At 44.7% G+C, this 72,089-nt stretch overlaps 2 protein-coding genes across 2 annotated transcripts; one reads left to right on the plus strand and one right to left on the minus strand.

Moving 5' to 3' along the window:
* Nucleotides 1–20,240: 20,240 nt before the first annotated feature.
* On the plus strand, nucleotides 20,241–24,212 carry LOC123169345 (pentatricopeptide repeat-containing protein At4g16470). Its single transcript, XM_044587190.1, has 3 exons — nucleotides 20,241–21,594; nucleotides 21,693–21,825; nucleotides 23,147–24,212. The coding sequence occupies exons 1-2, from the start codon at nucleotides 20,333–20,335 to the stop codon at nucleotides 21,712–21,714; spliced, it is 1,284 nt and encodes a 427-aa protein (XP_044443125.1). The 5' UTR covers nucleotides 20,241–20,332; the 3' UTR covers nucleotides 21,715–21,825; nucleotides 23,147–24,212.
* LOC123169346 (probable glucomannan 4-beta-mannosyltransferase 9) lies at nucleotides 22,019–25,686 on the minus strand. Its single transcript, XM_044587191.1, has 9 exons — nucleotides 25,318–25,686; nucleotides 25,029–25,127; nucleotides 24,206–24,458; nucleotides 23,999–24,109; nucleotides 23,324–23,460; nucleotides 23,108–23,221; nucleotides 22,826–23,025; nucleotides 22,525–22,719; nucleotides 22,019–22,453 (listed from the first exon to the last, which is right to left on the minus strand). The coding sequence occupies exons 1-9, from the start codon at nucleotides 25,594–25,596 to the stop codon at nucleotides 22,294–22,296; spliced, it is 1,548 nt and encodes a 515-aa protein (XP_044443126.1). The 5' UTR covers nucleotides 25,597–25,686; the 3' UTR covers nucleotides 22,019–22,293.
* Between the last annotated feature and the right edge of the window lie 46,403 nt (nucleotides 25,687–72,089).

Raw genomic sequence — 72,089 nt, forward strand, 5'->3', positions numbered from 1 at the left:
GGGTGTGATAAGCTCTACGTTCACATACAACGGGTGCAAGCCAGTTTTGCACACGCAGAATACTCGGGTTAAACTTGACGAGCCTAGCATATGCCGATATGGCCTCGGAACACTGAGACCGAAAGCTCGAGCGTGAATCATATAGTAGATATGATCAACATAGTGATGTTCACCATTGAAAACTACTCCATCTCACGTGATGATCGGACATGGTTTAGTTGATTTGGATCACGTGATCACTTAGATGATTAGAGAGATGTCTATCTAAGTGGGAGTTCTTAAGTAATATGATTAATTGAACTTGAATTTATCATGAACTTAGTACCTAATAGTATTTTGCATGTCTATGTTGTTGTAGATCAATGGCCCGTGCTACTCTTCCTTTGAATATTAATGCGTTCCTAGAGAAAGCTAGGTTGAAAGATGATTGTAGCAACTACACGGACTGGGTCCGTAACTTGAGGATTATCCTCATTGCTGCACAGAAGAATTACGTCCTGGAAGCACCGCTAGGTGCAAGACCCACTGCAGGAGCAACACCAGACGTTGTGAATGCCTGGCAGAGCAAAGCTGATGACTACTTGATAGTTCAGTGTGCCATGCTTTACGGCTTAGAACCGGGACTTCAACGACGTTTTGAACGTCATGGAGCATATGAGATGTTCCAGGAGTTGAAGTTAATATTTCAAGCAAATCCCCGGATTGAGAGATATGAAGTCTCCAATAAGTTCTACAGCTGCAAAATGGAGGAGAATAGTTCTGTTAGTGAACATATACTCAAAATGTCTGGGTATCATAATCACTTGACTCAGCTGGGAGTTAATCTTCCGGTTGATAGTGTCATTGACAGAGTTCTTCAATCATTGCCACCAAGCTACAAATGCTTCGTGATGAACTATAATATGCAAGGGATGGATAAGACAATTCCCGAGCTCTTCGCAATGCTAAAGGCTGCGGAGGTAGAAATCAAGAAGGAGCATCAAGTATTGTGGTCAAAAAGATCACCAGTTTCAAGAAGAAGGGTAAAGGGAAGAAGGGGAACTTCAAGAAGAACGGCACGCAAGTTGCTGCTCAAGTGAAGAAGCCCAAGTCTAGACCTAAGCCTGAGACTGAGTGCTTCTACTGCAAAGGGACTGGTCACTGGAAGCGGAACTGCCCCAAGTATTTGGCGGATAAGAAGGATGGCAAAGTGAACAAAGGTATATGTGATATACATGTTATTGATGTGTACCTTACTAATGCTCGCATTAGTGCCTGGGTATTTGATACTGGTTCTGTTGCTAATATTTGCAACTCGAAACAGAGACTACGGATTAAGCGAAGATTGGCTAAGGACGAGGTGACGATGGGCGTGGGAAATGGTTCCAAAGTCGATGTGATCGCCGCCGGCACACTACCTCTACATCTACCTTCAGGATTAGTTTTAGACCTGAATAATTGTTATTTGGTGACAGCGTTAAGCATGAACATTAGATCTTGTTTGATGTGAGACGGTTAGTCATTTAAATCTGAGAATAATGGTTGTTCTATTTATATGAGTAATATCTTTTATGGTCATGCACCCTTGAAGAGTGGTCTATTTTTGTTGAATCTCGATAGTAGTGATACACATATTAATAATATTGAAGCCAAAAGATGCAGAGTTGATAATGATAGTGCAACTTATTTGTGGCACTGCCGTTTGGGTCATATTGGTGTAAAGCGCATGAAGAAACTCTATACTGATGGACTTTTGGAATCACTTGATTATGAATCACTTGGTACTTGCGAACCATGCCTCATGGGCAAGATGACTAAAACTCCGTTCTCCAGAACAATGGAGCGAGCAACAGATTTAATGGAAATAATACATATTGATGTATGCGGTCCGATGAATATTGAGGCTCGCGGCGGGTATTGTTATTTTCTGACCTTCACAGATGATTTGAGAAGATATGAGTATATCTACTTGATGAAACATAAGTCTGAAACATTTGAACAGTTCAAAGAATTTCAGAGTGAAGTGGAAAATTATCGTAACAAGAAAATAAAGTTTCTGCGATCTGATCGTGGAGGAGAATATTTGAGTTACGAGTTTGGTCTTCATTTGAAACAATGCAAAATAGTTTCGCAACTCACGCCACCCGGAACACCACAGTGTAATGGTGTGTCCGAACGTCGTGACCGCACTTTATTAGATATGGTGCGATCTATGATGTCTCTTACTGATTTACCGCTATCATTGTGGGGTTATGCTTTAGAGACGGCTGCATTCACGTTAAATAGGGCACCATCTAAATCCGTTGAGACGACACCTTATGAACTGTGGTTTGGCAAAAAACCCAAGTTGTCAATTTTTAAAGTTTTGGGCTGCGATGCTTATGTGAAAAAGCTTCAACTTGATAAGCTCGAACCCAAATCGGAGAAATGTGTCTTCACAGGATACCCAAAGGAGACTGTTGGGTACACCTTCTATCACAAATCCGAAGGCAAGATATTTGTTGCTAAGAATGGATCCTTTCTAGAGAAGGAGTTTCTCTCGAAAGAAGTGAGTGGGAGGAAAGTAGAACTTGATGAGGTAACTGTACCTGCTCCCTTATTGGAAAGTAGTTCATCACAGAAATCAATTCTTGTGACTCCTACACCAATTAGTGAGGAAGCTAATGATGATGATCATGTAACTTCAGATCAAGTTACTACCGAACCTCGTAGGTCAACCAGAGTAAGATCCGCACCAGAGTGGTACGGTAATCCTGTTCTGGAGGTCATGTTACTTGACCATGACGAACCTACGAACTATGAGGAAGCGATGATGAGCCCAAATTCCGTGAAATGGCTTGAAGCCATGAAATCTGAAATGGGATCCATGTATGTGAACAAAGTGTGGACTTTGGTTTACTTCCCCAATGATCGGCAAGCCATAGAAAATAAATGGATTTTGAAGAAGAAGACTGACGCCGACGGTAATGTTACTGTCTACAAAGCTTGACTTGTTGCGAAAGGTTTTCGAACAAGTTCAAGGAGTTGACTACGATTAGACCTTTTCACCCGTAGCAATGCTTAAGTCCGTCCGAATCGTGTTAGCAATTGCCGCATTTTATGATTATGAAATTTGGCAAATGGATGTAAAAACTACATTCCTGAATGGATTTCTGGAAGAAGAGTTATATATGATGCAACCAGAAGGTTTTATCGATCCAAAGGGTGCTAACAAAGTGTGCAAGCTCCAGCGATCCATTTATGGACTGGTGCAAGCATCTCGGAGTTGGAATGAACGTTTTGATAGTGTGACCAAAGAAAATGGTTTTATACAGACTTTTGGAGAAGCCTATATTTACAAGAAAGTGAGTGGGAGCTCTGTAGTATTTCTAATATTATATGTGGATGACATATTATTGATTGAAATTGATATAGAATATCTGGATAGCATAAAAGGATACTTGAACAAGAGTTTTTCAATGAAAGACCTCGGTGAAGCTGCTTATATATTGGGCATCAAGATCTATAGAGATAGATCAAGATGCTTAATTGGACTTTCACAAAGCACATACCTTGATAAAGTTTTGAAGAAGTACAAAATGGATCAAGAAAAGAAAGGGTTCTTGCCTGTGTTGCAAGGTGTGAAGTTGAGTAAGACTCAATGCCCGACCACTGCAGAAGATAGAGAGAAAATGAAAGGCATTCCCTATGCTTCAGCCATAGGTTCTATCATGTATGCAATGTTGTGTACCAGACCTGATGTGTGCCTTGCTATTAGTTTAGCAGGGAGGTACCAAAGTAATCCAGGAGTGGATCACTGGACAGTGGTCAAGAACATCTTGAAATACCTGAAAAGGACTAAGGATATGCTTCTCGTTTATGGAGGTGACAAAGAGCTCGTTGTAAATGGTTACGTTGATGCAAGCTTTGACACTGATTCGGATGACTCTATGTCACAAACCCGATACGTATTTATATTGAACGGTGGAGCTGCCCGTTGGTGAAGTTCTAAGCAAAGCGTCGTGGCGGGATCTACGTGTGAAGCAAAGTACATAGCTGCTTCGGAAGCAGCAAATGAAGGAGTCTGGATGAAGGAGTTCATATCCGATCTAGGTGTCCTACCTAGTGCATCGGATCCAATGAAAATCTTTTGTGACAATACTGGTGCAATTGCCTTGGCAAAGGAATCCAAATTTTACAAGAGAACCAAGCACATCAAGAGACGCTTCAACTCCATCTGCGATCAAGTCAAGGAGGGAGACATAGAGATTTGCAAGATACATACGGATCTGAATGTTGCAGACCCGTTGACTAAGCCTCCCTCACGAGCAAAACATGATCAACACCAAGACTCCATGGGTGTTAGAATCATTACTGTGTAATCTAGATTATTGACTCTAGTGCAAGTGGGAGACTGAAGGAAATATGCCCTAGAGGCAATAATAAAGTTGTTATTTATATTTCCTTATATCATGATAAATTTTTATTATTCATGCTAGAATTGTATTAACCGGAAACTTAGTACATGTGTGAATACATAGACAAACAGAGTGTCACTAGTATGCCTCTACTTGACTAGCTCGTTAATCAAAGATGGTTAAGTTTCCTAGCCATAGACATGAGTTGTCATTTGATTAACGGGATCACATCATTAGAGAATGATGTGATTGACATGACCCTTCAGTTAGCTTAGCACTATGATTGTTTAGTTTTTTGCTATTGCTTTCTTCATGACTTATACTGGTTCCTATGACTATGAGATTATGCAACTCCCGAATACCGGAGGAACACTTAGTGTGCTATCAAACGTCACAATGTAACTGGGTGATTATAAAGATGCTCTACAGGTGTCTCCGATGGTGTTTGTTGAGTTGGCATAGATTGAGATTAGGATTTGTCACTCCGATTGTCAGAGAGGTATCTCTAGGCCCTCTCAGTAATGCACATCACTATAAGCCTTGCAAGCAATGTGACTAATAAGTTAGTTGCAGGGTGATGCATTACGGAACGAGTAAAGAGACTTTCCAGTAATGAGATTGAACTAGGTATTGAGATACCGACGATCGAATCTCGGGCAAGTAACATACCGTTGACAAAGGGAACAACGTATGTTGTTATGCGGTTTAACCGATAAAGATCTTCATAGAATATGTGGAAGCCAATATGATCATCCAGGTTCCGCTATTGGTTATTGGCCGGAGATGAGTCTCGGTCATGTCTACATAGTTCTCTAACCCGTAGGGTCCGCATGCTTAACGTTCAATGACGATCGGTATTATGAGTTTATGTGTTTTGATTTACCGAAGGTTGTTCGGAGTCCCGGATGTGATCACGGACATGAAGAGGAGTCTCGAAATGGTCGAGTCATGAAGATTGATATATTGGAAGGTTATGTCTGGACACCGGAAAGGTTTCAGATGAGTTCGGGCATTTTCCGGAGTACCAGGAGGTTACCGGAACCCCCCTGGGCCTTAATGGGCCTACATGGGCTTTAGTGGAAGAGAGAGGAGGCGGCCAAGAGCAGGGCCCCCAAGCCCAATGCGAATTGGGAGGGGGGCCGGCCCCCCTTTCCTTCTTCTCTTCTTCCCCTTCCTTCCCCCTCCTATTAGGACTAGGAAAGGGGGGAACCTACTCCTAGTAGGAGTAGGATTCCCCCCCTTGGGGGTGCACCATGAGGTCGGCCGGCCCCCTCCTCCCCTCCTTTATATACAGGGGAGGGGGGCACCCCATAGACACACAAGTTGATTGTTTTAGCCGTATGCGGTGCCCCCCTCCACAGATTTCCACCTCGGTCATATCGTTGCAGTGCTTAGGTGAAGCCCTGCGTCGGTAACTTTATCATCACCGTCATCACGCCGTTGTGCTGACGAAACTCTACATCGGCCTCAGCTGGATCAAGAGTTCGAGGGACGTCACCGAGCTGAACGTGTGCAGATCGCGGAGGTGCCGTGCGTTCGGTACTTGATCGCTTGGATCGCGAAGACGTTCGACTACATCAACGACATTACTTAACGCTTCCTCTTTCGGTCTACGAGGGTATGTGGACACACTGTCCCACTCGTTGCTATGCATCACATAGATAGATCTTGCATGATCGTAGGTAAATTTTTGAAATACTGCGTTCCCCAACAGGTGCGCCCCCCACAAGGGAGGAGGCCGAATTGGACTTGGGAAGGGGGCACCACCCCCCTTTCCTTCTCCTACTCCTTCTCCTTCCCTTTTCCCCCTCCGGTAGAAGGAAAAAAGGGTGGGGCCGAATCCTACTAGGACTGGAGTCCTAGTAGGACTCCCCTCTCCTTGGCGCGCCCCTTGTTGGCCGGCCTCCTCCCCCCCTCCTTTATATACGTGGGCAGGGGGCAACCCAAAGGCACAACAGACAATCTATTAGCCGTGTGCGGTGCCCCCTTCCACAGTTACACAACTCGGTCATATCGTCGTAGTGCTTAGGTGAAGCCCTGCGCCGGTAACTTCATCATCACCGTCGCCACGCCGTCGTGCTGACGGAACTCTCCCTCGTTCTCAACTGGATCAAGAATACGAGGGACGTCATCGAGCTGAACGTGTGCTGAACACGGAGGTGCCGTACGTTCGGTGCTAGGATCAGTCGGATCGTGAAGACATATGACTACATCAACCACATTGATATAACGCTTCCGCTTCCAGTCTACGAGGGTACGTGGACACACTCTCCCCGCTCGTTGCTATGCTTCTCCTAGATAGATGTTGCGTGATCATAGATAATTTTTTAAATACTACATTCCCCAACAGTGGCAATCGAGCCAGGTCTATGCGTAGATGTTATATGCACGAGAAGAACACAAAGAGTTGTGGGCAATAATAGTTATACTGCTTACCAGCATGTCATACTTTGATTCGGCGGTATTGTTGGATGGAGCGGCCCAGACCGACATTACATGACCGCGTTCATGAGACTAGTTCTACCGCCGTGCTTCGCACACAGGTGGCTAGTGGGTGTCTGTTTCTCCAACTTTAGTTGAATCGAGTGTGACTATGCCCGGTCCTTGTTGAAGGTTAAAACAGCACACTTGACGAAAAATCGTTGTGGTTTTGATGCGTAGGTAAGAACGGTCCTTGCTAAGCCCGTAGCAGCCACGTAAAACTTGCAACAACAAAGTAGAGGGCGTCTAACTTGTTTTTGCAGGGCATGTTGTGATGTGATATGGTCAAGACGTGATGATATATAAATTGTTGTATGAGATGATCATGTTTTGTAAAAGTTATCGGCATTTGGCAGGAGCCTTATGGTTGTCACTTTATTGTATGAAATGCAATCGCCATGTAATTGGTTTACTTTATCAATAAGCGGTAGCGATAGTCGTAGAAGCAATAGTTGGCGAGACGACGATGATGCTTCGATGGAGATCAAGGTGTCAAGCCGGTAACGATGGTGATCATGACGGTGCTTTGGAGATGGAGATCAAAGGCACAAGATGATGATGGCCATATATATCATATCACTTATATTGATTGCATGTGATGTTTATCCTTTATGCATCTTATTTTGCTTACTTCGGCGGTAGCATTATAAGATGATCTCTCACTAAATTTCAAGGTACAAGTGTTCTCCCTGAGTATGCACCGTTGCGACAGTTCGTCGTATTGAGACACCACGTGATGATCGGGTGTGATAAGCTCTACGTTCACATACAACGGGTGCAAGCCAGTTTTGCACACGCAGAATACTCGGGTTAAACTTGACGAGCCTAGCATATGCAGATATGGCCTCGGAACACTGAGACCGAAAGGTCGAGCATGAATCATATAGTAGATATGATCAACATAGAGATGTTCACCATTGAAAACTACTCCATCTCACGTGATGATTGGACATGGTTTAGTTGATATCGGTCACGTGATCATTTAGATGACTAGAGGGATGTCTATCTAAGTGGGAGTTCTTAAGTAATATGATTAAATTGAACTTTGATTTATCATGAACTTAGTCCTGATAGTATTTGCATAACTATGTAGTAGATCAATAGCTCGCGATGTAGCTCCCCGTTTATTTTTGATATGTTCCTAGAGAAAAACTATGTTGAAAGATGATAGTAGCAATGATGCGGACTAGGTCCGTGATCTGAGGATTATCCTCATTCCTGCATAGAAGAATTATGTCCTTGATGCACCGCTAGGTGACAGAACTATTGCAGGAGCAGATACAGACATTATGAACGTTTGACAAGTTCGGTATGATGACTACTTGATAGTTTAGTGCACCATGCTTTACAGGTTAGAACCGGGACTTCAAAATGTTTTGAACGACATGGAGCATATGAGATGTTCCAAGAGCTGAAATTGGTATTTCAGACTCATGCTCGAGTCGAGAGGTATAAGACCTCTGACAAGTATTTTGCCTACAAGATGGAGGAGAATAGCTCAACCAGTGAGCATGTGCTCAGAATGTCTGAGTACTACAAAGACTTGAATCAAGTGGGAGTTAATCTTCCAGATAAGATAGTGATTGACAGAGTTCTCTAGTCACTATCACCAAGTTACTAGAACTTCGTGATGAACTATAATATGCAAGGGATGATGAAAACGATTCCTGAGCTCTTCGTGATGCTGAAATTGACGAAGGTAGAAATCACGAAAAGCATCAAATGTTGATGGTTGACAAGACCACTAGTTTCAATTAAAAGGGCAAGGGAAAGAAAGGGAACTTCAAGAAGAAAGGCAAGCAATTTGCCACTCCCATGAAGAAGCCCAAAGCTAGACCCAAGCCTGAAACTGAGTGCTTCTACTGCGAAGGAAATGGTCACTGGAAGCAGAACCGCCCCAAATACTTGGCAGATAAGAAGGATGGCAAAGGGAACAAAGGTATATGTGATATACATGTTATTGATGTGTACTTTACTAGTGTTTATAGCAACCCCTCGGTATTTGATATTGGTTCAGTTGCTAGGAGTAGTAACTCGAAACGGGAGTTGCAAAATAAACAGATACTAGTTAAGGGCAAGGTGATGATGTGTGTTGGAAGTGATTCCAAGGATAAGATCACCATCGCACACTCCCTTTACCTTCAGGATTAGTGTTGAACCTAAAATAAATGTTATTTGGTGTTTGCATTGAGCATGAATATGATTGGATCATGTTTATTACAATACGGTTATTCATTTAAGTCAAAGAATAATTGTTGTTCTGTTTACATGAATAAAACCTTCTATGGTCATACACTTAATATAAATGGTTTATTGAATCTCGATCGTAGTGATACACATAATATTTATGCCAAAATATGCAAAGTTGATAATGATAGTGCAATATACTTGTGGCACTGTCGTTTAGGTCATATTGGTGTAAAGCGCATGAAGAAACTCCATGCAGATGGAATTTTGGAATCACTTGATTATGAATCATTTGATGCTTGAGAACCATGCCTCATGGGCAAGATGACTAAAACTCCATTCTCTGGAACAATGGAGCGAGCTACTGACTTATTGGAAATAATACATACTGATGTATGCGGTCCGATGAGTGTTGAGGCTCGCGGCGGGTATCGTTATTTTCTGACCTTCACAAATGATTTGAGCAGATATGGGTATATCTACTTGATGAACACAAGTCTAAAACATTTGAAAAGTTCATAGAATTTTACAATAAAGTGGAGAATCACCGTAACAAGAAAATAAAGGTTCTACGATATGATTGCAGAGGCGAATATTTGAGTTACGAGTTTGGCCTTCAATTAAAACAATGTGGAATAGTTTCACAAGCTCATGCCACCTGGAACACCACAGCGTAATGGTGTGTCTGAACGTCGTAACCGTACTTTATTAGATATGGTGCGATCTATGATGTCTCTTACCGATTTACCACTATAGTTTTGGGGTTATGCATTAGAGATAGCTACATTCACGTTAAATAGGGCACCATCTAAATCCGTTGAGATGACACGGTATGAACTGTGGTTTGGCAAGAAACCTAAGCTGTCGTTTTTCAAAGTTTGGGGTTGCGATGCTTATGTGAAAAAGTTTCAGCCTGATAAGCTCAAACGCAAATCGGAGAAGTGCGTCTTCATAGGATACCCAAAGGAGACTGTTGGGTACACCTTCTATCACAGATCCGAAGGCAAGATATTCGTTGCTAAAGAATGGATCATTTCTAGAGAAGGAGTTTCTCTCGAAAGAAGTGAGTGGGAGGAAAGTAGAACTTGATAAGGTAATTGTACCTTCTCCCGAATTGGAAAGTAGTTCATCATAGAAATGAGTTCCAGTGATTCCTACACTAATTAGTGAGGAAGCTAATGATGATGATCATGAAACTTCAGATCAAGTTACTACCGAACCTCGTAGGTCAACGAGAGTAAGATCCGCACCAGAGTGGTACGGTAATCCTGTTCTGGAGGTCATTTTACTTGACCATGACGAACCTACGAACTATGAGGAAGCGATGATGAGCCCTGATTCCATGAAACGGCTTGAGGCCATGAAATCTAAGATGGGATCCATGTATGAGAACAAAGTGTGGACTTTGATTGACTTTCCCGATGATCGGTGAGCCATTGAGAATAAATGGATCTTCAAGAGGAAGACGGACGCTGATGGTAGTGTTACTATCTACAAAGCTCGACTTGTCGCAAATGGTTTTCGACAAGTTCAAGGTGTTGACTACAATGAGATTTTCTCACTCGTGGTGATGCTTAAGTCTATCTGAATCATGTTAGCAATTGCCGCATTTTATGAAATCTAGCAAATGGATAACAAAACTGCACTCCTTAATGGATTTATTAAAGAAGAGTTGTATATGATGCAACCAGAAGGTTTTGTCAATCCTAAAGGTGCTAACAAAATGTGCAAGCTCCAGCGATCCATTTATGGACTTGTGCAAGCATCTCGGAGTTGGAATATACGCTTTGATAGTGTGATCAAAGCATATATATGGTTTTATACAGACTTTCGGAGAAGCCTGTATTTACAAGAAAGTGAGTGGGACCACTACAGCCTTTCTGATAAGTATATGTGAATGACATATTGTTGATCGGAAATGATGTAGAATTTTTCTGGAAAGCATAAAGGAGTGTTTGAAAGGGTTTTTCAAAGAAAGACCTCGGTGAAACTGCTCACATATTGAGCATCAAGATCTATAGAGATAGATCAAGACGCTTGATAAGTTTTTCCAATGAGTACATACCCTGACAAGATTTTGAAGTAGTTCAAAATGGAACAGTCAAAGAAGGAGTTCTTCCTGTGTTGCAAGGTGTGAAGTTGAGTAAAGACTCAAAACCCGACCACGGTAGAAAATAGAAAGAGAATGAAAAGTCATTCCCTATGCCTCAGTCATAGGTTCTATAAAGTATGCCATGCTGTGTACCAGACCTATTGTATACCCTGCCCTGAGTTTGGCAAGGGAGTACAATAGTGATCTAGGAGTAGATCACTAGAGAGCGGTCAAAATTATCCTTGGTGGAATAAGGATATGTTTCTCGGTTATGGAGGTGAAAAAAAGTCCGTCGTAAAGGGTTACGTCGATGCAAGCTTTGACACTGATCCGGATGACTCTAAGTCTCAATCTGGATACATGTTGAAAGTGGGAGCATTTAGCTAGAGTAGCTCCGTGCAGAGCATTGCAGACATAGAAATTTGCAAAATACATACGGATCTGAATGTGGTAGACCCGTTGACTAAACTTCTCTCACAAGCAAAACATGATCACACCTTAGTACTCTTTGGGTGTTAATCACATGGCGATGTGAACTAGATTATTGACTCTAGTAAACCATTTGGGTATTGGTCACATGGCGATGTGAACTATAGAGTGTTAAATCACATGACGATGTGAACTATTGGTGTTAAATCACATGACAATGTGAACTAGATTATTGACTCTAGTGCAAGTGGGAGACTGAAGGAAATATGCCCTAGAGGCTATAATAAAAAATTTATTTATATTTCCTTATATCATGATAAATGTTTATTATTCGTGCTAGAATTGTATTAACCGAAAACTTAGTACATGTGCGAATACATAGACAAACAGAGTGTCCCTAGTATGCCTCTACTTGACTAGCTCGTTAATCAAAGATGGTTAAGTTTCCTAGCCATAGACATGTGTTGTCATTTGATCATCAGGATCACATCATTAGAGAATGATGTGATGGACAAGACCCATTCTTTAGCTTAGCACTATGATCATTTAGTTTATTATTATTGCTTTCTTCATGACTTATACATGTTCCTCTGACTATGAGATTATGCAACTCCCGAATACCGGAGGAACACCTTGTGTGCTATCAAACGTCACAACGTAACTTGGTGATTATAAAGATGCTCTACAGGTGTCTCCGAAGGTGTTTGTTGGGTTGGCATAGATCGAGATTAGGATTTGTCACTCTGTGTATCGGAGAGGTATCTCTGGGCCCTCTCGGTAATGATCATCACTATAAGCCTTGCAAGAAATGTGACTAATGAGTTAGTTGTGGGATGATGCATTACAGAACGAGTAAAGAGACTTGCCGGTAACGAGATTGAACTAGGTATGATGATACCGACGATCGAATCTCGGGCAAGTAAAATACCAATGACAAAGGGAACAACGTATGTTGTTATGCGGTTTGACCGATAAAGATCTTCGTAGAATATGTAGGAGCCAATATGAGCATCCAGGTTCCGGTATTGGTTATTGACCGGATATGTGTCTCGGTCATGTCTACATAGTTCTCGAACCCGTAGGGTCCGCACGCTTAACGTTCGATGACGATTTGTATTATGAGTTATGTGATTTGATGACCGAAGTTTTGTAACATCCCAATTTTCAATTTGGATGTTATGCATTAGATCATCATATGCAGTCATATTTTGTGCATTTTTGAATTTGTTTTATTTGGAGTTCTGATCCAAGAAGCCTTAAGCAACTCAAGGACCAATTGAGAGAGTTGGATGTTTCCACAAAATCCATTTTTGAAATCTTCAAATTTGGCAATTTGGATCAAAGTGTTTTATTCGAAATTATTTTTCCAATTATTTCAGAATAAAGAAAAATAATGAGAGAAGATAATATGACTTCTTAAAAACAATAAAGAAATATTGGGAATTTAATTTTAAATAAAAATAATGAGTTTATTTATTTTTATTAGTAGTAAAAATGTTTATTCAATTTTACGCATTTAGGTCAAGAAAAATGTTCACATTAGTCCAAATATTAGGAGGGAATTATCTGAATTTTTCTGGAATTTTTAAAAATACTTTTATTAGGTTTTTCCTATTTTTGTATTTTTGGGAAAATATTTTAAAAAAAATTCCCGCCGAAACTGGGCCGGCCCCACTAGCGCCAGGCCGCGGCCCAGCCGCCACTGCCTCGTCCCCGTCCCCGGGATGGACTCCCGCTCACTGCTGCCGCCGAGGCCGGCTCGGACTCCACTACCGCCGCCGCCTTGCCCCCTCCCCAAGCCAGCGCCTCCCCCGCCTCCTTTAAAAGCCGGCCCGACCCCCCTGTCCTCATCGAAGCAGCAGCAGCAGCCACCGCAAGCCGCAGCCGCCGCAGCCTCGCCGCTGACTGCCGCAGCTGCGCAGCCGCCGTCGTGCCGCCGTAGCCACCGCCCCACGCCACCGTCGCCGCAGAAGCCACCGGAGCCGCCGCAACCGCCGCCGTCGCCGGGTCTCGCCGGTTTTTCCGGTATAAACCCTAAATCGGTTTTCTTCGGGTTTTTTCCCGGTTCGTTCGGTTTATTTTTCATTAGGTTAGTTTATTTAGCGGACGTTCGTCCGTTAGTTCTCGGTAGCGAATGGTTTTCATTAGATTAGGTTCTGCAGCGAACGTTCGTTCGTTAGATTTTTCTTTTAAATTTTATTTCCCGCCAGAGACCTATCTGCAAATAGTTTTCTTACATATTAGTCCCTGATCTTTAAACCCTCACAAATTTTTGCTCGTTTATCAAAATCCGAAGCCAAAGCCAATTTCTTCGTTACAATCCCCTCTGTTCAGATAATCAACTTGAACATGTTTTTGAAAAGTTAAAATTTGGTTTCAAGCAGATTTGGATTTGAATTTCTTTTGATCGTAGTTTGTGTTTCGCAGCTCCGATTCGATTGATTCTTTTTGCAAATCGAAGCTCTTCACTTGAACTTTCTGTTCAGATCTTTTCTTTTGGTTTTACCTTTGCATATTCTGCTTGAGTGCTTATGTATGCTATTGTTTGTTCACGATAGAGTTTCCGGAGTGCGAAGCTTGCTACTACGAGTCTCTAGGGTTTTCCGATCGTCAGCAAGGCAAGTACACTTTGATCATACCCCTTTATTACCCAGTTTTTATGCATTAGTTTCAACCCTCAAACATTGCATGTGTAGGATTGTGAACATGAGTATTTGGGAAATAGTAGTTGAGGTAGGAACCTATTGTCTTTATATCAACCCCGGGTATTATACGCTATGCTCTTATTGCTTTGCTATGCTCGTAGACGTGGATTGGTATGTGTGATTCATGAAAGACGAGAGAGTTACAATAATTAAGGGTTAAACTTAAGGTGGCTACTTTAATACACATCTGGGTGGATTGGTTGCGGGCACCTGGAGCAATCCAGTGTTGTCCTAGGATATCCCGGAGTACCCGTGTGATCATCCTATGGTTTTCCACCCAGGCTCAAAGGGACCATAAGATCATTCATGCTAGAAACTTCCGTGTGCAGCCACAAGCCATTATGGGCTCTGGCATAGTTGAGTATATTGTGTGACCTCTTTCAGTGGTAGGCTAGCATGTAGGGGAAAGTAGGTGGTACTGTCTACCCAGAGTAAAGAGTTAATGCTTCGGAAAGATTGTGTCTCGATCATCCGTTTCTTAAACATCATGTAGTGCAAGAAATTCAACGGACGAGATCGAGTCTTGTGGGTAAAAGTGCGTAAACCTCTGCAGAGTGTACAAACTAATCATGGTTAGCCGTGTCCCCAATTATGGACATCTTGAGTATTTGGTACTTGAATTATTGATTTGATCTCATCATTTTACTTAATAAATTTGTTGGGTTATAGTTATTACTTTGGGATTGAGTTGGAGGAACCTTCTCATTAATGATAAATAAACTTGGTAGTTAAATAAAATGTATTCCTTTGTTGTAGGAAAAAATTGGCTTTATGCAAACGTTAAACTTAGAGCCTCCACCAGCCATATATGCATGTAGTGATAGTTGTTATTGCATCATTATTCTCTATAGTGTTATCTTGCCAGCATATTCCATGTGCTGACCTACACGGCTGCAACGTATCATGTTGCAGAATTTTCAGACGAAGAGTAAGGTGTGCTAGGTCGTTGTCATGCACTCAGTTTTGTCGTGGAGTTGGATGGACTCGTTTATCTTCGATGCTTCCGTAGTTATCTTATTTAGATGGCCTTCAGCCATATTATTGTAATAAGTATTCTTTTGAGACACTCAATGTAATAAGTGTGTGATTGAACTCTGTTATAAATCCTCGAGTACTGTGTATCAGCAATACCGATCCAGGGATGACACTTAAGCACAGAGACTTGACCGTCTGAGGTCGGGTCACCACAAGTTTGTTCAGAGTCCCGGATGAGATCACGGACATGATGAGGAGTCTCGAAATGGTCGAGAGGTAAAGATTCATATATTGGAAGGTTGCATTCGGACATCAGAATGGTTCCGAGTGATTCGGGCATTTTTCCGGAGTACCGGGAGGTTACCGGAACCCCCCGGGGAAAGATATGGGCCTTATGGGCCATAGGAGGGAGGCTAACAAGCCCACAAGGGGCTGGTGCGCGCCCCCACAAGGGAGGAGGCCGAATTGGACTTGGGAAGGGGGCGCCACCTCCCTTTCCTTCTCCTACTCCCTCTCCTTCCCTTTTCCCCCTCCGGTAGAAGGAAAAAAGGGTGGGGCCAAATCCTACTAGGGCCGGAGTCCTAGTAGGACTCCTCTCTCCCTGGTGCGCCCCTTGTTGGCCGGCCTCCTCCTCCCCTCCTTTATATACGGGGGCAGGGGGCACCCCAAAGGCACAACAGACAATCTCTTAGCCGTGTGCGGTGCCCCCCTCCACAGTTACACACCTCGGTCATATCGTCGTAGTGCTTAGGTGAAGCCCTACGCCGGTAACTTCATCATCACCGTTGCCACGCTGTCGTGCTGACGGAACTCTCCCTCGGCCTCAACTGGATCAAGAGTACGAGGGACGTCATCGAGCTGAACGTGTGCTGAACACGGAGGAGCCGTACGTTCGGTGCTAGGATCGGTCGGATCGTGAAGACGTACGACTACATCAACCGCGTTGATATAACGCTTCCGCTTTCGGTCTACCAGGGTATGTGGACACACTCTCCCTGCTCGTTGCTATGCATCACCTAGATAGATCTTGCGTGATCGTAGGAAATTTTTGAAATTACTGCGTTCCCCAACAAGATCCTCTACAGATGCCCTAACTTCTCTACTACCAAACATGAGAAGGAGGGAAATGTTCAGCATACAGAGCAAAAACATGATGAGCACATTCAGTAGGAGGAAAATCAGGAAACTAGGAAGGGTCAAACTAGGAACAGACCACATACGTCGATGAGAGAAGAAACCCCTTATATGTTAAACCTGCCAAGCTGAATATCCCTGATCTTGATGGAGATGATGCTAACTCCTATATTCAGAACATGGAACAATATTTCAATTCTTCCAGAGCATTGTTGGAACACATGACTGAATTGGCCATTTCACACTTAAGGCCCTCCAACCGAAAGATTTCTAGTGACTTTAGTGTGTGAATCTGACAAATCTTTCCATTCTCTCACTAAAAAATCCACACTTTCCTCCTATATTACGAGTAGTCTATGAACTTGGTTAGAAGAGATGATCCTGCACTACCAGAAAATTACTTCAAGAACTATTTTATTATGGCCTGAATCCCTACATTCAAAGCCACCTGTAGTGCCACAAACCTATTGATATGCACCAATCTATGTGGTACGAAAGGAGGATGAGCAAGCTGGCCTCCCTCCAATTCTCGCTCCATCTCCAAAGCCTTGCAAACTCTCTTCTAGAAGGCAAGTCACATTTGAAAGCTATAAACATGCTACTACAGCAAACACTCCAACTGAAATAATCCAAGAAGCCAGGCAGGAATTTTTTTGCTGCAAATGCATAGAACCTTGGGTCCCTGAATAGATGCAAGTTTGCGGTATGTCCCAAAAAACATAGATACATGCTTTACTAACAGAAGCTGCTAATGAAGAGACAATTTATATCACTGAAGATGAGGAAGGCTTGCAATATATAATGGAGGAACCTAACCAACAACTAAAATTTCTAATGCATGCTCTAATGAGCACACAAGCTCATAGATCTTCCTTCACTATTATTGGAAATACTATTGGTACTACCTTGATTGATTCAGGAAGTACTGCTACATTCATGACACCACAACCAACTTCCCTTGCAAAAATGTAAATTAGTCCCTTGCGAAAAGCTCGAACTAATTCTTGCAAATGGGAGTACACCGTGAACTGAATGCCAATGCCGAGCATGTCCTTATACCATACAAGGTGTCCCATTTTCCTTTGATTTCACAATCTTGCAATTAAAGGGCTATGCCATCATTTTGGGAGTTGATTGGATGTACTACCACAACCCAATAGAGCCAGACTTCTCATAGATTATTATGAGAGCAACCACAAAAGATGGCCAGAGACACACATTTGTGGATGAGAGCTTGCCATCTAAGAATTTACTGTTCAACCAGAGAAATTACATCAACTATTATCCCACATTGTTTGTGGGGCAGTACTTTACATCAAACCCTCGTCTAATCAACAGTTTGATTTAAAGCAGCTACGTACTAAAATTCAGAAACACATTACGTTTTTTTTGATATCTTTGCTACTCCAATGGGCCTTCCCCCAAAGGGGAATTGTGATTACTCCATCCCTCTACATAGTGCCTCTAAAATCATTAAATAGAGGCCTTACAGATTACCATTTCACTAGGAAAATGCTATCGAAGCACTAGTAAAAGACTTAATTACTGCCTGCATTATCAGAAACAGTTACAATCTCTTCTCCTTCCGAGCTATTTTAGTCAGGAGAAAAGATGGTACTTGGAGATTGTGTATTGATCAAACAAAGCTTAATGCACAAACTATCAAGAACAAATGCCCTGGTTATAGAGGATTTGTTGAATGAACTAAAAGGCGCAACAATTTCAGGAAAATAGACCTGACCAGTTGATATCATTTGATCAGAATGGACTAAAAAGGACATTGAAAAGATTGCTTTTAGCACTATGAGTACTTGGTCATGACTTATGGCCTTACCAATGCCGCTGCTACATTCCAGCAGCTCATGAACACTATCCTTGCCCCATTTCTTAGAAAGATTGCTCTAGTGTTGTTCGATAACATACTCATTACTGTTCTGATATGACTAAACACATCAAACACTTGCAGCAAATATTGCAAACACTAAGGAACAACAACCTCTCTGCAAAAATGTCCAGATGTACCATTGCACAACTTCAAGTCGATTATCTGGGACATGTCCTCGCTGGAGCATATATTGAGAAGTGTTTTTTTGCAAGAAGATCCAGATCTATTAAAAAAGTTCATCAAAAGTACATACCTCAAAACATAACAAAAATTTAATCGAGGTCTCTAGAACACTGAACGATCACTACTGCCGCCAGAACGAGCCGCCGCTGCCGCTTCCCTATTGGAGCCAGTTTGACCTCATCTATGACTACCAGGAAGTCTTCATGCACGTGCCCCTAAGGACCAGTGCCCTGGAGTCGCAGTTGCCGCCGTTAAACCCTTGAATAGACTCAAGCAACTGACATCAAATCTTGTCGCCGTGCATGCATGACGAGAAATCTTAACCTCGCTACCCCAAGGAGACGACAAGAATCTATACCGAAGCTCTATCGACTACGTCCAGATGGATGAACTAGAGGAGGATCGAAGCCTGGAAGTTAAACTCAAAGAAGAAGCGCCGCCATCCTCCTCCTCCCCCTTCCCCTGGCCGCTAGGGCGACATGCAGAGCGAAGGTGAATCCACGGGCTTGCCGGCGAAGTCTGAAGGGAAGAGGGAAGCACGAAAAACACTTGGAGAAAAAGTCTTAAGTTTTTCCTAGGCCTAAGACCATCTCCAACAGCCGCGCCAAAAGATGCGCGCATGCGGTAAACATGCTTATTAGCGCGCGGGGGACGTTTTCGCGTGCTCCAGCGGTGGCGGGAAACTCGCGCGCGCGGGAAATGATTGCGCGCGCGGGAAAAGGCGACAGCTCGCGTGCTAGATTTGGCGCACCGCGTCCCGCGCGCCTATAAATTGCAGCGCCCTCTGCCGCTCTCTCTCGCTCCCTCTAGTGCTTTCTCTCCTCGCCGCCGACACGACACCACTGCGCCACCATGCCTCCTCGCCGCCGGGGAGGTTCGGGCTACCGCGGCGTCCGCGTGCGTCCGTCCGGCACCTACTCTGCCTCGATCCGGTTGGGCGGCGGCGTACGCCTCGGCCTCGGAACCTTCGACACCGCCCAGGATGGCGCCCGTGCGTACGATGCTGCGGCGTGGCGCCTCCGGCGGTCCCGTTGGGACATGAACTTCACCGACGTGGCGACGCCGGAGCGGGCACATGAGTTGGCTCCTTTCCCGCGGCTTATCACCGACGAGGATCGGCGCAAAAACCGGAGGCGGGAGCGTCGTCTCAGCCTGGCCGAGATGGACGAGGAAGCCATGGTGCTGTGGAGGCAACGCTTTCCGTAAGATATCATTAAAGTGGAACAGTTCTTCGCCGAGAGGAGGGCGGAGAGGAAGGACAGGAGGAAGGAGCGAGCCGCCTATCGCGAGGACAAGCGAACGCGGAAGGCGGTCGCTAAATACAACATCGCGCTAGGAGATGCGTCGTCCTGGGACTCCCGCGACGAACGGTTGCTTGACGCCTACGCTCCGACGTCGGAGGAGGACATCACCGAGGCAGAGTCCGAGTCGGAGAATGACGAGTAGTAGTAGTAGGAGTATATCGTAGAACTTATTAACTATGTACGCATTTTGTATCGTAGAAGAAGACTATGTGCCGAACTATGTACTATGTACTGTAGAGAAGACTACGAACTATGTATGCATTTTGTATCATAGAAGGAGGCTATGTGCCGAACTATCACTGTTCTTCACAAGAAAAAAAAATGAAATATAGAGCCAGCGCACCGCCGCGCGCAAAATCTGGCTCACCCGGCGCTGTATTCTGACTTTTAACGCGCCGCGCGTTGTGCGGCTGTTGGAGATGCTCTAACTGGCTACTACAAACTGATATGCAAGCCCTTGTTTTTATCTTTGAAACAGGAAGGTTTCCGTTGGAATTCAGAACGACAACACGCTTCTGAGCGACTAAAACATGCTATGGTTAATTCCCCTGTCCTGACCCTGCCTGATTTCCCTAGGGACCATGGACTCGAGTAGCCTAGCGCGAAAGCTGAGGTCGCTGTGCATCGCGGGGGAGCTCTCTCGGGCCGTGAGCCTCCTCCACCGGAGCGCCGTGTGCGCCGTCTCGAGCGCCTACGCTCTTCTGCTGCAAGAGTGCGTGAACCGGAGGGACGCGAGGCTCGGCAAGAGGATCCACGCGCGCATGGTCTCCACCGGCTTCAGATGCAGCGACTACATGGCCACCAAGCTGCTGATCTTCTACGCGAAGATCGGGGAGCTCGGCGTCGCCCGGGACCTGTTCGACGGAATGCCGCGGAGGGACGTCGTGGCGTGGAACGCGATGGTATCCGGGTGCACGCGCGGGCGCGAGGAGGCGCAGGCGGTGGAGATGTTTGGTCTGATGCGGGCGGAGGGGCTGAGGCCTGACCAGTTCACGTTCGCGTCGGTGCTCTGCGCGTGCGCCAGGATGGCCGCGCTGGACCACGGCCGGCGCGTGCACGGCGTCATGGTCAAGTCCGCCGTCGCCGACGTCAACGTGTTCGCCAACAGCGCGCTCGCCGACATGTACCTCAAGTGCAGCAGCGCCGAGGACGCGCGCCGGGCGTTCGCGGCCGCGCCGGAGCGGAACGTCACCATGTGGACCGCGCTCATCTCCGGGCACGGCCAGCACGGCCACGTGCGCGAGGCGCTGGCGCTCTTTGACGAGATGACGCGCGACGGGTTCCGGCCGAACGACGTGACGTTCCTCGCCGTGCTCTCGGCCTGTGCGCATGGTGGGCTCGTCGACGAGGGGCTGAGGCACTTCTCGTCCATGCCGTCGGACTACGGGCTCACCCCGAAGGGCGCGCACTACGCGGCGGTGGTCGACATGCTCGCCAGGGTCGGCAGGCTCTGCGACGCCTACGAGCTTGTCAAGAACCTGCCGGACTGCCAGGAGCACTCGGTGGTCTGGGGCGCGCTGCTGGGCGCCTGCAGGAAGCACGGCGACGTGGGGCTGGTCGAGCTTGCCGCGCCGCACTTCTTTCGGCTGCAACCGGGGAACGCAGGCAAGTATGTCGTCCTCGCGAACACGTACGCTGCCTGCGACATGTGGGACAGCATGGCTGGTATGCATGAGGCCATGAAGTCGCTCGGCATTCGGAAGGACCCTGCTTGGAGCGCCGTCGAAGTCCAGGGGAAGAAGCACATCTTCCTCGCCAGAGACACATACCACGACGAGCGTTGGGAGATATACGAGGCCTGCAATGCCTTGGCCCGTGCGATCACTGATCAACCCTTGCGAGTGTGAGTTATGGACTGCTTCGGCGATTGCTGCTGGTCGGAGATGTGAATAAATCCTTGCGATTTGTTGAGTGACGTGCTGGTCTTCTTGTTGCCAGCAGTTCAGCTGTATCCATGGACTGACAGGCAGTACTGGCAGCACCATCTGAAGGGGATGTTTCTGAATGACACAGCACAGTCGGTCGTTCGGACAAGAGATAGAACAGCTGATTTCTCTGGAAGCAACAATCTCAGGTCAGCTAGTGCCATACTAACTCTGTTTCCAGCAACAGTTGCCTGAATGAAACTTTCCCAAATGTTTATTGCACTTAACATTGACAGGGGAGATATAAATTATGGAGATAAACAAGTAGATCATCCTTATAGTATTTCAGGTGGGAAAGTTTTTTTTTTGACACCTATCAGGTGGGCAAAGTTGAGGCACCAGACTCTATTTCCTCCTCTTCCCACAACAAACATTGCCTGCTAAGACTGAATGAACAAACTCCCTTGTGTTATTCTTTTCGGACAAACGATTAAACCTCAGCAATCTACTGCGGTAATGCAGAGGCTCTAACAAGCCTTCTTGATCATCACCTAAGTAATGTGCTTCACAGCACATGCCTGTCAGCTAAAACAAACCTATATATCTATCTATGTCTTCTCCAGTGTTGTTACACTGAATCTTTCCGGACAACATTACACCATGAACGGAGAGCATTATCAGTTGGGGACAAGTGTCCCAACAAATCCCACACCGACGACAAAGAAAGCGATGGATTGCATGAAGAGAAAGATATAGTAATATCTTTTGCCAAACAAAAGGTCGTAACTTCCACAAAAGAAGATATAGGCTGCAACACCAAGCTCCAAAAGCTGCAACCTGATTCCATATTAAAGTTTAGGTACGAGAGTTGAGAGATGCACATGAGTAAGCCAATTATGATAATGTACCTTTCTCTTATCCGCATTCGCAGCTTCTTGGTAACTTTGCTTTGTACTTTCATCTTCAGAACATCACCAAGCTTTTCTGTCACCACCCACTCATTCACCCTCCCTAGCTCCAGTAGACCGCTGAAGGTCGCCTTTGTTCTATGCAGTGACATGACATTCTCAAACAGTACCCAAAAGATAACCAAGTGAAAAGACCTGCATCAATTGATGATTTCTCATGTTAATACACATGTGTCGAAGTCAGGAGGTTTAGGTTCATCAACTTTTAAACAAATTGCATAGATGTTTAGATGATTGGTACCTTGGAGTCCCAACAGCATTGAGAAGGGTGATAATGGTTGGTATGTAGAAGTAACCCCACCTTGGTATCTCAATCTCGGGAACAAAAACTGTTGCTGGGATAACAAGGCAGTAAAACACAGACGTCAAAATGTGCCCGATTATCTTGCGCACAAAAAAGAAGTTGTAGATGACATAGATTTTCTTCCAAAGCGTCACTTTCTGCATCAAGATTAATAGCTTGTTAGCAATAAATTTTATCTATAACAGAAATTTCAAAATACACTAGCTTGGTGCAAGTTACCTGATTTTTGACAATCTCCATCAACATTTTCCTGAACAGATTTGCGGGCCCACACGACCATCTATGTTGCTGGTACCGAAATGCCTTGAACGTACTTGGGAGCTCACTTTTAACCTGAAACAACATTTACAAGTTCAGCACATGGTTCATACAAGGAGTGCAAAGTGATGCAGTGGTTTTCTTGCATGAACTGATAGGTTACTGGTGCATATTTACCCTGAGATCACCAAGGTACACAAACTTCCATCCCTTGAGGCTTGCTCTGACTGCCAGGTCCATGTCTTCGACCGTGGTTCGGTCCTTCCAGCCACCTGCCTCATTCAGAGCAGATATGCGCCACACACCAGCGGTTCCTGTTCAAGAAGTATTTTGCATGTTAAGAAGGATCAGGTGATGCAAAGTGTGACTGCTGGCTGCTGCTAAAATCAATGGTCAAGCATGTACTACTATCTGTCAGTGACTCCAGGAAAATATATATTGGGAATTTTATCCTTCAATTGTGTTATCTCGATCAACCTTCGTGTTTTTTCTGGATCTTTTTCCTCGGTTGGACCTAGAGCTGCCTAACATCAAACTCGTTGGCGCAATTGGTTATCTGCATAATGGTAACTCTGATCATGTTGCAACCTATGCTTGTTCTAGTAATAATACTATTGTGTCCCTTGGTTTCCTAGTATTGTCTTCTGGAAGAGCTGAAACGGAAGGCAAATGGTACACTGATGCAATTGCATACGATTTTCTGACAGTTTGATTTGATGCCATGTTTCCTTTTTCCTATCTATGTACATAGGAAAAAGAGACATACGCATACAATTGGTAAAAAGGAAACACGGAGGCCTCACAAATGAAAATGGTGACCGTTCATATATTGCGAGATCAAATGTTTATTACCATTGAAGCCAAAGAAGGCATAAGCTGAGGAACCCACTTCTTGCTCCACCTTGAAGTGATAGTCCAAGGACATCTCCTGCATCCTTGTCATCAAGCACTCATTTGCATTCACTGCTCACCATCACAGAAGCAGCAGCAAGGGAAATGTCATCACCATGCAGTACAGAATTTCGGCCAAAACAAGAAGGGATGCCAGTGGCAACGTACCGAATACCCAGCGGGCCTGGATGAGGGCGATCTCGGGGTTGTGGATGAGGAAGGGCATGGCGCGGCTCAGGTAGTCCGGCTCGGGCTGGAAGTCGGCGTCGAAGATGACTACGAAGTCGCAGTCCTTGACGTAGCCGTGCTTCATGCCTTCCTTGAGCGCGCCGGCCTTGTACCCGCGCCGGTTGTCCCGGATCTCGTACTTGATGTTTACACCCTTGTTCGCCCACCGCTGGCACTCCACCTGCACCAGCTCCTGCACCGTGATCACGAAATGGAAACATCAGGACCCGTGCATATATATGCATGCAGTTCACGTTAATGGTCGTATAGCAATTGTAATAAAAGAATTAAAGAAACAACAATGGGTGAGCATGTGCATGTTATGCGTGGTATTAATTCAACAAACAACTGTACGTGTACTGAAATGCCAAAGTGCGTGTATACATGCTTCTGCTTCTTTTTCTGAAGAAGAAACCACGCTAAAAGGAAAGTCTGAAGTACCTCAATCTTATGGATACGTAAACCTTCTGTAGAAGGCGTACGTAGGAATGGGATTTCTGTACTGGTAGTTGGAGAAAATGCTAATGGTTTCTGCACGTAAGCCCAAAAATGCTAGACGTACAAAAGAATACAGGATTTTACAGGTTCTCTTCATCTAGTATCCAATCATAAACTTGCCCCCCCACCCCCCCCCTCCCCCCTCTGATTTTTAGAGGGGTGGGCCATGTTCCTCACCTATTGACCAATCAAGTTAACCTTCTTTGTAAAACCTTGTAACTCTTTTGTACGTGTAGCGTTACTCGCCTATGCCTATGCGGTTTACCTTGATGGCGGGGTCCGTGGAGTCGTCCAGCACCTGGATGACGATCCGATCCGACGGCCAGGACAACCCGCACGCCGCCCCGATCGACTTCTTGTAAACCTGCGAGCCAACCACGCAAAAAAAAGTAAGTAGAACTCGTACTACCATTTTTATCGGAGGACGGCATTACAGCGAAAGATTTGGCCAGTAAATGGCAGATTGTCAGCAGCCAAGACAGTAAAATCCGTACAGCGACGTGATCTGCGTGCTCTCTCTTTCCTCTAGGCTGTGGAGCGTAGACAGTGCTCACCTCGCGTTCGTTGTACATGGGGATCTGGACAAGGACCATGGGGTAGGCGGCGTTGCCGAGCTCGGGGTCGTCGTCGCGGAGGGGCTCCCACCGCCACTGCCGCTCGGGGCGGCGGCCGATCAGCCTCATCGCCACGATGACGACGGCCATGTACACCTTCTCCACGAACAGGATCACGCACATGGCGAGGCAGACCATCACGGACGCGCGCAGCAGCGGCACGATAACCGGGCCGCGGACCTGCTTCCACACCACCGCAATCTGCTCCGCCGCCTCCATAGCAGCACGCACGTGAGCAGATGAGAGGCGAGTAAACTAGCAGCGACAAGAACGGAGCGTGGCTGCTCCTGCGTGGAGCTCGGGATGTGTCTGTCCTGTCAGGGTGCTGGTGGTCGGAGCAAAGGCGAGGGTATAAAAGGAGGGAGAGAAGCGAGAGGGACGGAGGCGATGGCGTCGGGTAGGGGTGGTGTTTCCTTGCTCGATTTATGGCGTATAAAAGATAGAGATTGGATCTCCAAATACTCCATATCACCAATTTGATTGCGCTGACTGCTGATGATATTTATATATGGTGCAGTAACATTTTGCATGATATATATGGTATATTGTTCTACTTTACCTTTTGTATTTTGTGTAAAATTTGCTCTTTATTCATTAGCTGATTTGGCTATATTGGTTGTAACATTTCGTGCACGATATGGTCAATATACCAGTTGATATTTCACGTGATATGGTGAATTTTATGATTACTTTTACTTGTAGATCCAAAATCAGTCTAATTAGGCCTAGATTGCATGAGCGATTGTATTTGTTGTACACATGGATAGAGGAGGATGTGCATGTCAATAAACCCAATTAATGTGTTTGCCAGCCATGGTTCAATTTGTCTTACCAAAACTTGAGACCTTGTACCCTCAACTTTTGATAGGACTCGTCCAATTGCATGGATAAACGATTTCGGCGCGCGAAAAAAGTCTTGCGTGGGGAAACATAATAGGACATGTTTTACATGATTACTTATAGCTGCGAACAAATAGTGATGTGCGGGCTTCAAATGTGGAAGAACTCTTCCCCCGGCGACTCTTGGCTTTGGCCGCTTTTGAGCAATATATTCAGGTGGGAGAACTCTCCGCCCGGTGATTCCTCAAAAAAAAAAAGTAATGTCTGGGCTTCAAATGTGGAATTTCTAACAACACAAGTTTCTTACATGGTAATGTATCAAACCATGATATCGTGATAGCCCAAATTTTATGTTGTGTGCAAAAAAAAATTGCGGTACTTTGGATTTTACATGTCCACATGTTTGATGATCCTTTGATCCTATGTCTAGATCAAACTAGCAACAACTCCCTGATTGCTTCCATGTCTTATGCTATTGGATCCAGTTTTGTGGTCTAATTGTGTCATTCAGAAGTTTGTGTGAGTAATTGTATTATTTGATGTGGCTGCTCGCTGGATCCTAGGAGATGGAAACGCAGCACTCTTTTGGGAGGATAGATGGCTCGAAGGACAATGGATCGTGGAGATTGCACCCTTGACTTATGGGCGAGTCAGGAAGAGAATAAGAAGCGCATGCACTGTATCCCAGGCACTACTGAATGATTGTTGGGTCGCCCAAGTGAGCCCGGAGGTATCAGCTGACTCGTTACGGGAGTACCTACAGCTGTGGAGCATGATCCAAAGGGTCGAACTTGACCCAACACAGCGCGATATCATCTCTTGGTCATGGGAAGCAAACGGATGCTATTCGGCGAGGACTGCATATGCAGCCAAGTTCTGGGGCAGGCAGGTCGTCCCCACAGCCGCATTCACTTGGAAATCGAAGGCACCGGCGCCCTGTCGCTTCTTCACATGGCTCGCGATCCAAGACAGGTGCTAGACATCCGATCGGCTGGCAAGACGTGGACTCGATCATCAAGATTGCTGCCCAATGTGCAACCAAGAAGAGGAGAGCATAAACCACATTCTACTTCAGTGTGTCGTCGCACGGGAAGTGTGGACCGCGATCTGCCATCCCTTACGCAAGCCGGAGTGGGTACCTACTGTGACCGAAAGCCTCGGTACATGGTGTCAAGACAAGAGGGGACGAGGACAAGCCGAGAGGGATGCAAATGCAATCATCATCCTAGGGCTATGGCAACTATGGAAGCACCACAACTCTATCGTCTTCGACGGAGCCATACCTTCAAAGAACAGGATCATGCATGCAATCGTCCGAGAGGGCCATGTATGGAAGCAGGCGGGCATACTACGAGGAGACATGGAAGCTTTCTTTGCAGAAGTGGAGGAGTGGGCAGCGGAGAGTAGGTAGCCAGACGAGAGAAAGGTGGAGTGTGGAGTTAGTGTGCAGTGTATATATGTAATCTGTAACGCTAACGTGGACGGGCTCTTTACCCCGATTCCTTCTTTATAATATAGTACGCACACTCGTGCGTATTCGAGAATTTTTTTTTTTTTGATGTATGTGCATGTGCATTCACCTAATACTTGATAAGACATGATATAGTTGATATTGGTGAGCACTCAATTAACAAATGTTTAGTATCACGAGGTTTTAACGTCTTAGTATCTTTTAAGATATGCATTGTGAAGGTTTGCATTTCTTGTATGTTAAATGTGTTTGGTATGACATGTAACAATAAATACGTTGGCACTGGCTTATTATTTTGTATCTTTTATTTAGTAATTATTAAATGATAAAAATGTAATCAATAAATATTCTATGATATGTGTAAAGATGACATATGTTGGTGTATCGATCTCGTTATCAATATCTTCATGAAGTTTCGTATTTCAAACGTGTCTATATGTTTTCCACTATTGATGAAATAAGGGCTGATATGCAATTAATGTGTTACCATTATTTTGCATGTGTACTTTGCTAGGTGTTGTGTGGTGGAAGTGAGGTGCTCGATGCCGATGAATGTCAGCTCTATGTGAGTTCTCATTGCTGCAAAATTATTGGCATGGGCAGAAATGCTAGACTGGTTAACCGAGGCAAGGTTTGATCTATGTCTAGATGTGTACCGACATGTGCGTTCAATCGGCATCAAATCTACGCAAAGGGATCTAGTGGATACACATTGTCTGTTTCGCTTATTTGAAAACTTAAAACATCCCTAAAGTTTAAAATCTTTGTTTGGTACCTCTCCCATGGGGTTATAGTGACTAATGACAACTTGGCAAAGCATAACTAGAAGGATAGAGCAAACAAAGTTGCTTTTGTAAGTAAATTACTCAAAGTCAGCTCATTTGGGGTAACCACTTTTTGTATTTTTCTTGTTGAACATTACGTCTCAGGTAGTCCGTTACTGATGTCGGTACTTCTTTCTTGAGATTGTTTTGATGCAAAAAAAATTTTAATGGGAGCCAATAATCAGGTCCAATAGTGCAAATTTAATAATAATGGTACACTGGCAGACATGAATCAAGGCATAATGCATGCTAATTTGAAATAGACGATTGAGAGATAAATGTGACCCTGTGAGATATACATGATTACCTAAATCATGGTGCGATTGGTGCCTGCCATAGCAACCAACTGCGTAAAAAACAATTCAAAGTCAACCATGCATGATGGGGGTCTCAAAAATGGGGAGGGTAGATAAAGTGATCAAGGGAAGATTTGGAGCATGCTGGTCATTCTTGTTGTAGCGTCAGGACCTTCCCATATGGCTAGGTTCTTGCTCAATCATGCACACATCATGGCTAATTTCGATCAACACATGTCTGGTGTGGCACATGCAAAGACAGATTAGTAGTCGAGTCACTCACATGTCCTACGACCGCAAGTAGGTTTCCACTAGAAGTCCAGGGGACGTGGATCACTCATAGGTTCCAAACTCAATTTGGTGCGCACATCAAACATTAGAAAAAACAACTTTGGTGCATGCAATCCACATTAAACAAAGCGTCCGTCCATTGTAAGCCGCGAATAGACTCTAGTTTCCATTTTACCGGTGAAATGAACAACGATCTTAGCACAAATTTTACAGGCCATTGATCTCCACCGTGATTCAAAAACATGCAAATGGCTTAGCGTAATTATACTGTGGGGACATGTGATGTGTTAGCCCACCTTTATCCCATGCATGAGCGCTTTTGTGAGTTGTCCACCCATCGCACCATGCTAGTTTCTCTCTCCCCGTGTCTTTTTATTTGACTTCCAATCTTGAATCTCTTATATCTTTTGAACTTAAAGGCTAATATATGTTTCGTTTGCATATTTGTGATCCTTGCTAAGAATATTTTTAAACCACTCTAGAATAAATTTTGACAATTTCACCAAGTTTAAAATATTAAAACTTGAATTCATAATATTTACTTTTTTTGCCAAACTTCAACAAGTTTTAACAAGTCCCATATGAATCAACTCAATTCGTAATATTAAGTTTATGTTTAGGTTTAGGGTTTTAGTTTTAGGTAATATTTTAGGGTTTAGGGGTTTAGGATTAAGTTTTAATATTTGAAACTTGACAAAAGTTAATATTACAGATATAAAGTTTTAATTGTTGAAACTTGTAAATTTTAAAACTTATCAAAAATGTATTAAAGAGTGGTCTTGTTTGAATGCTCTCATCACAAGGAACACAAATATGGAAATGAAATATAAATTGGACTTTTAGTCCAAAAGATATAGTAGATTTATAATTGGGAGTCAAAAGAAAAAGCCTAGGAAAGTGGAAGCATAGTGCGGTTGGTGGAACATGAAAGCACCTACAAAGTGTGCATGAAGTGGGCCCCCAAAGTAATAAAGAGCTTAAATCATGCATAGGATGAATCTACTGTTCGAATCGTGCATCCCACAAAGTGCATGCGTGAACTGCTACGTGGTACAAATCACCTCTCCCAATTTTCCAAGTGCAGAAGAAAGCTATGAGGATTTGGGGACACGAAACCCCAGGTGCAGAGAGTCAGGAAGGGCGTGCATAGCTGGATAAGTAGAAATGCCTTGTTGCCGCGATAGTTTCTGCGCAAAGTAAAGTATCTTTTATAAGAATTAATGAGGCTCTCACATGATGTTTGTAGAAAGTTACAAATTAACCATGTTGCTTCATATGATTTGTTCTCTGAATAGAAGCAAGTCAAAAAGGTAGCATGCAATTGATAGCAAGTTTGGAGGGTACATGTGGAGTGAGCCGGTAGCCATAATGATGCTTTGCTGGCTAGCGACATAGCAAATAAATTTTAGTTCATTTGATCATAAGTAAATGCATTCAACTTACATGTACCACACATATAATCAAATAATGCAACATGTTCGTATGAGTATTCTGTACCATCAAACAAAAGTTTTTTCACAAAGTATGGCAATTAATGTCAGATTTATCTTGTAGCTCTCTTATTGTTAGCCATTGGACTAATTCATAAAAAATCTTCCTTTTCGGTCCTAAGAGATTGATAGCGATGAGTTGGTACAAGTGTTTATCCATGATTTTCCTAGATCATGCAAACCACCTTATTACATAATAATAAATAAGAACCCAAAATAATGGCCAAATGTGCTTAGTTCTCCGACAACAACCCCAGAAATAGGCTTCATGTCCGAGAAGCTATGGTCTACGAGTAGTGCCTAAATTGGACATCCTGATTTCCATTAATTACTGCATCATCCATGGCCCGTGGGAGGTAGATTCAAGAAATTTCATGGTCATCAAAAGTTTGTCAAGACATTCCATAATTTTAACAACCTGGTCTTGTTACTTAGATTTGATATTGCCAGAACTTTTCTCGATCTCTTGTACCTTTCTTCTTCAAGTTATGTGGCGTAGATTTGGACCACGATGATGCTCACGGGTGGCACTAGCTCTATTGAATCACAGGTGCCACTACGCATGTGCTTATTAATGGACATCTTGGATCAAGGATTATAAGGGTATATACCGAGCTTGCGGTCGAAGCGGGAGCCTCGGTTATCACACGACCCTCAAACATCCTGACCACATGGCCTCCCCTTTGATTTGTGGTGGGGAAAGATGGGGCCCCTGTTGGAAATATGCCCTAGAAGCAATAATAAATGTTATTATTTATTCCCATGTTCGTAATTAATGTTTATGTTCTATGCTATAATTGCAATGGTTCTCGAGACTGCAATAACCATGAGGCTTAGAGGGAAATTCATGTGCACGTGTAGAATAATAAATGGTAAAATAGGTTCCTAGTCTTGGCTCTATGACTAGCTCAAGTGTTGCATGATGATCATGTTTTCCTGATCATGGGCATGACAATGCCAACAACTTTGAGGACACAATGTTAGAAGAACACTTGTGTTGAAAAAACCCAATTCATTGTTATACTATTAGATCACTTGCCAGAAGTTAATGATTTATAACACGAAGAAAGTTAATGTTTGCATAATTCCTTAGACCATGAGAGTATTGAGTTCCTCCATACCAGATGATGCACTTTGGGGTTTGTCTAACGTCAACCGTAACAAGGCGCTCATAACGACAGCTTACAGGTTCATCAAAAAGTATGGCAAGGGACTAGATAGCTCAAGAATGAGAGTTGCTCCTCCGACGATGGAGAGATATTCTTTGGTCCTTCTCATTGTCCATCATTGTCTGCCCAAACACAGTGTGATTTGATCAGAGGGATACTGGAACATGGGAACAAGAAAAGAGAACAAAACTGGTAAGGAGGAAACTAGCATAGTGAACAAGTTGTTCATTCACGGGGATGGCAATAAATCTCACCTCGGGTTTTGTAAACATATCACAAAGGTATAGCATGCGAGAACTAAAGGTTCACTTGAATATCATTCGTGTGGGTATGGGGGTCAATATGAATGTCCATGGTTCCACTATTGACCATTGATCGAAAGGAGTTCCAAGTCATGTCTATGCTTCACCGAACCTGTAGGGTGACATGCTTAGGGGTCATCAATCTATTGAGTACTTTGTGGTAAGTGGTACATCTCAAATGTATATATAATTTTTTATTGTTCCATGCGATTATATTATCACTTTTATATACTTTTATAGCATTTTATATTATTTTTATGGACTAACCTAACTGCCTAGTGCTAGTTGTTGTTTTCTGCATATTTTTGGTTTTACATAAAATCCATATCTACGGATGTCAAAATACCTTGACGATTTAATACAATTTTCTTGGGGCACAAAGGACCCAGGAAGTTTTGAGGGAGAACGGGAAGAGGCAAGGTGGGCCCACATTGCCACCAAGCACGCCCAAGGCCTAGGGCGCGTTTGCATGGCTGTGTGGGGCCTACCTGCACGCGTTTCATCCATTTCACTGCCATTAATTCCTATAAATACCGAAACCCTCCATCGTATTTTTAGAAGAACTTTCCCGCCGCTGCAAGTTCCTAACGATTTTGCTCTTGTTTTGGACTCTAATTTGCATCGTTTGAAAGAAACTAACCCGTACTGATGTTGTTTTCAGCAGAACTACCATGGTGTTGTTTTTATGGAGAAATAAAAGTTCTTGGATTTGGACGAAACTTTTTGGAGAATTATTTTACAATAAATAAAAATACTGGAACCAAGACCCACTGGAGGGGGGGCTGGCTGCCCACAAGACACCAGGGTGCGCCACCCGCCTCTAGCGTGCCCTGGTGGGTGGTGGGGCCCTCGGGGCTCCGCTGATCCTAATTCCAGCGCTATATAATCCTATTTTTTCCAGAAAAAATAAGATAGGAAGTTTCATCGCGTTTTACGTTACGAAGCTGCCATCACATCCTGTTCTTCATCGGGAGGCCAGATCTGGAGCCCATTCGGGGCTCCGGAGAGGGGGGTCTTTGGTCTTCGTCATCACCAACCCTCCTTCATCACCAATTCCATGATGCTCCCACCGAGAGTGAGTAATTTCTTCGTAGGATCGTTGGTCGGTGAGGAGTTGGATGAGATTCATCATGTAACCAAGTTAGTTTTGTTAGGGCTTGATCCCTAGTATCCACTATGTTTTGAGATTGATGTTGATATGACTTTGCTATGCTTAATGCTTGTCACTAGGGCCTGAGTGCCATGATTTCAGATCTGAACCGTTCATGTTTTCACCATTATATCTATGTTCTAGATCCGACCTTTCAAGTCATATGCACCTGCTACATGTTGTGATCCGTAAACCCTAGGGTGATAGTAATTGGGATACTTTTCGGCGATGACCGTAGTTTGAGGAGTCCGTTGTAACATCCCAAATTTTCAATTTGGTATGTTATACATAGATCATCATTGCATATCATGTTTTATTGCATTTTGACAAATCCTCGATAAATCCTAAGCAACTCAAGGACCCTCGGAGAGAGTTGGGGATTTTCTCGAATTTTCAAATTTGATTTTTTTTCAAACGAGGATTGTGGTTTTAATTATTTTTCTCTCCGGAAAAATATTTCATTTAAATAAACGAGAGGAGAAAATATGACTTCTCCAAAACAATTGAAATACTGCAGGAAAAATGTTAAAAACATTATTTGGAATTTATTTGCAATTTTTATTGCATTAAAAAAATTGCATGTTTTCAAAATATTTATTTTTATTTATAAAAATGTTCACCCTATTCTAGATTTTCTAACTAGACGGGGAAAATTTATTTCATATTTTTCTGATTTTTATTTATTTTTCTACGCAATATTTTCCGCGGATTTTAAAAAAAAAAACAAAAAAACAAACGCCCGCGCCGACTGGGCCAAAGGCCCAGCCGACGGCCCACCCCGTCGCCCCTTCCTCTCCCCGCACGGGAGCCCGCCGCCGAAGTCCGTCCCGGGCACGGGAGCCGCCGCCGCCTCGGGTGCCCCCTTCCCCAAGCACCTCGGACCCCCCTCCTATATAAAGCCCCCCCTCTCTTTCTCTCACTACCGCCGCCGGAGGAGCCCCGCCGCCGCCCGCACACACCCCGCCGCCGCCACTGTTTGCCACCCCGCCGCCGCCACTGTTTGCCACCCCGCCGCCGCCGGGAGCGTCGGAGCCGCCGCCCCTCGCCGCCGGAGTTCCCCCCCCCCCCCGAGCCCCGCACCCCTCGCGCCCGAGCCCCGCCGCCGGAGCCCCTCGCTGGAGCCCGCCCGTCGAGGTACTGCCGCTGCCCGTCTTCGTTGTTGACCGGTTTTCTGTAAAAAAAACCTTTTGTTTAAAAAAAACCCTAGATCGGTTTTTTTTCGGTTTTATTATTTTACGAGCGTTTACCGAACCGTTCGTTTTAACGAACGCGTTCGTCGGTTTTTCTCTGTTAACGAACGTCCATTATTTAACCGTTCGTCCGTTTTTCTTTTTCGTTGGATTTTTCTCGTTATTTTCTCAGATTCGATTTCTGATCGAATTTTCGAATCTGTTTAACTTCTCGCTCGTTTATTGGAATCAGGCGATTCAAGCGCCTAGAGTTTTGTCTCGAAATTCTCTTTCCGTTTAACCTACTCAAACAAGTTTTTGCAACAGTAAAATTTGACCTAGATCCAGATTAGCAAACGAAGTTACTTTCCTTCGCCGTTTGACTTTCGTTGCTTCTTTCGAGTTGATTCTTTTTGCAAACCGGAGTTCTTAAGTTGAACTTTCTGGTTGGATCTTTCATTCGAGTTTTACCTGTGCAATAGATGAGTACTGATTGTATGCTTGTTTGTTTGCGATAGAGTACCCGGAGTGTGCCGCTTGTTACTTCGACTCGCTAGGTTTTGCGGATCATCAGCAAGGCAAGTAACACTTTGATCATACTCTTCCATACCCAGTTTTACTGCATTAGATCTGTTTTCCTCAAACACTTGCATGATTAGGATCTAATTAAACTATGGGTATTGGGAAGTAGTTGAGGTAGTACCTATTACCTGTTTTTCTTATCAAACCCTTGGGAGTTACTTCTACGTTGCTTTTATATTGCCATGCTATGCTCGTAGACGTGGATTGGGTTTGAGTGATATTCATGACAGATGTGAGATTGTTAATAATGGTTCAACTTAAGGTGGCAACTAAAACTCACATCTGGGTGGATTGAGGCACCTGGAGAACCCAGTGTTGTCTGTATGTATAAGGTCCGCCACCCAGGCTCAAAGGGATCATAAGATTATTCATGCTAGAAACTTCCGTGTGCAGCCGCAAGCTATTATGGGCTCTAGCATAGCTGAGTAGGTTACAGGATCTCTTGAAGAGGTGGACTAGCAGATGTAGGGGAAAGTAGGTGTACCGGTCCATCCAGAGTAGAGAGTGAATGTTTCTGAAAGACTGTGTCTCGGTCATCCGTTTGTCAAACATCATGCAGTGCGAGAATCAAGCGGAGGCGATCGAGTCTTGTGGGAAAAGTGCACAAACCTCTGCAGAGTGTACAAACTGATCATGATTAGCCGTGTCCCCGGTTATGGACAACTTGAGTATCTAGTACCTGGATTATCATTTGAATCTCATCACCGTGATACTTATAATTAATTTTGTTGGGTTAATGATGACACTTAATTGGGATTGAGTTGGAGGTACCTTCTCAATGTTTCAACCACCATGATAGTTAAATAAAATCTATTCCTTTTGAAGTAGGATAAAATTGGCTTTTCGCAAAACTGTAACCATAGAGCTTTCCACCAGCCATATATGCATGTAGTATAGCATTATTATTGTTCATTGCTCTCTATGTGTTACTTTGCCAGCATATTCTATGTGCTGACCCGTTTCGGGCTGCAACGTTTCATGTTGCAGACTTTTCAGACGACGAGTAAGGTGCCTTAGGTCGTGGTCTTATACTCAGTGATGCCGCTGGAGTTGATGGACTCACTTATCTTCCAAGTCTTCCGCTGTTATCGTTGTTAGATGGCCTTAAGCCATGTTTATCATACTTAATCTCTTTGGAGATATTCGATGTAATAAGTGTGTGATTGATACTCTGTTATAAATCCTCCATTTGTACTATGCGTGTCAGCATTACTGATCCAGGGATGACACTGGTGCACAGCAGCACAAGCCATTTGAGGTCTGGTCGCTACAAAGTTGGTATCAGAGCACACGCTGACTATAGGACACGACCACTAAGCTTAAGCCCTAGAAAACTTCTCTCTTCTCATTTTCTGACCCCTCTCCACTTCCTACTCTTTTAGGAATGGCGAACGCAAGGAACAAGTTCATGCAACCAGATGAAGACACGCCGTTTGGCCGACACTTGAAGGAAGTCACCAAGTACTTGAACATAGGAATACCAAGTATCACCGGAACCTACAACGCCACCTTACCTAAAGAGGAGAGCTGGAAGATTCAAGTTATCATTCCAGGAAGGACGTTTGTGCCAATTACTGAACCCATAAGATTGGTTTTCGAAGCACCAACTTGGAGTTTAGGGAAGAGCATGGCCGCACACATCGCCATGGGACGCATCGGAGAAGTCTACCACCAGGAGCTTAAGGATACAATTTACCAAATTTGTGGACGTCGAGACACGCAATGGGAGATGATCAAGACCAAGAAGGATGGATCAATTGCAGCTTTCATCCAGGAGCAGAACCAACATATTCGACGCCAGGAGAACCAGATGTGCACGGACAAGGAAGAACTGAAGAAGGCATTCACGAAGATCAAGGAACTCCAAGAAGAACTCAAGACTACACGCGAAGATTATTTGGAGGAAATCAACGCACTAGTAGGGAAGATTGACGACCTGGAGAATAAGATTGGAGCATTCGTGGGAAATCCAGTGCCAAAAGCGGAAGTCGACGAATGCACTTGTCCGGATAACTACATCATCATCGACGACACCGACTCGGAACCAAGTGAAGACGAATGGATTGATGAAGCTGGAGCAGACATCATGGAGTCTTCAATGGATCAGAATTTCTAGTAGACCACCATATCAGTAGTAGTTTTCCCCCATTTAATAGTATAGTTCAAGCACTTTGTAACGCTAGTTAGACCGATTGTTTTGCCTTGTTTGGATTGATTGAGTGATATTGATTGAATTTGTCTCATGAGCATATGGGTAGTGTTTTCTCTCTAGACCTCATTCTATTCTTATCTCTCATCTTTTCTAAACCTATCAGATGCCTCCGAGACGCGACACCGGATTTGTTTTCCCGCCAGAGATCACCCAGTTGATTCAGCAACAGAATGCCCTGATGCAAGTGTTAGTTCAGAACCAAGGCAACAACAACAACAACAACCCACCGCCACCACCACCTGTTGATCACTTAGCCCGTTTCTTAAGGCTAAACCCGCCGGTGTTTTCCAGTAGCACCGAGCTGATTGTAGCAGATGATTGGCTCCGCAAAGTTGGAAGGGAGTTGACCACTGCAGGATGCACAGATGCGGAAAGAGTGCAATTTGCCGCACATCAGCTTGATGGACCCGCAGCATCATGGTGGGAGAATTATATAGCCACGCACCCTATTGACACTGTCACATGGGACCAGTTTCAGCAAGCTTTCCGTACAGCTCATGTTTCAGCAGGAGCTATGGCTATGAAGAAGCGTGAGTTTCATAACCTCGCCAGGAGCAGAGTATATGGCCACCCAAGGATGTTTTCAGATACCGTTGGCCATTGGAATGCATGCTTTCCCCTCAGACCTCATTGTTTTGGAATCACAAGGTTTGGACGTGATTTTGGGAATGGATTGGCTATCGTTGTATGGAGGAAACATCGATTGTGCCAGCAAGATGATTTTGCTTACCACCCCGGAAGGAAAAAGGATCAAGTATGTACCCCGACATATGTCGAAGAGGACTCAAGTAAATTCCTTATCAGGAGTTGTACAGGAGGAAGTACCAGTGGTGAAGGATTATCCGGATGTATTTCCAGAAGAGTTGCCAGGCATGCCACCAGACAGAGACATTGAGTTCTTAATTGAACTTTTGCCAAGCACAGGGCCAATATCTAAGAGACCGTACAGGATGCCCGCAAAGGATTTGGAAGAAATTAAGAAGCAGATCAAGTAGTTACTGGATAAAGGCTATATTCGCCCAAGTTCGTCACCTTGGGGATCCCCAGTACTTCTAGTGGAGAAGAAAGATGGATCACTGAGGATGGTTGTTGATTACCGAGGATTGAATGAAGTGACCATCAAAAACAAGTACCCACTGCCGATGATAAATGATTTGTTTGACCGCTTGCAAGGAGCTAAAGTATTTTCCAAGATCGATCTACGATCAGGATACCATCAGTTAAAGATTCGAGAGCAGGATATACCCAAGACGGCATTTACCACCAGATATGGATTGTATGAGTATACCGTTATGTCATTTGGACTGACTAACGCACCTGCCTATTTCATGAACCTGATGAACAAAGTGTTTATGGAGGTTTTGGATAAGTTCGTCGTGGTGTTCATTGATGATATTTTAGTCTTTTCCAAGGATGAGGAAGAGCATGAGGAGCATTTGCGATTGGTACTTGAGAAGCTCAGAGAACATCAATTATATGCCAAGTTCAGCAAATGTGAGTTTTGGTTGAAGGAAGTTGGATTCCTTGGACATGTTATTTCTGGAGAAGGAATAGCAGTAGACCCTGCCAAGGTTGACACCGTGACAAGTTGGGAATCACCCACGACAGTTGGAGAAATCTGGAGTTTTCTTGGACTTGCAGGATACTACCGGAGATTCATCGAGAATTTCTCAAGGATTGCTAAGCCCATAACTGAGCTATTGAAGAAGGACACAAAATTCAATTGGACTGAGGAATGTGAAGCTAGTTTCCAAGAGTTGAAGAAACGATTGGTTACATCACCAGTGTTGATCCTGCCCGATCAACGCAAGGATTATGAAGTTTATTGCGACGCTTCTCGTCGAGGACTTGGAGCAGTGCTTATGCAAGAAGGAAGAGTTGTGTCGTATGCTTCACGACAACTTAAACCACATGAGAAGAATTATGCTACGCATGATTTGGAATTAGCAGCCGTGGTGCATGCATTGAAGACATGGAGACATTTTCTCATCGGAAACCATTGTGAGGTGTACACGGATCACAAGAGTTTGAAGTACATTTTCACGCAGAAGGAGTTAAATCTCAGACAGAGGAGATGGTTGGAGCTCATCAAAGATTATGATATGAGATTGCATTATCACCCTGGAAAGGCTAACGTAGTAGCAGACGCGTTGAGCCGCAAGAGTCATGTCAACACCCTCATGACAGGAGAGTTACCTCAGGAGTTAGCCGAGGACCTTCGCGAGCTATGTTTGGAGATAGTTCCAAGAGGCTATTTAGCGACATTGGAGATTCAGTCTACCTTGATGGAAAGGATCAGAGAAGCTCAGAGGACAGACAAGGAGATTGAAGAGATAAAGGAGAAGATGAGCAAAGGAAAAGCCAAGGGATTTCGTGAGGATGAGCACGATACCTTATGGTTTGAGGACCGCGTATATGTGCCAAATGATCCGGAGATCAGGAAGTTGATTTTGCAAGAAGCCCATGATTCACCATACTCGATTCACCCAGGGAATACCAAGATGTATTTGGATTTGAAGAATACTTTCTGGTGGACCGGAATGAAGAAGGATATTGCGGAGTTTGTAGCAGTTTGTGATGTGTGTCAGAGAGTGAAGGCAGAGCATCAGAAGCCAGCAGGATTGCTACAGCCATTGCCAATACCCGAATGGAAGTGGGATAAAATAGGCATGGATTTTATAACAGGATTACCCAGGACTCGTTCAGGCTATGACTCAATATGGGTTGTAGTCGACCGATTGACGAAAGTGGCTCATTTCATACCAGTGAAGACCACTTACACCAGTGCTAATTTGGCAAAGATATACATGACCAGGATCGTATGTTTGCATGGAGTTCCGAGGACCATTGTATCAGACAGAGGAACCCAATTTACCTCGAAGTTTTGGAAGCAGTTACATGAAACATTGGTAACCAGGCTGGAATTCAGCACAGCATTTCACCCGCAGACAAATGGACAGACCGAGAGAGTCAACCAAATTTTGGAGGACATGTTGAGAGCATGTGCACTAGACTATGGATCTAGTTGGGACGACAATTTGCCATATGCGGAGTTTTCGCATAACAACAGTTATCAAACCAGTTTGAAGATGGCCCCTTTCGAAGCTTTGTACGGAAGGAGGTGTAGAACACCGTTGTTATGGGACGAAGTTGGAGACCGTCAGTTGTTTGGACCAGATTTGATTAAGGAGTCTGAACAGAAAGTGAAGTTGATTCGCGATAGGCTCAAGATAGCCCAGTCCAGGCAGAAGAGTTATGCTGATTCTAAACGAAAGGAGACTGTTCACGAAGTCGGAGACAGAGTGTATCTTCGAGTATCATCACTTCGTGGAGTGAAGCACTTTGGAGTTAAAGGAAAGTTAGCGCCCCATTTTATCGGACTATACAGAGTGTTGGAACGTATGGGAGAAGTTGCCTACAAGTTGGAATTGCCCGAAGGATTGTCTGAAGTACATGATGTATTTCACGTTTCGCAGTTGAAGAAGTGCCACGCAGAGATGGCTGAGATACCACCGAGAGATACTGTGCCACTGGAAGCGATTCAGTTGGAAAGTGATTTGACTTATGAGGAAAAGCCAGTTAAGATTCTCGAGTATGCCAGCCGAGTTACCCGCAGCAAGGTTATCAAGTTTTGCAAAGTTCAGTGGAGTCACCACACTGAAGATGAGGCCACCTGAGAGCGAGAGGAAGATCTACGGAAAGACCACTCCCACCTATTTTCTAGCCAACCCGAATCTCGAGGGCGAGATTCATCTTAAGGGGGCTAGGTTTGTAACATCCCAAATTTTCAATTTGGTATGTTATACATAGATCATCATTGCATATCATGTTTTATTGCATTTTGACAAATCCTCGATAAATCCTAAGCAACTCAAGGACCCTCGGAGAGAGTTGGGGATTTTCTCGAATTTTCAAATTTGATTTTTTTTTTCAAACGAGGATTGTGGTTTTAATTATTTTTCTCTCCGGAAAAATATTTCATTTAAATAAACGAGAGGAGAAAATATGACTTCTCCAAAACAATTGAAATACTGGAGGAAAAATGTTAAAAACATTATTTGGAATTTATTTGCAATTTTTATTGCATTAAAAAATTGCATGTTTTCAAAATATTTATTTTTATTTATAAAAATGTTCACCCTATTCTAGATTTTCTAACTAGACGGGGAAAATTTATTTCGTATTTTTCTGATTTTTATTTATTTTTCTACGCAATATTTTCTACGGAATTGTTTTTTTTTAAAACAAACGCCCGCGCCGACTGGGCCAAAGGCCCAGCCGACGGCCCACCCCGTCGCCCCTTCCTCTCCCCGCACGGGAGCCCGCCGCCGGAGTCCGTCCCGGGCACGGGAGCCGCCGCCGCCTAGGGTGCCCCCTTCCCCAAGCACCTCGGACCCCCCTCCTATATAAAGTCCCCCCTCTCTTTCTCTCACCGCCGCCGCCGGAGGAGCCCCGCCGCCGCCCGCACACACCCCGCCGCCGCCGCCGGGAGCGCCGGAGCCGCCGCCCCTCGCCGCCGGAGTTCCTCCCCCCGAGCCCCGCACCCTTCGCGCCCGAGCCCCGCCGCCGGAGCCCGCCCGTCGAGGTACTACCGCCGCCCGTCTTCTTTGTTGACCGGTTTTCTGTAAAAAAAAACCTTTTGTTTAAAAAAAACCCTAGATTGGTTTTTTTCGGTTTTATTATTTTACGAGCGTTTACCGAACCGTTCGTTTTAACGAACGCGTTCGTCGGTTTTTCTTTGTTAACGAACGTCCGTTATTTAACCGTTCGTCCGTTTTTCTTTTTCGTTGGATTTTTCTCGTTATTTTCCCAGATTCGATTTCTGATCGAATTTTCGAATCTGTTTAACTTCTCGCTCGTTTATCGGAATCAGGCGATTCAAGCGCCTAGAGTTTTGTCTCGAAATTCTCTTTCCGTTTAACCTACTCAAACAAGTTTTTGCAACAGTAAAATTTGACCTAGATCCAGATTAGCAAACGAAGTTACTTTCCTTCGCCGTTTGACTTTCGTTGCTTCTTTCGAGTTGATTCTTTTTGCAAACCGGAGTTCTTAAGTTGAACTTTCTGGTTGGATCTTTCATTCGAGTTTTACCTGTGCAATAGATGAGTACTGATTGTATGCTTGTTTGTTTGCGATAGAGTACCCGGAGTGTGCCGCTTGTTACTTCGACTCGCTAGGTTTTGCGGATCATCAGCAAGGCAAGTAACACTTTGATCATACTCTTCCATACCCAGTTTTACTGCATTAGATCTGTTTTCCTCAAACACTTGCATGATTAGGATCTAATTAAACTATGGGTATCGGGAAGTAGTTGAGGTAGTACCTATTACCTGTTTTCTTATCAAACCCTTGGGAGTTACTTCTACGTTGCTTTTATATTGCCATGCTATGCTCGTAGACGTGGATTGGGTTTGAGTGATATTCATGACAGATGTGAGATTGTTAATAATGGTTCAACTTAAGGTGGCAACTAAAACTCACATCTGGGTGGATTGAGGCACCTGGAGAACCCAGTGTTGTCTGTATGTATAAGGTCCGCCACCCAGGCTCAAAGGGATCATAAGATTATTCATGCTAGAAACTTCCGTGTGCAGCCGCAAGCTATTATGGGCTCTAGCATAGCTGAGTAGGTTACAGGATCTCTTGAAGAGGTGGACTAGCAGATGTAGGGGAAAGTAGGTGTACCGGTCCATCCAGAGTAGAGAGTGAATGTTTCTGAAAGACTGTGTCTCGGTCATCCGTTTGTCAAACATCATGCAGTGCGAGAATCAAGCGGAGGCGATCGAGTCTTGTGGGAAAAGTGCACAAACCTCCGCAGAGTGTACAAACTGATCATGATTAGCCGTGTCCCCGGTTATGGACAACTTGAGTATCTAGTACCTGGATTATCATTTGAATCTCATCACCGTGATACTTATAATTAATTTTGTTGGGTTAATGATGACACTTAATTGGGATTGAGTTGGAGGTACCTTCTCAATGTTTCAACCACCATGATAGTTAAATAAAATCTATTCCTTTTGAAGTAGGATAAAATTGGCTTTTCGCAAAACTGTAACCATAGAGCTTTCCACCAGCCATATATGCATGTAGTATAGCATTATTATTGTTCATTGCTCTCTATGTGTTACTTTGCCAGCATATTCTATGTGCTGACCCGTTTCGGGCTGCAACGTTTCATGTTGCAGACTTTTCAGACGACGAGTAAGGTGCCTTAGGTCGTGGTCTTATACTCAGTGATGCCGCTGGAGTTGATGGACTCACTTATCTTCCAAGTCTTCCGCTGTTATCGTTGTTAGATGGCCTTAAGCCATGTTTATCATACTTAATCTCTTTGGAGATATTCGATGTAATAAGTGTGTGATTGATACTCTGTTATAAATCCTCCATTTGTACTATGCGTGTCAGCATTACTGATCCAGGGATGACACTGGTGCACAGCAGCACAGCCCATTTGAGGTCTGGTCGCTACATCCGTATTCACTATGTGTTAATGCTTTGTTCCGGTTTTCTATTAAAAGGAGGCCTTAATATCCCTTAGTTTCCTTATGGACTCCGCTACCATGGGAGGGTAGGACAAAATATGTCATGCAAGTTCTTTTCCATAAGCACGTATGACTATTTATGGAATACATGCCCACATTATATTTATGAACTGGAGCTAGTTTTTTATCGCCCTAGGTTATGACTATTATATGATGAATATCATCCAACGAATTCACCTATCAATGCCTATGAGTTTTCCACATATTGTTATTGCTGCGTTACTATTGCTATTGCTACTGTTACAACTCCTACAAAATTATTGCTATCACTGTTACCGTTACTATTACTGTTACCACTGCTATCACAACTATCATATTATTGTGCTACCGGTCACTTTTCTGCAGATATTTAATCTCCAGGTGTCGTTTAATTGACAACTCAATTGCTAATACTTACAAATATTCTTTGGATCCCCTTGTGTCGAATCTATAAATCTGGGTTGAATACTCTACCCTCGAAAACTGTTGCGATCCCCTACTTGTGGGTTATCAAGAGCTTTTTCTGGCACCGTTGCCGGGGAGCATAGCTATATTTGTTGAGTCACTCGGGATTTATATCTATTTATCAGTATGAGGAATATGAATGATACCAAAACCAAGATCGTTCCCTATAAGACGAGGGGAGGTAAGGAACTGCCATCTAGCTCTGCACTTGATTCACCTTCTGTTTTGAGTAAGCTTGCAACACCACCACATGCTATTAATCCTGATATATCGTAACTTATTGATGATGCTACTTCTGCTATGAATGATGCTTATGATGATCCTAGTACCTTGCTTGATGATAATGTGCCACTAGGTGAATTTCTTGATGAAAAAATTGCTAGAGCTAAAGATACTGAGAATGCTGAAACTGATGAAGTCTTTGAAACTGAGAATTATGAAACACCTATTAGACCTAGCTCTCCTAGATTCGAATTTTCTAAGATACCTGAGGGTTATGTTATGGATGAGGACGTAGCTAGAGACTTTCTTGCTTGCAAAGATAGAGATGATCTTAAGAAATTATTATGCAAACTGAAAGAGAAATCTTTGAATGCTAGAATGAAATGTGATCCTAAGTTTGCTACTTCACCTATCTTTGTTACCGATAAGGATTATGAATTCTCTGTCGACCGAGAGTTAATTACTTTCGTTGAATCTGATCCTATCCATGGCTATGAAAATGAAACTTTTGTGGCATATCTTACTAAATTAAATGATATAGCCACCCTATTTGCTCATGATGAGAAAATTCGCTACTACTATATTCTCAAGCTATTTCAGTTCTCGTTAAAGGTGATGCTAAGATATGATATAATACTCTTGCTCCTGGTCATGTGCGTAGTCCCTAGGATATGATTTATTACTTCTCTGAAAAATATTTTCCTCCTCATAAGAAACAAGCTGCCTTACAGGAAATATTTAACTTTGTGCAAATTGAAGAAGAGAGTCTCCCACAAGATTGGGGGAGGCTTCTCTAATTGCTTAATGCTTTGCCTGATCATCCTCTTAATAAAAATGAAATACTTGATATCTTCTATAATGTACTAACCGATGCTTCTAGGGACTTCCTAGATAGTTGTGCTGGTTGTGTTTTCAGGGAATGAACTGTGGAACAAGCTGAGGAATTATTGAATAACATATTGAACGATTATGATGATTGGACTCTTCCTGAACCACCGCCTAAACCCACTCCAAAGAAGAGGGGTATCTTATTTCTCAGTGCTGAAGATATGCAAGAGGCAAAGAAATGTATGAAGGAAAAAAGGTATTAAAGCTAAAGATGTTAAGAATTTACCACCTATTAAAGAAATACATGGACTTGACACACCACCACCATAGGTGGTAGACGTAAATTATTTATTAAAGTTTGATGAAGGTGACATCCCTTATAATAAACATCCTAGTCAATGCTTATATGAATTTGATAACTACATAAGAAAGGAAGATCACTTCAATGCAAATGTTATGAAACAATTGAAACAAAATTCTGATATGATTGCTCGCTTGAGTGACTTATTATTTAGAATCACTAATGATGTTAGAGGTGTAGGAAAACATGCTTCTATGGTTCAAACTCAGTTATAACAAGTTGCTAAATCTCAAAGAGAATTGCTTAGTGAAATAAACAATAATATAAACGATTGTGCTGTTAGAGTAGCAACTAGAGGAGGCAAAATGACTCAGGAACCACTTTATCCTGAGGGACACCCTAAAATAATTGAACTAGACTCTCAAAGATTTAATGCTAATGCACCTAGTCCTTCTAAAAGTAAAAAGAAAAAGAAAAATGATAGGACTTTGCAAACCTCTAGTGAACCTGAAATTGAAAAACCTCCTGGAGATAATAATGATGTCTTTATCTCTGATGCTGAAACTCAATCTGGTAATGAACATTCACCTAGTGATAATGAAAATGAAAATGATGATGTTCATGAAGACACTCAACCAGACAATGCAAAAGAACCAGATAATGATGTTCAAATAGAACCTGTTGTTGATCTTGATAACCCACAGCCTATAAATAAACGATATGACAAAAGAGACTTTGTTGCTAAAAAAACATGGTAAAGAAAGAGAACCATGGGTTCAGAAACCCATGCCCTTTCCACCTAAACCATCTAAGAAAAAAGATGATGGAGAATTTGAACGCTTTGCTGAAATGCTTAGGCCGGTCTTTTTGCGTACCCTGACTGATATTTTAAAGATGGCCCCTTATGCTAAATATATGAAAGAAATTTTCACTAATAAAAGAAAAATACCTGAAGCTGAAATCTCCACCATGCTTGCTAATTACTCTTTTAAGGATGGAGTACCTAAAAAACTTGGAGATCCGGGAATACCAACTATACCATGCTCTATTAAAAGAAATTATGTCAAAATTGCTTTGTGTGATTTAGGAGCTGGTGCTAGTGTTATGCCTTTCTCTTTATATAAAAGACTTGATTTGGATAAACTCACACCTACTGAAATATCATTGCAAATGGCTGATAAATCAACTGCCATACCTATCGGTATTTGTAAGGATGTTCCCGTTGTTGTTGCAAACGTTACTATCTTAACAGACTTTGTTATACTTGAGATGCCCGAGGACGACAACATGCTGATTATCCTTGGTAGACCCTTTTTGAATACTGCATGGCTGTTATTGATTGCAATAAAAGCAAAGTCACTTTTCATATCAATGGTAATGAGCATACGGTGCACTTTCCGAAGAAACAATTCCAAGTGGATGGTATCAATGTTATCGAGAAATCTCCGACAATTACTATTGGAAGTTTTCAACTCCCTTTACCTACTGCCAAAAAGAAATATGACATACTTATTGTTGGGGATATGCATATCCCCGTTGAGGTAACTTGGTGTTTTATGAAAGTTCTTCGGGTTCATGTTAATCGAAAGTGATTGTTAATAAGACTTGATCAACCTTATTAATGGATTGTTTTCGAGAGGCATGTGGTCGATGAATTTTGTAAGCACAACCTTCTGCTCCTACCTTTTGTTTTCTGTTATTCTTAGTTAAATTAAACAAAATGCCATGTTTAGCCTGTTTTCTGAATTTTCCGTGCAATAAAAAATGACCCAAAAATAAAAGTGCTCAGAATGCCTTGGAATTTTAACACGATTTTTTCTGAATATTTGAGAATTTCTGGTACAAATAACATCAGAGGGAGGTGCCCCTGGTGCCCACAAGACACTAGGGCGCGCCCTGGTGGGTGGTGGACCCCATGTGGGTCCCCTCACTTATCTCTTTAGCCCATGTCATCTCCTTCCTCCAGAAAAAAATCACCATAGCTCTCTCTCTCTCTCTCTCTCTCGTGCTCTTGCTCTCAAACCTGTGGATTTTGATCTCTTTGCTCGAAGCTCCGTTTCCGAAACTGTTTTGGGGGATTGCTACTTGGTATGTGACTCCTCCATTGCTCCAATTAGTTTTTGTTCTAGTGGTTTATATTTTGAATAATTAGCTACTCTTTATGCTGTTGTAAATGGGCTTGCATGTTGAATTCTTAGAGTTCTAAGTAGTTTGAATGCTTCATATGGCTTCTAGGCATCCTGACGAGTAGTTATTATCAATCTTGTGAAGTTTTGTTGACAAAAAAATTGTGGACCAAAATTTTCAGAATTTTATTCATAGGAATAAGATTAGTATCTTCATGAAGTTTTCCTCCAAAAATAATGCTAAGGAAGTCATTAGAGAATCATCGGACAATGACCTCAACACTCCGAGAACAGTAGAGGTGCGGCCGTGCGAATGGCCACATAATGCCTTCATGGAGGATGTCGGGTTCCATCAGGAGTTTGCCCAATTCATTGCAAATGTCGGGCTGACCGACTTCCTCGCAGCTGAGTGTGACCAACACCACCTCCTTACTAATTCCTTTGTGCAAAAAATTTATTTTCTCAATAGGAACAACCCTCCTGAGGTGCGGTTTAATTTATATTTTGAAACCCATCAGATACTGCTCACTGACTTTTGTGACATATGTTTGCTTCCCTCTAATGGGGAATTAAGAGAGTCTAGACCGGCATAGTTTGAGGACTTCCTCGTCACTTTGACAGTGGGTGAGGAAAGAGGCATGTCGAAAGCCACCGCCACTCGTTTGTAGTTTCCTTCTATGCATTACTTTGCTTTATTCAATGCAAAGTGTTTAACTGCTAGAGAGAAAGCCGGTGCACTTAGTGCTCCCGACCTCGCCATTTTACGCCGTGCAATGCACAATGATCACACCTTCAGCCTAGGGGCTATTATTGCATGTCACGTGCACCTCAACAGAACTAAGGGCAAAATTCATGGCGGTATTTATGCCACTCGCCTAGCGAGTCATTTTAATGTTTAGATACGCCACCATGATTATCCTTTGCCCCGAGCTTATCTAGATCACTAGTCGATGGTAGCTCACTAGTTTATTGATGTTGCTGACTCCTTTCATAACATTCGTTATAACTTGGTATTCAGCGAGGATAGCTGTGATATTATCCCGTTGCCTGCACCTACTTTGTTTGATTCTTTTGCTAAGCACGGATACAGGGTCATGCCCGAGGACATTACTGCCTACCGGAACGCCCAGGCAGCAGAGGAGCAGGAGCCTCAGGATTGGGACGCTCAGGTGCCGCCACCCCAGCACTTTCACATGGGACTGGATGGCTACTTCGGGTGGTGATTACAAAGCTAGTCCAAAAGCGTAAGCTTGGGGGAGTACGTATTTCCACCCACATTATATTCATGTTCACAATTTCATTCCAGTTGTCGGTGTCCTTACTTTTTCATTGTATTATCCATGATTTATTTTTTCTCATTTTCTTCTTGTGTGTTTGAAAAACTTTGAGAAAATACAAAAATATTTCCTGCTTCTTTTCGGTTTTCCTTTCTAGTTTATTTAGTTGTAGTATTAAAAGAAAAACCCAAAAAGATTTCCCAATTTCCTTTTGCTTGTTGGGAGCTTTCCTGTGTAAATACTTTTCTCGTTTTTTTCTTCCTTCTTTAATTTGCTTTCTTCAAGAAAAACTCAAAACTCCAAAAATATTTCAGTGTGTTTCTCTGAATTTCTTTTCCTTTTCTTTTGTTGAGTCGTACCAAGGAGAAGACTGATACGTCTGTGTCGTATCTACTTTTTCTAACACTTTTTCTCTTGTTTTGGACTCTAATTTGCATGAAACTAACCCGGACTGACGTTGTTTTCAGCAGAACTACCATGGTGTTGTTTTGGTGTAGAAATAAAAGTTCTAGGAATGGAACGAAACTTTTTGGAGAATTTTTATACAACAAAAGAAAAACACTTGAGCCAAGAACCACCGGAGGGGGTTCCCTGGGGGAGCACAACCCACCAGGGCACGCCCCCTCCTGGCGCGCCCAGATGGGTTGTGCCCACCGGGTTGCCCCGCTGACCCTATCTTCGATGCTATAAAATCCTATTTTTGGAGAAAAAACAGGGAGAAAGAATTATCGCGTTTCATGAGACGGAGCCGCCGCCACCTCCTGTTCTTCATTGGGAGGCCAGATCTGGAGTCCGTTTAGGGCTCTCGAGCGGGGGATCTTCGATCTTCGTCATCACCAACCCTTCTCCATCGCCAATTCCATGATGCTACCCACCGGGAGTGAGTAATTCCTTCCTAGGCTCGCTGGTCGGCGAGGGAGTTGGACGAGATTCATCATGTAATCGAGTTAGTTTTGTTAGGGCTTGATCCCTAGTATCCATTATGTTCTGAGATTGATGTTGCTATGACTTTGCCATGCTTAATGCTTTTCAATTTGGGCACGGGTGCCATGATTTCAGATCTGAACCGTTTATGTTATCACCACTATATCTATGTTCTAGATCCGATCTTGCAAGTTATAGTCACCTATTACGTGTTATGATACGTAAACCCCGGAGTGACAATAGTCAGGATACTTTCCGGTGATGACCGTAGTTTGAGGAGTTCATGTATTCACTATGTGCTAATGCTTTGTTCCGGTTCTCTATTAAAAGGAGGACTTAATATCCCTTAGTTTCCTTATGGACCCCGCTGCCACAGGAGGGTAGGACAAAATATGTCATGCAAGTTCTTTCCATAAGCACGTATGACTATTTACGGAATACATGCCTACATTATATTTATGAACTAGAGCTAGTGCCGTATCGTCCTAGGTTATGACTGTTATATGATGAATATTATCCAACGAAATCGCCAATCCAATGCCTACGAATTTTCTATATATTGTTCTTGCTAAGTTACTATTGCTATTGCTGCTGTCACAACTGATACAAAATCATTGCTATCATTGTTACCGTTACCGTTACTATCATTATCAATATTATCATATTACTTTGCTACTGATCATATTGCTGCAGATAATTAATCCCCAGGTGTGGTTTAATTGATAACTCAGCTGCTAATACTTGCAAATATTCTTTGTCTCCCCTTGTGTCAAATCTATAAATTTGGGTTGAATACTCTACCATCGAAAACTGTTGCGATCCCTATACTTGTGGGTTATCAAGACCTTTTTTTGGCGCCGTTTCCGGGGAGCATAGCTATATTTGTTGAGTCACTTGGGATTACTATCAATTTATCACTATGAAGAAACTGAAGGATACCAAGACTAAGATTTTTCCCTCTAGGACGAGGGGAGGTAAGGAACTGCCATCACACTCTGTACTTGATTCGCCTTCTATTTTTAGTAGACTTGCAACACCACCACATGCTATTAATCCTGATATGTTGCAAGTTATTGATGATTCTACTTCTATGAATGTTACTCATGATGATGATAGTACCTTGCTTGATGATGGTGTGCCAGTAGGTGAATTTCTTGATGAACAAATTGCTAGAGCTAAAGAGGATGAAATTGCTAAAATTGTTGAAACTGATGAAATGCCTGAAATTGAAAATCTTGAAACACCTATTAAAACCAGCTCTCCTCGATATGAATTGACTAAGGTACCTGAAGGTTATGTTATGGATGAGGAGACAACTAGAGATTTTCTTGCTTGATGATCTTAAGAAATTATTATGCAAACTGAAAGAGAAATCTTTCAATGCTAGAATGAAATGTGATCCTAAGTTTGCTACTTCACATATCTTTGTTGATGATAAGGATTATGAATTCTCTGTCGACCCAGAGTTAATTACTTTGGTTGAATATGATCCTTTCCATGGCTATGAAACTGAAACTATTGTGGCACACTTTACTAAATTGAATGATATAGCCATCCTATTTGCTCATGATGAGAAGATTCGCTATTATCATATTCTCAAATTATTTCCGTTCTCATTAAAGGGTGATGCTAAGATATGGTACAATACTCTTGCTCGTGGTTGTGTCCGTAGCCCCCAGGATATGATTTATTACATCTCTAAAAAATATTTTCCTGCTCATAAGAAATAAGCTGCCTTACAAGAAATATTTAACTTTGTGCAAATTAAAGAAGAGAGTCTCCCACAAGCTTGGGGGAGGCTTCTCCAATTGCTTAATGCTTCGCCTGATCATCCTCTTAAGAAAAATGAAATACTTGATATCTTCTAGAATGGACTAACCGATGCTTCTAGGGACTTCCTAGATAGTTGTGTTGGTTGTGTTTTCAGGGAATGAACTTTGGAACAAGCTAAGGAATTATTAAATAATATATTGAAAAATTATGATGGTTGCACTCTTCCTGAACCACCGCATAAACCCACTCCAAAGAAGAGGGGTATCTTATATCTCAGTCCGGAAGATATGCAAGAGGCAAAGAAATCTATGAAGGAAAAAGGTATTAAAGCAGAGGATGTTAATAATTTACCTCCTATTGAAGAGATACATGGACTTGACACACCACCACCCAAGGTAATTAAGCTCAATATTATCATATTACTTTGCCACTGACCATATTGCTGCAGATAATTAGTCTCCAGGTGTGGTTGAATTGACAACTCAGCTGCTAATACTTGCAAATATTCTTTGGGATGCCCAGTCCCAAAATAAAAAAATTGCAAATAATTAAACAAAACTCCCCCAGGATTGTTGTTGGTATGGACGGTACCCGTGGATTCAACTAGCCATGGATTGTGTTTGTTGGTGAAGGGGGAGTAAACCTTTGCTTTTACCGCTTGGGAACTGCCGCTAATGTGTTTAGCATGGAAGATATTGATAAATCTTGGTCGTAACGTTGACAGGCAGGGTGCACCTCCCAAAATTATATTTATCTCTGATTTAAGCTTTGAGCTCTGCACCTCTGCATATCCTTGCTTCCCTCTGCGAGTGGGCTATCTATTTATTTTTATGTTGAGTCATCACCTTCTCAAACAAGCACCAGACCTAAGAGCACTATTGTCATCCTCATGCATTGTCTATAGTTAACGTTGAATGCATTATAGCTAGTTCTCTTCTACCATGAATTACAATGTTTAGTCGCTGCTTGAACTTTGGAGGTGCTCTGCATTTATGTTTTGTGGTCTCAGAAAGGGCTAGCGAGATACCACTGTTGTCATATTATATCATGATTGTTTTGATAAAGTGTTGGCATTTGAGATATCTTATTATTGCTCGCTAGTTGATTATGCCATTGATATGAGTTAATATAATTTTTAAGAGTTATTGTTGACATGGTTAGTCGTAATATTTGATGAAAACCTGGGTGTTACTTAAGCATATATATATGCACAAGAACAAAAGAGTTCGTAAAAGTTTTTCTTTATCACTTTCAGTTAATTAACTGAATTGCTTGAGGACAAGCAATGGGTTAACCTTGGGGGAGTTGATACGTGTGACACCCGGATAATTAAGTTACCATGATCCCACGCTAATGGTGCCACATCACCACGGTTACTGCTGCTAATCTATCGTTAGATCAAAACCGGTCCAAAATTCAAATTCAAAGTTTGGTAAATAATAAAAAATTTCAAACATTAAAATAAAAATGTTCGGTTTGTACTAAATATTTAATAGATAAATATGGTGTAGTAAACACATTTTTATAAAATGCCTAAATAATTTAAAATGATTTAAAACAGAAAAGCAAATAAATAAATAAAAGAAAATAAAATACAAAAGAGAAAAACTAAACTAACAAAAAAAACAAAGAAGAAGCACCACCCCAATTCCATAACCCCCCTACTCCTCCCGTACCCCGAACCCCACCGACACTTCTCCCCTCTCCAAAATATCTCCCCTTCTCCCTCGATTGGATCGGGATCGAGGGAGGAGACCGCCGCCGCCCAGATCGTCCATCGCCGCCCGGACCCCTTCGTCGGCCTGCTTCCGCTCCGCCCCGTCGTCCTCGTCCTCCTCCCCAAGTCGCTCCCCGTGCACCGTTGCCCCGTGCCCTACTTCCCCCCGTGAGCTTCCCCTCCTCTCTCCCTCGCGCCCGCCCGCGCGCTCACCACCAACCGCTCGCCCGCGCTGCGCCTAGCTGCTGCTGCTGCTGCTGCAGCTTCGCGCCGCCGTCGCCCTACCGCGTCGCACCGCGCGCCCGCCCGCAGCTTGCCCCGCGCGGCCCGCCACTTGCCCCGCGCGGCCCACCACTCCTCTGGCCACGCGCCCGCGCGCACGCGCTGCCGCCCGCGCGCCCTGCTCCCGCGACCGCCCCCGCCGCACCCTTGCTTGGACTCGCCCCTGCCTCCCCCTGCCACAGCTGCCCCGTTCCCTCCCCTCGCGCTCGCCCGCGCCGACGCGGGCCCTGGTCGCCCGTCGCCCCGCACCGGCAATGCCTACCCGCGCCCTGCCGTGCCGCACCGGCCGTGCCACCCCGTCACCCATGCTGCCTGCGCCACCGCCCGCCTCGCGCACGCGCTGCCCCCCCCCCCCCGCGCTCGGGCTTCCCCGCCTCTGCTCGCCCACCGGCCGCCCGCGCCGTCCGTGGCCGCCCCCTGCTTCCCCCTCGACTCGCGCCTCGCGCCTCGCTCGTCGCCGTCCCTGACCTCGCCCCGTCCACTGTGGCTCGCCCCCCCACTGGCCGGCGTTCTGGATGCCGGCGTCCACGCCGCGGGCTGCGTTCGGGGCCAGCCCCGTTCGGCCTCGGGCACGGGCACCACGCCAGCACCCAGCGCCCGCACCCGTATGGCCTCTATGCCACTGAACAGAGGGGCCCAGCCCCTGGAACGTTTATAAAAAAAGAAATTAAAAATAAAAAATAAAAAAATAAATAATTAATTAATTGACTTAATTAATTTTGATTAATGAAACTAATCAATTAACTAAACTAATTAAACTGTTAGTTAACTAATTAACCAATCAATGACACTGGGGCCCACCCCTAATTAATTCTGATTAGGTTAATTAAAAGATAATTAAAATGGGTCACTGACCAATGGGACCCACTGGTCAGGTTGACCAGTCAACCCTGTTGACTGCTGACATCATGCTGACGTCAGCGTGCACTGTTCTGGATAATGTTGAATTAAATTAATTAAAAAATGCTAAAATTGATTTAAATCTTTTAAAATTAATATAAAATAAACCGTAGCTCGGATGAAAATACTTTCTACATGAAAGTTGCTCAGAACGACGCGACGAATCCGGATACGTAGCCCGTTCGTCCGCCACGCATCCCTAGCATAGCAAACACGCAACTTTCCCCTCCGAGTCATCTGTCCGAAAACGCGAAACACTGGGGATATTTTCCCGGATGTTTCCCCCCTTCGCCAGTATCACCTATCCCTGCGTTAGATCACCCCTGGCACCGCGTATTACCTCGTTATGTTTTGTGATGCTTTGTTTGCTCCGTATTTATTGTTTCTTCCCCCTCTTCTCTCCGGTAGACTACGAGACTGACACCGCTGCTGGTGCCCGATCGACTACGTTGTTGACGACCCCTCCTTCTCGGCTGAGCTTCCAGGCAAGCCCCCCCTTGATCACCAGATATCGCCTATTCTTCTCTCTACTACTTGCATTAGAGTAGTGCAGCATGTTACTGCTTTCGGTTAATCCTATTCTGCTGCATAGCCTGTCATTGTTGCTACAGTTGTTACCCTTACCTGCAATCCTAAATGCTTAGTATAGGATGCTAGTATTCCATCAGTGGCCCTACACTCTTGTCCATCTGCCATGCTATACTACTGGGCCGTGATCACTTTGGGAAGTGATCACGTGCATATGCTATATACTTTATACTGTTACATTACTTATGATACTGTTCGGAGATGGGGGTTGAAGGGGCAGGTGGCTCCATCCCGGTCGAAGTGGGCCTGGGTTCCCGACGGCCCCCGACTATTACTTTGTGGCGGAGCGACAGGGCAGGTTGAGACCGCCTAGGAGAGAGGTGGGCCTAGCCCTGGTCGGCGTTCGCGGATACTTAATACGCTTAACGAGATCTTGGCATTTGATCGGAGTCTGGCCACTGGCCTATACACACTAACCAGCTACGCGGGAACAGTTATGGGCACTCGGCGTCGTGGTATCAGCCGAAGCCTTCGTGACGTCAGCGACTGAGCAGCGCGCGCCGGATTGGAACGTAAGCCTGCTCTTGTATTAAGGGGGCTAGTTCTTCTTCCGGCCGCGTTCGCAACGTGCAGGTGTGCAATGGGCGATGGGCCCAGACCCCTGCGCCATAGGATTTAGACCGGCGTGCTGACCTCTCTGTTGTGCCTAGGTGGGGCTGCGATGGGTTGATCTTCCGAGGCCGGGCATGACCCAGGAAAGTGTGTCCGGCCAAATGGGATCGAGCGTGTTGGGTTATGTGGTGCACCCCTGCAGGGAAGTTTATCTATTCGAATAGCCGTGATCTTCGGTAACAGGACGACTTGGAGTTGTACCTTAACCTTATGACAACTAGAACATGATACTTAATAAAACACACCCTTCCAAGTGCCAGATATAACCCGGTGATCGCTCTCTAACAGGGCAACGAGGAGGGGATCGCCGGGTAGGTTTATGCTATGCGATGCTACTTGGTGAACTTACCATCTACTCTATTCTACATGCTGCAAGATGGAGGTGGCCTGAAGCGTAGTCTTCGACGGGATTAGCTATCCCCCTCTTATTCTGGCATTCTGTAGTTCAGTCCACCGATATGGCCCTTTACACATATACCCATGCATATGTAGTGTAGATCCTTGCTTGCGAGTACTTTGGATGAGTACTCACGGCTGCTTTTCTCCCTCTTTTCCACCTTTCCCTTCTACCTGGTTGTCGCAACCAGATGCCGGAGCCTAGGAGCCAGACGCCACCGTCGACGACGACTCCTACTACACTGGAGGTGCCTACTGCTACGTGCAGGCCGCTGACGACGACCAGGAGTAGTTTAGGAGGATCCCAGGCAGGAGGCCTGCGCCTCTTTCGATCTGTATCCCAGTTTGTGCTAGCCTTCTTAAGGCAAACTTGTTTAACTTATGTATGTACTCAGATATTGTTGCTTCCACTCACTCCTCTATGATCGAGCACTTGTATTCGAGCCCTCGAGGCCCCTGGCTTGTATTATGATGCTTGTATGACTTATTTATGTTTTAGAGTTGTGTTGTGATATCTTCCCGTGAGTCCCTGATCTTGATCGTACACGTTTGCGTGCATGATTAGTGTACGATTGAATTGGGAGTGTCACAAGTTGGTATCAGAGCCGAATGCCTGTAGGAATCCCCCTTCCAAACTCCTTGGCCGAAGTTGAGTCTAGTCAGTGAAAACTGTTTTACTAACATGGCAGTGTGGCTTACGGGCCCACGTCGCCCTTGGGTGGTATTAGGATCTTTTATTCCTCATCTATACTCTGGGATTCTGATCTCTCTTCTATTCGGGTTAAATAATTTTCTAAAATCTAAGTTTAGGTTCTCGAAAACGCTTTCTCCCGGAGAGCCCCTTCAGTCCAGATGATCGCCGGCTGCACATGAAGATTTCAAAGTTACTTTCCGGTACTCTTTCGGGACTGCCCATTGCTTTTGCAATTCCCTACCACCGAAATATCCCTATGAATAAATACATACACTAGCCGTTCTTACTTAGTCCCTAGTTGCTCTTGTTATTACAAGATACCCTGAAGTACTCGTTGTTGTTCCGAGAATACTTATGCCTACTGCTTTGCAGTTCCTTACCACCTGAATACCCCTACGGATAATTTCTCGCACTTATCGAGTATCTGCTCATCCCCAGTAGATTCATGTATTTCACAAAAGTCTTCGAAATGCCATTCAATCTTCCGAAAATCCCGAGCAGCCTATTCCTCTTGAAATTCTTGCTTGCTTGCATTATGGTTAATCCCATAAGTCTCGTAGTCTTATTGGCATCCCTTGTCATTATCATTTTGAGTCTGTTGACTCAATAAGTTTGCGAATACACGCAATCATCATTGATCCTTATAAATTACCTTTCCGGCTGAGCTGCCATCCTTTTAACTGGAATTGGTTCTCGACCAATCCAATTGCCGTTGATTGTACCCTAAGGCTATTCAACTTATCCATCCCTAATCAGAGCATTGCTTCTAATCCCTTGATTTGGAAATCATAATTCCTTTGCATTTGAGATTTGAGTTAGTCAGTTGTTTCTATAATCTGATCTCCTTGCATTCTTCTTCCTCTAGTTGAGTACCGATGCTCACGTCAGATCCCTTGTGGACCACCAGATCCTTTGTTGGATTTTATCCGACAATGTCCTTCATATTCAATAAGCCCGTGAGCCTATCCTCGGATACATAATGCCTTTGGTAAATTGTATCCTCTGCTTTGTCAACCATGCTATGCTTTCGAGCCGGTGATATTTACTATTGAAGCTTGTGGTATATATTTCCATGATACCCTGATGGGTTGAACCTATGCCTTCCTTAATATGTGTGAACTCGAAAGTTTTCACGAGTCATACTCTTCTCGTATTTTGCTAGATAAAATTTCAACACTACAACTTCTTCGAAAGTGAGAAGTGAATGAAAGGTTCTGCATTGGAGAAGTGGGAGTCAACCTTGAACTTTGTGTTCATGCCCATGGACACGATGTAGATCTTATCATTAAGGCTTCTCTTAAATTAATTATTCCTTTGGTATAAGTTCATCTTATATCTGGGATCTGGCCTTTTGCAATCGTGGTTCCGACCATGTTCTCCTTTAAATACCATTTCTCGGGCAAGTTTAAGCACTTGTCTTCAGTGGATCAATACACCTGTCCAACCTTAACGATCTTTCGTCGAGTATTACACCCTGGTATCTCGAGATCATCACGGGACTGCATAACTTCTTATGAGTTCTCCATCAAGTACTACATTCTCACTGATTCCAATTTTTCACGGGCTTTGAGTAATTAAACACTCAAAGACACCGATAACTGAACCGAGTCTGCACTATGGTTCAACAACTTTTAGTAATCTTCTTTACTTACGAGTTTGTACCCGATCACGTCATTCCTAGCCTGTTCGGCTACATCATTACCATGCTAATATTAATTGTGCTACTTGGTCCTTCTTCCCGGAGCACAAATTTCGACGGTGAGCTAATCTTCCGTCAATCTCCCTCGTCATATCATTTCGCCTTGAATTGCAAACTTGATTTCGAGTTTGTGTCGTACCCATGGTTCCAGTAACCTTTTGCTTCACCATTCCCTTGGTGTGATGTCATCGCCGATCGATTACATCTTCTTGAAACCTCTCGATAAATGTGTCGTGATCATCGTCAACATTTTAACTTCTTCCGAGACGTACATTGAGTTCCTGATGAGAAATTCCATGCTTGCCCCCTCGATGATTTGTGTTAACATCAACAACATTCTTGATTTCCCTCTCAACACAAACTTGTTCGTGTTTTGTGTTATACCTTGAGATCCTTGCTGCCCAGCATTTGTTCTTCTTTACCTTGGAAGTATTACCATCTTTTATGTCAAGAAAGTCGTGAGAATTTCACCACCTCTTAAGAGATCTTGATACAGGTGATACTTCTTGCCATATCCGTTCATTCCTTGGTCAACGTGTTGTTTCTAACCGGAAAACCGACAATTGAGCTATGATGTGCGACTTCAAAACTTCTAGCAACCCTATTGCTTTGAAGTGAATGGTTGATTGATTCTGTTTCATTAAGTCGCCGTTCTAACATTTAGCATGCAACCCATCCCATATTTCGGGTGCACCTATCAACCAATGTTTAATTGTGGATGTTTTTCTCGAACATACATCGTTATATCATTTGATCTGACAATTGTTATCTCCTTGTTCACATAATTGTGGAGATCCATCTTTTGTTAATCTCAATGAGTCGTCGCTGAGTTCATCAGCTACATCCTCATCCTCTCCTTGGTTTAAATGATGAACTCTTGTTTCGGAACTCGCTTCCATAGTTCATTTCCCCGAGAATCTTACAATGTCATCTCGACAATTTGTGTCGCACCTTTCTGTTCTCAGGCATCCTGACCCAGAGGTATCCTGACACCAATCAGATCTGAATCTTGGTCAGATACAATGGTTGGAACATATTTCCAAGAGTTATAGCATTGGTCTTTATATGACCCGGTAAGGTGATGTCATGCCTAGCACACCTGGCCGAAGGGCCTATTGTTATAGTTTCCTTTTTAACAAGGTTAACCATTTTTTCATGAGGAAATTGAATGCCTTGTTTAATAAGTTTATCCTGATGGATCCTTTGTGTATCCAAAGTCTGACCTTTGCTTGAAGACCATGTCAATGCTATCTCGAAGCATGTCTGTGGTACTCTGATTTTCAACAAGAATATTTGAAACCCAATGCTAAATGTTTCTTGCTCGATTATCCAAACACCGTTGTATGGGTAATGTCATGAAATTTCTCTCTCCCCTTACCTAAAGGGTTTTCTACATTATATCCTATCACGGATATCATTCTCTGCTTGTCCTTGGGAAGGGTATACCCCTGGTACATGTGTCAAACACATTTTCCTTCCCATTGTTCTGTTTGATCTCATGATCACATTTTCGTTTCCATTGATTTGTTTAACCTTCCTTGTGATCCATATGATCTAAGCAGTAATATTCTTCTGCTTATGTAAACACCTTGGTGTACAACCGTGTCAGTAAGACCCTGTTGCATTTGTTGATAGCATTTCGGTAACCACCGATGGACGAGAACTTTGCCTATTGGTCCGCCTCGTTCAACGAGCAGGAAAATGGTTCTCTTCGTCCCTCGCCCTTGGTACCGACGTTGTTGCCGACATAACTGACAGGCTATTCCCTAACATGCCTTGATATCATGACCATGCAAGATGTTACCGCCCCTCTTACCTTAACCCACATGGTGGGCCCATAACCCATAGTTTCACAGGATCGAAACCTGACTCTCCTGTACACCCCCTGTTTCCATAGTTATTCCTCACGCGTGGCTTCGTATGTAAATTCATGAGTTACCTTTCGAGAGATCATCAATTCTGGTATCAGACACAATGCTTATTCCCATTGCTCTAAACCCCATTCACACTCCATTTCAGGCATCGAACGATTGGCTGTCCGCTCGAAACTTCTCATGGTACCTTATTACTTTGCTCTTGATATTTTCTTAAGTTTCAATTCGAGGGTTACTTTCCGCCACCTTCCCCGATGTTATCTACTAGATGAGCAACCTTGTAGAGGTTTGTTCTTTAGAATCTACCCTTTTTCCTTACAGTAAGTACGATGAAGACTCCAAAAAAAAGGAAGATGACTTCATCATGGTGACCTGATGCAGAGAAATGAAGACATCGACGTAATGGATCAACCTCTTTGAGAAGAGCAACCTAGACCGTGAAGAATTGTTAGAAATTGCGTAACCTAGTCTCCCCCTTACACCACCCCTTAAATCTTGGGACGAGATTTCTTGTAGTGGAGGAGAATTGTGACGCCCGGATAATTAAGCTACAGTGATCCCAAGCTAATGGTGCCACATCACCACGGTTACTGCTGCTAATCTATCGTTAGATCAAAACCGGTCCAAAATTCAAATTGAAAATTTGTTAAATAATAAAAGTTTTCAAACATTAAAATAAAAATGTTCGGTTTGTACTAAATATTACATAGATAAATATGGTGTAGTAAACACATTTTTATAAAATGCCTAAATAATTTAAAATGATTTAAAACATAAAAGTAAATAAATAAAAGAAAAGAAAATACAAAAGAGAAAAACTAAACTAACAAAAAAACAAAGACGAAGCACCCCGCCCCACTGGGCAACGGCCCAGCTGGCCTGCCCAACTGGTCCAAGGTCCACCGCCACTCCATAACCCCCCCACTCCTCCCGTACCCCGAACCCCACCGACATTTCTCCCCTCTCCAAAATATCTCCCTCCTCTCCCCTGATTGGATCGGGATCGAGGGAGGAGACCGCCGATGCCACCGCCCGGATCGTCCATCGCCGCCCGAACCCCCTCGCCGGCCTGCTTCCGCTCCGCCCCGTCGTCCTCCTCCCCAAGTCGCCCCCCGCGCACCGTTGCCCCGTGCCCTACATCCCCCCCGTGAGCTTCCCCTCCTCTCTCCCTCGCGCCCGCCCGCGTGCTCACACCAACCGCTCGCCCGCGCTGCGCCTAGCTGCTGCTGCTGCAGCCTCGCGCCGCCGTCGCCCTACCGCGTCGCACCGCGCGGCCCGGCACTTGCCCCGCGCGGCCCGCCACTCCTCTGGCCACGCGCCCGCGCGCACGCGCTGCCGGCCGCGCGCACTGCTCCCCCAACCGCCCCACCGCACCCTCGCTTGGACTCGCCCCTGCCACAGCTGCCCCGCTCCCTCCCCTCGCGCTCGCCCGCGCCGACGCGGGCCCTGGTCGCCCGTCGCCCCGCACCGGCAATGCCTACCCGCGCCCTGCCGTGCCGCACCCGGCCGTGCCACCCCGTCACCCCCTGCTGCCTGCGCCGCCGCCCGCCTCGCGCACGCGCTCGCCCCCCCCCCCCGCGCTCGGGCTTCCCCGCCTCTCCTCGCCCACTGGCCGCCCGCGCTGTCCGTGGCTCGCGCGTGGCCGCCCCCTGCTTCCCCCTCTACTTGCTCAGCTCCCGCCTCGCTCGTCGCCGTTCCTGGCCTCGCCCCGTCCACCGCGGCTCGCCCCCCACTGGCCGGCGTTCCGGCTGCCGGCGCCCATGCCGCGGGCTGCATCCGGGGCCAGCCCCGTTCGGCCTCGGGCACGGGCACAACGCCCGCACCCAGCGCCCGCACCCGCTATGGCCTCTATGCCACTAAACAGAGGGGCCCAGCCCGTGGAGCGTTTATAAAAAAAGAATTTAAAAAATAATAAATAAATAATAATAAAATTAATTAATTAATTAATTGACCTAATTAATTTTGATTAATTAAACTAATCAATTAACTAAACTAATTAAACTGTTAGTTAATTAATTAATCAGTCAATGATAGTGGGGCCCACCCCTAATTAATTCTGATTAGCTTAATTAAAATTGGATAATTAAAATGTGTCACTGACCAGTGGGACCGACTGGTCAGGTTGACCAGTCAACCCTGTTGACTGCTGACGTCATGCTGACGTCAGCATGCACTGTTCTGGATAACGTTGAATTAAATAAATTAAATAAATGCTAAAATTAATTTAAATCTTTTAAAATATATTTAAAATAAACTGTAGCTCGGATGAAAATACTTTCTACATGAAAGTAGCTCAGAACGACGAGACGAATCCGGATACGCAACCCGTTCATCCGCCAGCATCCCTAGCATAGCAAACACGCAACTTTCCCCTCCGAGTCATCTATTCGAAAACGCGAAACACCGGGGATATTTTCCCGGATGTTCCCCCCTTCGTCGGTATCACCTATAACTGCGTTAGATCACCCCTGGCACCGCGTATGACCTCGTTATGTTTTGTGATGCTTTGTTTGCTCCGTATTTATTGTTTCTTCCCCCTCTTCTCTCCGGTAGACTACAAGACTGACGCCGCTGCTGGTGCCTGATCGACTACGTTGTTGGCGACCCTCCTTCTCGGCTGAGCTTCCAGGCAAGCCCCCCTTGATCACCAGATATCGCCTATTCTTCTCTCTACTGCTTGCATTAGAGTAGTGCAGCATGTTGCTGCTTTCGGTTAATCCTATTCTACTGCATAGCCTGTCATTGTTGCTACAGTTGTTACCCTTACCTGCAATCCTAAATGCTTAGTATAGGATGCTAGTATTCCATCAGTGGCCCGACACTCTTGTCCGTCTGCCATGCTATACTACTGGGCCGTGATCACTTCGGGAACTGATCACGGGCATATGCTATATATTTTATACTGTTACATTACTTATGATACTGTTCGGAGATGGGGGCTGAAGGGGCAGGTGGCTCCATCTCGGTAGAGGTGGGCCTGGGTTCCCAACGGCCCCCGACTGTTACTTTGTGGCAGAGCGACAGGGCAGGTTGAGACCACCTAGGAGAGAGGTGGGCCTGGCCCTGGTCGGCGTTCGTGGATACTTAACACGCTTAACGAGATCTTGGTATTTGATCCGAGTCTGGCCACTGGCCTATACGCACTAACCAGCTACGCGGAAACAGTTATGGGCACTCGGCGTCGTCGTATCAGCCGAAGCCTTCGTGACGTCAGCGACTGAGCGGCGCGCGCCGGATTGGAACGTAAGCCTGCTCTTGTATTAAGGGGCTAGTTCTGCTTCCGGCCGCGTTCGCAACGTGCAGGTGTGCAATGGGCGATGGGCCCAGACCCCTGCGCCATAGGATTTAGACCGGCGTGCTGACCTCTCTGTTGTGCCTAGGTGGGGCTGCGACGTGTTGATCTTCCGAGGCCGGGCATGACCCAGGAAAGTGTGTCCGGCCAAATGGGTTCGAGCGTGTTGGGTTATGTGGTGCACCCCTGCAGGGAAGTTCCTCTATTCGAATAGCCGTGATCTTCGGTAACAGGACGACTTGGAGTTGTACCTTGACCTTATGACAACTAGAACAGGATACTTAATAAAACACACCCTTCCAAGTGCCAGATATAACCCGGTGATCGCTCTCTAACAGGGCGACGAGGAGGGGATCGTCGGGTAGGTTTATGCTATGCGATGCTAGTTGGTGAACTTACCATCTACTCTATTCTACATGCTGCAAGATGGAGGTGGCCTGAAGCGTAGTCTTCGACAGGATTGGCTATCCCCCTCTTATTCTGGCATTCTGCAGTTCAGTCCATCGTACATGTGTCAAACACATTTTCCTTTCCATTGATTTGTTTAACCTTCCTTGTGATCCATATGATCTAAGCAGTAATATTCTTCTGCTTATGTAAACACCTTGGTGTACAACCGTGTCAGTAAGACCCTGTTGCATTTGTTGATAGCATTCCGGTAACCACCGATGGACGAGAACTTTGCCTATTGGTCCGCCTCGTTCAATGAGCAGGAAAATGGTTCTCTTCGTCCCTCGCCCTTGGTACCGATGTTGTTGCCGACATAACTGACAGGCTATTCCCTGACATGCCTTGATATCATGACCATGCAAGATGTCGCCACCCCTCTTACCTTAACCCACATGGTGGGCCCATAACCCATAGTTTCACAGGATCGAAACCTGACTCTCCTGTACACCCCCTGTTTCCATAGTTATTCCTCACGCGTGGCTTCGTATGTAAATTCATGAGTTACCTTTCAAGAGATCATCAATTCTGGTATCAGACACAATGCTTATTCCCATTGCTCTAAACCCCCTTCACACTCCATTTCAGGCATCGAACGATTGCCTGTCCGCTCGAAACTTCTCATGGTACCTTATTACTTTGCTCTTGATATTTTCTTAAGTTTCAATTCGAGAGTTACTTTCTGCCACCTTCCCCGTTGTTATCTACCAGATGAGCAACCTTGTAGAGGTTTGTTCTTCCGAATCTACCCTTTTTCCTTACCGTAAGTACGAGGAAGACTCCAAAAAAAAAGGAAGATGACTTCATCATGATGACCTGAAGCAGAGAAATGAAGACATCGACGTAATGGATCAACCTCTTCGAGAAGAGCAACCTAGACCGTGAAGAATCGTTTGAAATTGCGTAGCCTAGTCTCCCCCCTTACACCACCCCTTAAATCTCGGGACGAGATTTCTTGTAGTGGAGGAGAATTGTGATGCCCGGATAATTAAGCTACAGCGATCCCATGCTAATGGTGCCACGTCACCACGGTTACTGCTGCTAATGTATCGTTAGATCAAAACCGGTCCAAAATTCAAATTCCAAGTTTGGTAAATAATATAAGTTTTCAAACATTAAAATAAAAATGTTTGGTTTGTACTAAATATTACATAGATAAATATGGTGTAGTAAACACATTTTTATAAAATGCCTAAATAATTTAAAATGATTTAAAACAGAAAAGTAAATAAATAAAAGAAAAGAAAATACAAAAGAGAAAAACTAAACTAACAAAAAAAACAAAGAGGAAGCACCCCCAGTGGGCTCCGTCCCAGCTCGCCTGCCCAACTGGGCCAAGGTCCACCCCCCACTCCATAACCCCACCCACTCCTCCCGTACCCCGAACCCCACCGACACTTCTCCCCTCTCCAAAATATCTCCCCCCTCTCCCCCGATTAGATCGGGATCGAGGGAGGAGACCGCCGATGCCGCCGCCCGGATCGTCCATCGCCGCCCGGACCCCCTCGCCGGCCTGCTTCCGTTCCACCCCGTCGTCCTCGTCCTCCTCCCCAAGTTGCTCCCCGCGCACCGTTGCCCCGTGCCCTACATCCCCCCGTGAGCTCCCCCTCCTCTCTCCCTCGCGCCCGCCCGCGTGCTCACCACCAACCGCTCGCCCGTGCTGTGCCTAGCTGTTGCTGCCTCGCGCCGCCGTCGCCCTACCGCGTCGCACCGCGCGCCCGCCCGCAGCTTGCCCCGCGCGGCCCGCCACTCCTCTGGCCACGCGCCCGCGCGCACGCGCTGCCGGCCGCCCGCCCTGCTCCCGCGACCGCCCCCGCCGCACCCTCGCTTGGACTCGCCCCTGCCTCCCCCTGCCACAGCTGCCCCGCTCCCTCCCCTCGCGCTCGCCCGCGCCGACGCGGGCCCTGGTCGCCCGTCGCCCCGTACCGGCAACGCCTACCCGCGCCTTCCGTGCCGCACCGGCCGTGCCACCCCGTCACCCCCTGCTGCCTGCGCCGCCGCCCGCGTCGCGCACGCACTCGCGCCGCGCGCTCGCCCCCCCCCCCCCCCCGCGCTCGGGCTTCCCCGCCTCTGCTCGCCCATCGGCCGCCCGCACCGTCTGTGGCTCGCGCGTGGCCGCCCCTGCTTCCCCCTCGACGCGCTCGCCTCCCGCCTCGCTCGTCGTTGTCCCTAGACTCGCCCCGTCCACCGCGGCTCGCCCCCCCATTGGCCGGCGTTCTGGCTGCCGGCGCCCACGCCGCGGGCTGCGTCCGGGGCCAGCCCCGTTCGGCCTCGGGCACGGGCACCACGCCCGCACCCGTTATGGCCTCTATGCCACTGAACAGAAGGGCCCAGCCCTTGGAACGTTTATAAAAAAGTAATTAATAAATAATAATAATTAATTATTTAACTTAATTAATTTTGATTAGTTGAACTAATAAATTAACTAAACTTATTAAACTGTTAGTTAATTAATTAATCAGTCAATGACAGTGGGGCCCACCCCTAATTAATTCTGATTAGGTCAACTAGAATTGGATAATTAAAATGTGTCACTGACCAGTGGGACCCACTGGTCAGGTTGACCAGTCAACCCTGTTGACTGCTGACGTCATGCTGACGTCAGCGTGCACTGTTCTGGATAATGTTGAATTAAATTAATTAAAAAATGCTATAATTAATTTAAATCTTTTAAAATCAATATAAAATAAACCCTAGCTCGGATGGAAATACTTTCTACATGAAAGTTGCTCAGAACGACGAGACGAATCCGGATACGCAGCCCGTTCGTCCGCCACACATCCATAGCATAGCAAACACGCAACTTTCCCCTCCGAGTCATCTGTCCGGAAATGCGAAACACCGGGGATATTTTCCCGGATGTTTCCCCCCTTTGCCGGTATCACTTATCCATGCGTTAGATCACCCCTGGCACCGCGTATTACCTCGTTATGTTTTGTGATGCTTTGTTTGCTTCGTATTTATTGTTTCTTCCCCCTCTTCTCTCCGGTAGACTACGAGACTGACGCCGCTGCTCGTGCCCGATCGATTACGTTGTTTTACGACCCCACCTTCTCGGCTGAGCTTCTAGGCAAGTCCCCCCCTTGATCACCAGATATCGCCTATTCTTCTCTCTACTGTTTGCAATAGAGTAGTGCAGCATGTTACTGCTTTCGATTAATCCTATTCTGTTGCATAGCCTGTCATTGTTGCTACAGTTGTTACCCTTACCTGCAATCCTAAATGCTTAGTATAGGATGCTAGTATTCTATCAGTGGCCCTACACTCTTGTCCGTATGCCATGCTATACTACTGGGCCGTGATCACTTCGGGAAGTGTTCACGGGCATATGCTATATACTTTATACTGTTACATTACTTATGATACTGTTCCAAGATGGGGGCAGGTGGCTCCATCCTGGTTGAGGTGGCCCTGGGTTCCCGACGGCCCCCGACCGTTACTTTGTGGCGGAGCCACAGGGCAGGTTGAGACCACCTAGGAGAGAGGTGGGCCTGGCCCTGGTCGTCGTTCGCGGATACTTAACACGCTTAACAAGATCTTAGTATTTGATCCGAGTCTGGCCACTGGCCTATACGCACTAACCAGCTACGCGGGAACAGTTATGGGCACTCGGCGTCGTGGTATCAGCCGAAGCCTTCGTGACGTCAGCGACTGAGTAGCGCGCGCCGGATTGGAACGTAAGCCTGCTCTTGTATTAAGGGGGCTAGTTCTGCTTCCGGCCGCGTTCGCAATGTGCAGGTGTGCAATGGGCGATGGGCCCAGACCCCTGCGCCATAGGATTTAGACCGGCGTGCTGACCTCTCTGTTGTGCCTAGGTGGGGCTGCGACGTGTTGATCTTTCGAGGCCGGGCATGACCCAGGAAAGTGTGTTTGGCCAAATGGGATCGAGCGTGTTGGGTTATGTGGTGCACCCCTGCAGGGAAGTTTATCTATTCAAATAGTCGTGATCTTCGGTAACAGGACGACTTGGAGTTGTACCTTGACCTTATGACAACTAGAACAGGATACTTAATAAAACACACCCTTCCAAGTGCCAGATATAACCCGGTGATCGCTCTCTACCAGGCGACGAGGAGGGGATCGCCGGGTAGGTTTATGCTATGCGATGCTACTTGGTGAACTTACCATCTACTCTATTCTACATGCTGCAAGATGGAGGTGGCCTGAAGAGTAGTCTTCGACAGGATTAGCTATCCGCCTCTTATTCTGGCATTCTGCAGTTCAGTCCACCGATATGGCCCTTTACACATATACCCATGCATATGTAGTGTAGCTCCTTGCTTGCGAGTACTTTGGATGAGTACTCACGGTTGCTTTTCTCCCTCTTTTCCCCCTTTCCCTTCTACCTGGTTGTCGCAACCAGATGCCGGAGCCCAGGAGCCAGACGCCACCGTCGACGACGACTCCTACTACACTGGAGGTGCCTACTACTACGTGCAGGCCGCTGACGACGACCAGGAGTAGTTTAGGAGGATCCCAGGCAGGAGGCCTGCCCCTCTTTCGATCTGTATCCCAGTTTGTGCTAGCCTTCTTAAGGAAAACTTGTTTAACTTATGTCTGTACTCAGATATTGTTGCTTCCACTGACTCGTCTATGATCGAGCACTTGTATTCGAGCCCTCGAGGCCCCTGGCTTGTATTATGATGCTTGTATGACTTATTTATGTTTTAGAGTTGTGTTGTTATATCTTCCCGTGAGTCCCTGATCTTGATCGTACACGTTTCCGTGCATGATTAGTGTACGATAGAATTGGGGGCGTCACAATACGTCTCCATTGTATCTACTTTTCCTAACGCTTTTTTTGGACTCTAATTTCAATGATTTGAATGAAATTAACCTGGACTGACACTGTTTTCTGCAGAACTACCATGGTGTTCTTTTTTGTGCAGAAATAAAAGTTCTCGGATTTGGACGAAACTTTTTGGATTATTATTTTACAATAAATAAAAAATACCAGAACCAAGACACACTAGAGGGGGGGCCTGGCTGCCCATAAGACACCAGGGAGCGCCACCCCCCTCTGGCGTGCTCTGGTGGGTGTTGGGACCCTCGGGGCTCCGCTGACCCTAATTCCGGCGCTATAAATCCTATTTTTCAAGAAAAAATAAGAAAGGAAGTTTCATTGTGTTTTACGATACGGAGTCACCGCCACATCCTGTTCTTCATCGGGAGGCCAGATCTAGAGCCCGTTCGGGGCTCCGGAGAGGGGGATCTTCGGTCTTCGTCATCACCAACCCTCCTCCATCACCAATTCCGTGATGCTCCCCACCGGGCGTGAGTAATTCCTTCATAGGCTCGCTGGTCGGTGAGGAGTTGGATGAGATTCATCATGTAATCGAGTTAGTTTTGTTAGGGCTTGATCCCTAGTATCCAGTATGTTCTGAGATTGATGTTTCTATGACTTTGCTATGCTTAATGCTTGTCACTAGGGCCCGAGCGCCATGATTTCAGATCTATGTTCTAGCACTGGTGCGCGTCGGTGCTATATAAACCGTTTTTAACCCCTTTCCACGATGGCATTTGGAACCGTCGCCAAGTGAGTGTGGGCGATAGGGGGGTCCTTCCCACACGAGCCAGAAACCGTCGGGGATAGGGCCCCTACAGTACTCCTACTCGTTTCTGCTCGCATTGCCATCGCTGTCCATATTCTGTGGTACTACGTTTACGATGCGCGGCCCATCACAAACGGTTCACTATTATAGAACGTGTATGATGCGCGGCCCATCACAAATGGTTCACTGTTAAGAAGATTAGCTAATCGTCGTACGAGTGTCGGACAGGATTACGAAACGTCGGACCGTCATAACATCGTCGTACACGACAACTATCGCACATGCTATTCTGTGGTGCAACATTTACGATGCATACTTCATCAGAAACAGTTCATGGTTGCGAATCGTGTACGATAAGGCAACTAACACAAGCGTTTAGTTTCCCCGCACCGTTTGTGATATTGTCTGACATCGCACACGCTTTGCAAACGACAACTGTGTGCATGCTTGCACACGTTTCCTCTCTGTGAACCGCCTCGGATTATGGTGCATATCGCAAACGTTTGTGTTTTACCAACCGTGTGTGCTGTAACAACCTGGAGAGCGTAATTTTACCATAATTTTATTGCTACTTTTTCAAATTGTACCAGATTTGGATATGAATTTGAATTTGAAAGTGCGCTACAACTTTATTCATATCCATCAGGTTCAAACAACCAATGCATTATTCGATTCATAGGTACATATGTTCAAGAATTACATAAGAACCAAATAAAGAATGATGAACCACAGTTGTATACATGTACTATTAAAGACGGTAAAGAAAGAGGCGAAATATATTCTGGTTGCTGAACAAGGTGAAGCGGAATGCCCATATTGTGCCCTCCTCCATGCAGAAGGCACGCACGACTCTAGTCCAACCCCTTGTGATGGCCGACCACCCATACTTCACGGTCTTCATGAAAACATCTAGATAATCATCGTGTTCTGGTAGAAATACTTTAACCTTTGCATGCCCACCAATCATGTAGTTTGAGAGGTAATCTTGAGTAAACTGCTTTGGCAACCACTGCAAAGGAAAAAGATTCAGACATTGTCATCTAACACAACTCATTATGGGCAGTAAAAAGAAGGCTGCAGAGTTCTTACTTACCATCCTGCAGTTCGCTGTTGTCTTGGATAAAGTGTAAACAAATAGTTTAATTGCCATCTTTGGACCCATTTTACTAACAATCTTTATCAGCTTCCTCACTTGATGCTGGTTCATCGATATCTCATTGCCCCATACGCAGAAAGGGTCGAAGCGCGGATCTTTACCAATGACATATGTACCTAAAAGCACCAAGTTAATATTAGAAGCTAAACAACAATTGCACAATGATGTAGTACAACACTCTTTTATAATATGTCTATATACATCCGTATGTGGTAGTCCATTTGAAATCTCTAAAAAGACAAATATTTAGGAACGGAGGGAGTATCTTATAACATCCAATATACTCACATATTAGATGAATTAACATCTTATATTATGGGCCGGAAGGAGTTTAGTGCATTCTTACAAATTATCGGCTGATTAACTGCTGCTGTATCCATGGGTTACAGTTAGTTTGAGCTAGTTCGGGCTCAAATAGCCCTAAAGTATATCTAAACATGAGGGCTAGTTTGAGCTAGTTGCATCTATAACCCACCCAAAAAAACTATCCAACCCAAGAGGTGCTAATTGGAGCTAGTTCTCCTAGTGCATTTATTGTTAATCTAACCCTGCCATCCAAACAACTCTTTGGATGGAGTTAGTTCAGGGTTAGTCATGAGCTAGAAACTAACTCTAACCTCTAGCTAAGTTGAGTATCCAAACAGGGTTGTGTTGTTGTTGTTGCTGCTGCTCTTCTACGTATATCTAGACATCATTAGAACATTAATGTAACACTCTTCCTTGTTGCTATGTAGCCTAGGATTGCATATTTAGACATTAAGTACAGTGCATGTTGCTATGTAGCCTCAGATATATTACATATGGCCCTAGTTAACCTAACGATAAATGGATTGCAGATATATTCAGTTAAAAGTCCGATTCACCGATTAGTCCCTTATCAGTCGCCGGCCTATATGGTAACACCTACCGATATCCTGAATAGTGAGCAGATATAAGCCATGGGATGAAACTAACCTCGATGGAAAACAGCAGTCGTTCCCAAAATTGTCCTGTGTAGGTACATCGAGAAGCATGTTAAGCACAACAGGCTAAACATCAACCAAAATTATCCATGGCAGACAAAATAATCTCCAAAGATAGCTTCAGTGTGCAGGTTTAAGCACGCTAGTAAAGCAAAACAAGTGGAAAGGTGTGCTAACTGCAACATGCCTAACATTTAACAACAAGCAAACATAGTCACTCAAACTGGTATTGTGCCGGTCTAAGTACACTGGTTATTGTTAAATAAAAATGGAAAGGCGCGTTAACTACAAGATGCAGCAACCAA

The sequence above is a fragment of the Triticum aestivum genome, chromosome 7D, assembly GCF_018294505.1.
Source record: "Triticum aestivum cultivar Chinese Spring chromosome 7D, IWGSC CS RefSeq v2.1, whole genome shotgun sequence".
In the NCBI taxonomy this organism is placed as follows: Eukaryota; Viridiplantae; Streptophyta; class Magnoliopsida; order Poales; family Poaceae; genus Triticum; species Triticum aestivum.

Excerpts from the sequence above, each read along its gene's own strand:
- LOC123169346 (XM_044587191.1), bottom strand. The coding sequence starts at position 25,596 with ATGGAGGCGGCGGAGCAGATTGCGGTGGTGTGGAAGCAGGTCCGCGGC. Across the intron at positions 24,110-24,205 it reads CCAGGCCCGCTGGGTATTCG|TGAATGCAAATGAGTGCTTG; the intron begins GTACGTTGCCAC and ends GATGGTGAGCAG. Across the intron at positions 23,026-23,107 it reads TGGAGATTGTCAAAAATCAG|AAAGTGACGCTTTGGAAGAA; the intron begins GTAACTTGCACC and ends ATCTTGATGCAG.
- LOC123169345 (XM_044587190.1), top strand. The coding sequence starts at position 20,333 with ATGGACTCGAGTAGCCTAGCGCGAAAGCTGAGGTCGCTGTGCATCGCG. Across the intron at positions 21,595-21,692 it reads ACTGATCAACCCTTGCGAGT|TTCAGCTGTATCCATGGACT; the intron begins GTGAGTTATGGA and ends TGTTGCCAGCAG.